The 54,580-nt window shown below is 41.4% G+C and overlaps 4 protein-coding genes across 6 annotated transcripts; 1 reads left to right on the top strand and 3 right to left on the bottom strand.

Annotated features, from left to right (window-relative positions):
- Positions 1-14,517: 14,517 nt before the first annotated feature.
- On the bottom strand, positions 14,518-29,066 carry LOC311261657 (TBC1 domain family member 10A-like). The gene is made up of 9 exons (XM_084360489.1): positions 28,330-29,066; positions 26,253-26,352; positions 23,854-23,961; positions 23,178-23,284; positions 22,959-23,073; positions 22,239-22,304; positions 21,605-21,794; positions 21,347-21,501; positions 14,518-18,209 (listed from the first exon to the last, which is right to left on the bottom strand). Exons 1-9 carry the CDS (start codon positions 28,509-28,511, stop codon positions 17,682-17,684), a joined length of 1,551 nt encoding a protein of 516 aa, XP_084216615.1. The 5' UTR covers positions 28,512-29,066; the 3' UTR covers positions 14,518-17,681.
- A 273-nt stretch (positions 29,067-29,339) lies between these two features.
- On the bottom strand, positions 29,340-34,888 carry sf3a1 (splicing factor 3a, subunit 1). 2 transcript variants are annotated; one of them, XM_084359653.1, is made up of 16 exons: positions 34,805-34,888; positions 34,601-34,680; positions 34,061-34,170; positions 33,763-33,967; positions 33,407-33,664; positions 33,237-33,311; positions 32,995-33,145; positions 32,716-32,912; positions 32,393-32,510; positions 32,001-32,308; positions 31,645-31,893; positions 31,344-31,551; positions 31,068-31,222; positions 30,165-30,266; positions 30,007-30,078; positions 29,340-29,909 (listed from the first exon to the last, which is right to left on the bottom strand). In XM_084359653.1, the coding sequence occupies exons 2-16, from the start codon at positions 34,646-34,648 to the stop codon at positions 29,808-29,810; spliced, it is 2,358 nt and encodes a 785-aa protein (XP_084215779.1). In that variant the 5' UTR covers positions 34,649-34,680; positions 34,805-34,888; the 3' UTR covers positions 29,340-29,807. The 2 variants fall into 2 exon arrangements, with proteins under 2 accessions (XP_084215779.1, XP_084215778.1); XM_084359652.1 differs by having other exon boundaries at positions 34,061-34,173.
- Positions 34,884-40,091, top strand: ccdc157 (coiled-coil domain containing 157). 2 transcript variants are annotated; one of them, XM_084359654.1, is made up of 10 exons: positions 34,900-35,232; positions 35,325-35,475; positions 35,579-36,275; positions 36,351-36,428; positions 37,274-37,443; positions 37,543-37,719; positions 37,806-37,974; positions 38,260-38,399; positions 38,511-38,605; positions 39,586-40,091. In XM_084359654.1, exons 1-10 carry the CDS (start codon positions 34,985-34,987, stop codon positions 39,833-39,835), a joined length of 2,175 nt encoding a protein of 724 aa, XP_084215780.1. In that variant the 5' UTR covers positions 34,900-34,984; the 3' UTR covers positions 39,836-40,091. The 2 variants fall into 2 exon arrangements, with proteins under 2 accessions (XP_084215781.1, XP_084215780.1); XM_084359655.1 differs by lacking the exons at positions 35,325-35,475; positions 36,351-36,428; positions 37,274-37,443; ... (3 more) ...; positions 38,511-38,605; positions 39,586-40,091 and having other exon boundaries at positions 34,884-35,232; positions 35,579-35,745.
- Positions 40,092-42,685: 2,594 nt separating this feature from the next.
- slc7a4 (solute carrier family 7 member 4) lies at positions 42,686-53,167 on the bottom strand. The gene is made up of 5 exons (XM_084360521.1): positions 53,053-53,167; positions 50,279-51,342; positions 48,180-48,886; positions 47,812-47,920; positions 42,686-45,345 (listed from the first exon to the last, which is right to left on the bottom strand). The coding sequence occupies exons 2-5, from the start codon at positions 51,258-51,260 to the stop codon at positions 45,125-45,127; spliced, it is 2,019 nt and encodes a 672-aa protein (XP_084216647.1). The 5' UTR covers positions 51,261-51,342; positions 53,053-53,167; the 3' UTR covers positions 42,686-45,124.
- Positions 53,168-54,580: the final 1,413 nt, after the last annotated feature.

Raw genomic sequence — 54,580 nt, forward strand, 5'->3', positions numbered from 1 at the left:
CCTCTCCGAGGCGAAGAGGCCCTCCTGGTCTGACCACCGCAGTCCCTCCCATGACATCGGAGTGATATCTGGTCCAGCTGGGGCTGCACCTCTCCTCCCCTGGTCTGCCACTGCAGCCCCAGCTGGACCACTTCCACCCGACCAGAGTACAAACACACATGTGCTGCAGCCGCCCCTCGACCCATCCAACCGACACTGGATTATTCATACTTGAATGAGCTACTGTATTTTACACATTTCTGCCCCGTGTATGACTGTGGAACAAGTGGTAACTCATGAGATTTTGCGAGGCAGGTCAGAGTTCATGTTGATGTAACTCTAAGTGGGATTCATAATAGTTAAAGGACACTTAACTGTGGCCAATTTAGTAAATCCCTTCAAGTATCGGATAACATACAGCTAAATGTTATTGCTTTTTTCTCCTTGCAGTTAATCTTTAGCAAGAAGGAACTTAAGTTATTACTAGTCACCGCAGCTTACACATCTCAGAAAATGGATCCGTCTATTCACTGAAAGCCATTTTCCATTTTCCAAATCATAGTGAAAGCTTGGGATTTGTCCACATGCAGAAGTGAAAGCAGGCTGGCTAGGAGCACAGCAAGAGGCAACACAAAATCCACAAAACCCACAAAACACAAATAAAAGAGGTGTCTACAGGTGTCTACCCGTGCAGCAGCTGAGTGGCTGCACACTTCACTTGTTGAAGGGGAGTTGACTCACAAGATGTTGGCAGAGGATTTGCTGTCAAGCTGAAAAAGTAAGAGCGCTTGTTTGGAATTATTTTAGATTTAAATCCGATGCTAACGGGGAACTGATAACGTTAATGAAAAGAAGCAGGTTACCTCACTGAGAAGTTGGAGGTGTGCCGCCTGCAGCTCTTTATGTAAGGGCGCCTCTTTGTTCGTTACTCCCACAGGCTGTATAAAACTACTTCATGATGTTAAGAGAAATGTGTCTAACATATTAATGCCTTTCCTACTGTATCGCGTATGTTAGCTAGGAAGTGGTTGAATGCTAATATTAGCTGTTGGCTCACAGAAGCTAACAGGTCATCAAATATGCTGTCTTACCTTGAGAAATGGCCCGACATCTCTCCAGATCTTCACTGTCCATTGTCTTTTCAGTTGCTGATCAGTCTTGAAGCAGTGAAATTATAACAATTGTCAGATTCTCTATGTTTATACAATCTAGAAACACAGAAGTATCACAGTTATGGTCAATTACTGCTGTTGTCACAAGATTATTAGTTGGTGGGGAAATTTCGGCACTGCAGCAACCCTATTGTCAACTATTAGGATTATAAAGGAGCCTGGTTCTGTCCACATCTGTCTGAAATCAAGGACCCAATATTCTTTCAAAAATGACTCTCTCTTTTAAGCTGTATTTGCCGCTGTTTAGCTGTAAATTTAGCGCTGTTCAAGCCTGGCAGCTGTAGCAATGAAGGAGGACGGGGCTCAATGGATCATCATTTCAGGGTAGGCCTATACTTTACAGTATAATTAGCTTAATTTTAGCATTGGCTCTCTACCATCAGTTCCATTATAACCAGAAAATAATAACAAGTTGTGCTTCATCTCAAAGGACCTTTGACCATCAGACTCCTGGGTGGCAAATTCTCTGTAAGATATAATTATTCACAGCAGGTCTCGGTGAGATCAGACCTGTAAGATGTCTGTCACCTGTTGTTCAAACAGCCAAACATCTATACCAGGCCTGTTGCTCCCCCTACTCTTCCTGTGCCGATGTCTTTGATCAATAATTCTGTGGCCACCATCACCATCAATATGTGAACCAGAGAGGGGCCCATTGTCATCTAATTACAGGCCTACTGCTCCCTGTGAACTGAGCCAGAGCCTGGGTGAGCGTGATCAAAAGTCAGCTGGGGCATGCTCCGTTTCGAGCGGCTCTTTCAACTGGAACCAACAGCTTGGAAACACGGCGCAACCAAACAAAGCTTTCTTCAGCACGCTCCGGTCGAGTCTGAAACTATCGGTGGTGACGTTTCTCTCTGATGGTGGTTCACAGAAGTTCGAAGCAACGTGATTGAGCATCTAATTTGTAATGAAATTGGGAGCACCTGTGGCATCTGGAGAGGCTGAAGCTGACTCACATGTGGGTTCATCTTCAGAGCGAGAGTAGGGGGACATCGGGACAATAGCTGATGGCATCACGGGAAGGACATTAACCATCTGAGTCAGTGAGGCCTTGTGTTACGAAGCCAAAACCATTGTTTGTCTTGACTGAGATGAAGCATAGCAAACACAATAGGATCTTGAGAGCTCTAGTGTGTATGAGTGTGTGTTTATGTGCTTGCATGTCCATCAGTATGTACAGTATGTACTTTATTTCCACCCCCTTCCTGTGATAGCAAGGATCAGTAAAGTTTTATTTGGTTTTCAAGCCTACAGCAAATCAGTTCAAGATGACGACCAAGCCAGCCTGCATCTAGCCCACATTAAACCTACAGTAGTGGATGGAGGAGGACCTTTCCTGAGGGAACCCTCACAGGAAACACCTTCTCCTTTATTATCTTTCCTGCTGTTATCGCTGGCAGCGCCTGCTTGCTCTCTCCTCGCCGTTCTAATCTCCATGGCCGGAGCAGATTGCACGCCATCCCGGCATAACTTCTCTTTCTCAGGGCCCGTCTTCTCCCTCATGCATCTTCCAAGGCCACTCTCCTCACATAACCTTGCAATTTATTCAAAGGCAAAGATCAGATAGCAGAAATGAAGGACTTGGTATGTTGACCCCGTTCAGCTGCTAGTTGATAAAATCAATGCACTGTATCTACTTGTTGCGGCTCCTTGGAAAAGGGCAAACTCAATAAAGCGTCTCTGACTCTCTCATGTGTTTCTCAATGATTAAGAATTAGTGCTCGCCTCTCATCTGCAGCAATCATGTTCTTACATCTATCACGATCTGAGGCCCGGAGCAGATGTAGGTCTGGGGGTTGAGTTTAGGTGACAACAGCACACATATGCAATCATGGCCGCAGCTAGATTTATGATACGGCATAATGACTTCATATTAATTCACAAGCAAAACCTTTGCAGAAGCTCAAACTCCAGATGTGCTCTAATGTGGCTTCATTGACTCCAGTTACATTCAAGAGGAGACTGTTTATTTTCATTACTTTAGAGGTCAAAGGTCACTAATGAAGTGCATTAAAATGAGTGCATCAAAGGGAATGATGGAATGTAACTAAGTACATTTACCCAAGTACTGTATTTGAGTACAATTTTGAGGTACTTGTACAGGAGTATTTCCATTTTCTGCTACTTTATACTTTCACTCCACTTCAATTTGGAGGGAAATATTCAAGTTTTTACTCCACTACATTTATAATAACTTAAATTTCGAGTTGCTTCCCAGATTACAGATTGCAACAGAGCCGAAGTAGTGCATTTTTACACTAGAGTGGCACCCACAAGAACAAAAAACCTCCAATGCAGATGGAATCTCTTTTATGTTGTGGAAGAATAATAGGTTGATAAAAAGAGAAGTTGAAACCGTTGGTACCTTTCTGAATCCCTGTTACCTCAGTTATCGGTGGTAGCTGTAGGTTTCTATCCCAATTTGTTATAGCAGTTGGAAGAAGACCACCCTCTATGAAAACATATTTAAATCTGCCAAATGCAGATTTTTATTCACTCATCAAGATCCATGCGTTATTCCCTGAAAATGTTAACAAAAACGTTGAGAAACACCCTCTCACAATGTTAGATATAGACAAAACATTCCTGGATCTGTCCCTTATCCAGATCCGAGCCAAAACTTAATGGGGTCTATTCTGGGCCGAGTCCCATCCTCCATCCAAGTTACATGAAAATCTGTGTTGTAGCTTTTGTTTAATCCTGCAAAAAACAAAGGGATCCAGGAATTTTCTCTCTGTCTTTAACGTTGTGAGACTGGGCATTTGTTAATTTCTCAGGGAACAATAAATGGATCTTGAAGAACAAAATCAGGCGTATTTGGGTGGCTGCTATCTACACACAAAAAGGGTCAGGCCTTAGCGTATGCGCTCTAGTGAGTGACATTCTTGCTACTTGAGAATTGAACGAAAATGTAAACAAATGGCCTATCTTGCGATATCAAAGAAAGCCCTAACGTTTTGTGTATACGTTCCTTTATTGAGATCCCCACATTAATGGGGTCTTTTCTAGGCTGAGACCCACCCTCCATCCAAGTTTTATGGAAATCTGTTCAGTAGTTTTTGTGTAATCGTGTTCACAAACCAAACAAAAAAATCAAACAAACAGACACAGGTGAAAACATAACCTCCTTGGCGGAGGTATTAAATTCATTTAATTGCCACTTAGAAAAAAAAAACTCTGATCCTGAAAAAAATGCTGACAATGGAATCCAATAATCTGCCAGGTTGAATCGACTGATTGTTTAACTGTTGAAATGTGTGTTATAACACATCTTAGCATAATGCAACCTATTTTAGTTTAATGTTCATGCTTAACAATATGTGCTATGGGTTTACAACGTACATAGCATAAGAGACAGAGCAGCTGCTTAGTCAATAAAAGTGAGGCTGGACTGAATATAGCTGCATTTATTCCCTCTAACTCCCTGTAATTATTGCTTTTCAGCCCTGTACCTGTCTGATCCAACACTGCAACTCACGCTTTTTTGTGCTACATAAAGAAACCTGTGTAGCATTTAGCGTGCATCTATAAGACTTGTGCATATATTTAGGATTAGGAGTTTAAAGAGATGGGAATTGTCCTGCAGCTGAACCCCACGCTAATGCCTTTATGCACATAAAGAACGAGCTGGCATAACAGAGTTAATCAACAATCAATCCTTGTGAGTCATAATCCAGTATAAACCATCAATATTTGGCAGCCAGATCCAGCCCGCGGGCTAAAACGGAAACCTGCAGCCAGCGGTCTATAACAGCAGTGTTAACAAGTCCCACTGCTGCACCCTGATCCTCCTCGATCAGACCCCGGCCTGGAGATGAAGGGGCTTTGTCCACGCAGCTCTGAAGACACAACACCCTCTGTGCTGATACATGAGCTGCTGTTTCATCCCCACAGCTCATTGTAAATAACAGAAAAGCCAAACTCAAGCTCTTTCCATGGGAAACAAACCTGCTTTGTGTTCCTCTGTGTGTATATCTGCCCTCGAGTACTGTACGCCTGTCTTCCTCACAGTACTGGACTCCGGGGCCCGTACAGAGGGGCCCCATCTACATAGCTGAACATCAAAATTACTGGTTAAGTTTATGGGTCCTGCTCTGTGACGCTCAGGTTTCTGCTCATCTGGTCTACATAACACACGAGCTGCGAGGCGGTATCACTTGGGAATCTGTACTGTCTGATTTACTCTTTACAAGAGCGGCTCCAAGACTCCATAAGTATTACAACACTGCTCTATATGTAGCACCCGTCCCTGCTGATGATGACTGATCCATGTCATAATTAGATCCACTAAAAGGAGTATTCAGACTGTGGGTATGTAGATTATTGTTCTGCAGAAGTAGTCAGTGAAATAAGACAATTAATGATTTACTTCAGGAAAAGAAGGTTGGTAATAATTAATAATGTTAAATAACACCGCCTTTAAAATCCAATTTAAGGAACATATTTGGAATAGTGGTTTCGATGGGCAGGGTACTTGAGCTCAGCTGTGTTGGTGCGTCATACAGTAAAGTTTGGGAACAACTGATACTTCTGCAAGGAGCTTTAATGACCACTACTACTACAGTAGGTTACGTACACACTTGTCAGCAGCACTGCAGTGTCCTGGCACAGTTAGATAGCTAATCTGGTTGACAGCATCACTGCATTTTTTAGCAGCCAGCCAAGAAAACCTTTCTGAGCTAGCAGCTTAATAAACCATGTGAATGGTGTGTCGAATGTCAGTTTTACAATTTGTTGCTTTGATTTGGATTTTAATTGGCTGTCTGTGGTGCTGTTGATGGGTATGCACAAATTAGATATGACCAGGTTTTGGGTAAAATAAAGGGCCTATGTATTAATGGTACAGTACGGTGCTTTGGGTGAGAGCATTTAAACCATCAAACAACAGTGTGTTTGAGTGAACCCTGAAGTGTTGAGAGAGACCCATCAGTCCAGCCGGGCGATGACAGTTGGAGTCATCAAAGACACTTTACTGCTACTGCATCTCACAAAAACCCCAAACAATGGCAGGAAGGGGCCGTGGGTCTTCAGGAGATGAGCCACACACAAACGTCTTCAAGCAGTATTCATTAGACTGGCGCTGAGGTTGGGGGGGTCCATCCATTTCCTGTTTTGACCTCCCAGCTAAGCGGTGACAAGGGCCTGCGTGTGCCAACACCCCTAATGACTCAAAACTTGCGAGGCGCTACTAATACAATCATTCAATACTCTATTATGCCCAGAATGGAAGTGGAGCAGACTGTGCATCCTCAGGTCCACACATGTGTATTGGCAACAACATCATCTCATCATTAATGTTGACCAGAAATGATGCCTGTGACTGTGTGTCTCCAGCTATGAACACAATGGTTTGTTAAGAGGCTCCTAACACAGAGGACATCCTCCCCATATGGCTGAGGGAGCCTGGCTCCAAAACTAATCTGCTCCCACTGTTTATAAAATAAACAGGCCCCGAACACTAACCTACGGGCTGCCCAGTTTCCCCCCTTCATCGCATCTGGCTGACCTTTGACCTGGAGTGTTTGAACTGTGCTTCCTGTCCAGTGCTACATGCATATGGCATCATGGCAAAATCTGCACTGTAGGCATTTTTCATGCAGCGGAAGAGGGGATTACCAACACGTCCCCGTGGAGGTGGCACATGTGGCAGCCACCATCCCACACATGAGCACAGACAGGGTTACAGCCAGTGATGGAAAGTAACTCAGTACATTAGTACTGTTCTCAAGTACGACTTGAGGTACTTGTACTTAACTTGAGTATTTCTATTTACCGCTACTTTATACTTTTTACTCCACTACATTTATTTGATAACTTAAGTTACTAATTACTTTGCAGATTTATGCTGCATTAGAACCAAAGTGGTACATTTTTTAATTCATTTATTAACATCCAAGGAGTTTATGTTTTCGCTGGCATCCATTTGTTTGTTTGTTGGTTGATTTGTCAACTACAGAATGGACCCGCAATTTTTTTCTCACTTTTATTAAAGCAGCATTATGCAGCAATTTGTTTTTTTGTGCGACCTGGCAACCCGCTATAGTGCAAACCGCTGTCATAAATACAAATACTAGGTTTCTGTTACAATATTATCAGATGTAATGTCAGATGAGCTAACTAGCTAATGGCAGCTACAATTAGCCACAGTAAAGCTATAGCCTATGTCCATCTTGAAATGTGTAAATCAGAGAGTTAAGGCAGAGCAGCCAGGGGTCATCAGGGGGAAAACCAACAGACATTTTCCATCAAAATTATTTATTTTGATGTAAAATAACTACATAATGTTACTTTGATATTGTTAAAGGGCATTTTCCCTCTTTTGTGATCATTTTCAGGGAGTATTGCATGAATCTTGCTGATTTAGGTGGCTGGTATCTATGAGTGAGCGCAATTCGATGATCCATGTAAAAATCTGGATCTAACAGATATTGATATTGGATTAGGCTTGATTGTATTAAAGGAGACTGGTGGGCATTGGCAGAGGTATGCGCTCTACTGAGTGCCATTCTAGTTTTATCTGCAATCAGATAAAAAAAAAAACCCCAGGGATTTCAATAATAAGATAAACTGAATATCAGATCTGGTAATGGGTCGACCCATAGTCTACAGTACATACATATAAAAAAATGTATAATTTTCTTTTACTAGTAGTTTTTGATACTTAAGTACATTTAATATCAAATACTTTAAGACTTTTTACTTTACTACTATTTATATGGGTGACAAAAGTAATATTTTATATCACAAAAGTAATATTTCAGAACAATATCTTTACTCAAGCATGAGTGTTGGGTACATTTTATAACACTGGTTCCAGACCTTTTCTTATGAATCATAAAAAGTCACACAGGTGTAGTAGATAATGAACAAAACAGTAGGTTCAGCCGACACCACGCTATAAAAGTGCAAATGAGCATGCATTTAGATAAGGCTCCAATTTAGTGGTGTTAAGTTACTTCTAATTACAAAATCTGTGCCAGTTAAAGCCAACAGCATTACCTTTTCAAAACAAGGCTGTTTTCACACAGACATCCCCACCAGACACCCCCGCCCCTTCTCTCTGGGAGCCCCGAGCCTGCTAGGCCCACTGATGGTGGAATGAGACGAGATAAGCCCATGGTCGGCCTCCGTCAACACATGAGGCTTGCCAAAGCGAGTAGAGTTACAGACAGGCCCTCCTCTGGGGCTCAGTGGGAGTGGGAGCGAGGCTGCTCAGACATGGGAGGCTGCTAATCTGCCCCCAGCCGGCCTGCTGATGCCCACCATCTGTGTCTGTAACTCATCACCCACCGGCCAGGAGCCTCCGCAGGCGCACACACAAGTAAACAAACACCCAGAGAGAGCCAGTTCACAGCTGATTCTCTACCTGGCTCTGTTAATTACTGATTATCAGTGCCACCCAAAAAGCAGAGGACAGGAGCCGGTGGAGAGAGGTGAGAGGGGATAATGAGGAGCCAGCTGTGAAGAGGGGCCCAGTAACTTCAGGTTGCTTCATTGTCCTCGTTACGGAGGGAATTAATGTCGAACAAAACAGAAAAATAGATCAGTCAGAGCATATTAAAAAAAGATTGTGACAGGTTTAATCACCACCAGCAGGGAATGACGGCTGAGTCAAGTCAACAGTCTCCAAGTGTGTCAGGAAAAATGGAGCTGCTGCTTCTGCTTCATTTACTTGACAAGACTTCACAGCCATAATTGCACATGCCTGTGGCACTACTGAGCCGGGGGATGTAGAGGGTTAAGAGGTCAGGAGGATGGGTGCAGGGAGGCAGGGGGGGACAACTGATGGAGATTAAATGAAACGCCTAAAACTCCTCAAGGAGTATGACGGCCACGCAGGTGTGCAGCACTTACCCCCCTGTAACCCCCACACGCCCATCGTTTGGAGCTGAAATATCCTGTAGGCGCAGCAGCAGGTGATTAGCAGACACAATTACTATGCCTCACTTACCTTTATACCACTCACCCGCATGTTTGGATCTCACTTGACAGGGAAAGCCTTGTTGCTCCATGTGATTTTAACCCCCTAAAACCACTAAATGGCTGTGGTTTCCAAGTTTGTTTTTTATTGACTCCTGCTAAGGGACTGTATGAAAATTATGTTCTTTCCTCATGAGATACACTGTAAAAAAAACAGTTAGTCGAAAAACATGCCCTCTGTGAGCACCATGATTTATAAAGGGGTGTTTTTCATTTGCAGAGAACAACAATAATGTCTCTGCAGTGTAGGGCCAGTAAGCTATGTCAGCTCTGACACAGTATACGTGAACCTTTATGGTCCTTACCTAAGAGTGTGCCATTTCTTTACTACCTAGCAGTCACCTTCACTTAAATGCACTGTATGCAATTTCATTTTTAGGGGTCTCACTGCTCATTACCACCTATCAAAACAGATAAAAGGACAAGCAGTGTGGGATCATGGGAGATGCTGTCTTCATTGTTAAACAACCACCATGAATATGTTTGGTCACGTTTGCTGACTTCTTTCCTCACTTTCTGACGTCTGACCAAATGATGCATGTTACCTGGATTAATTACAGATTTCAGAGTCATTTAGGTTAATGTAAGTACAAAGCTCAATAAAATACATAACAATGGCAATCCTTTTTAAAGCAGAAATGTTCAACTCATCCTCATACCTAAACGACTGCCAGTGACTGCCAAAACAACATGACTGCTGCAGCGTACCAGCAACAGGCATCCCGGCCCTTTGTCACACACTCGCAGTCTGTTTGGGTTAAGGTCAGAGAACTACCCGGTTAGGTTCAGGAAAACATTGTGGTTCGGGATGTATGGGATGTTTGCGACGTAAATTGAAATAACCTACCATTTCCTGGATTTGGATTTGCTTACCTTGGCTGTCCACCCCGACTTCCTCCCTGTGTAACCTTTTTTAGCTCTTTATATCACCTCACCTGACTTCTTTCTTTGCTGTCGCAATAATCACTCAGGCCACTAGAGGTCGCTGCATAACAAGAAGCATAAATGTTGGTTGTAAACGGCTGCCTCGGAGTCGACCTTTTTGAACTTTGTAAAGTAAACATATCATGTAGAGTTAATCTAGATTTTATTGCACATTCAGTGCAACCCAGCTGAGGTGAAAAGTGCTGAAGCCCTTCAGATGTGCCCTGATATTCATTAAGAGTTGTAGTAACTGTTCATTTGTGTGCTTCAAACAGCAGGAAACAGAATGTATTTGTTACTTTTACCATCATTTAGGCAATTGCTAATCCCACTCCCAGAAATTATCCTTCTATTAACATAATAAACTTAAAATCAGAGTTGACATGAGAAACTAGGATGTAGGGTGTTCAATTGTTGTTATTCAGCGGGAGTGTCCTAACCAAGCATCAGTAAGCCCTCAGGTTAGGACCTCCTCCCTACCCCAACAGTTTTCATACAGTCCCTAAAGTGGGGTGGTGTGTCCACTGGGAGTAGCTGGAATAAGACCTGTGATGACATTTAAAGCACTCTGCTAAATGCACCCATGAGAATTTTTGGTTGTTATTCTATGTCCAATTTACCAGCTAAATATTAACCGTTTATGTAGCCATCTGTAGACCGTAAATGGAAGCAAAGTCATACAGTGGAAACAGCATCAGGTGCCAAAGCTACATTTCCAAGATACACAGAGCCTTGTACATCATGATGGTACTGTCAGGCCTGCAGGCACTGCTCCAGACTTAAAACACCGGCACGTATTTATAACATTATTTAACAGTAGTCTTTGTTTAGGGTGGTCAGACGTATCTGACAGGAGCCAGAAGATGGAGAATATTTACAGAGCTGCAAGATGTCTGGAAGGAGAGCTGTCATGTTTCCATTCAAGAAGGAACCTGCATTGATACGACACACATACTACAATGTTGCAGAAGTAACAGGCAGTTGTAAATCATGTTAAAAGTGTTAAGTGGAAAAGAACAGAAAGAAAGGAAGTCAAATAAAAGTGAGGGTTTTTTCTTTGGCAGACAAACAGAAGAGGCCCAGGCTGAAAGAACAACACAGGGATGATTCAATTATCCACCCTCACCATCACACAGGGATCCCCCTCCCCTCCTAATGCCACAAAGACTAATGTTTTCCCTCGGTGCAATAAATAACTTTTTATTCCCACTGCCACGGAAAGTTCACCTGCGCAGACGATCACAATGTCTGCCCTCATATTTGTTACTGCGGCCTTTTAATTTGACCTGAGCCAACCTGTCATGCTCCATCAAACGTGGGAATCGGATACCTCAGGAACACAGGCGCCTTTGCTTTGCGTTATGCCATCCCCAACCCCCCACGCCCCTCCTGTGCCTTAACGCATTGAGCCTGGGAGCAGAGAGAAAGTCACCCGCATCACATGAATCAAGCACTGTGACAGGGGTCCGTTGGGTCTGGGATCACATGGAGGATCACAAGTCTCTCTTTTTACTGCTCCCTCACCCATCTCTACTCGCTGGGGATGAGAGAGGCGGGATGGCCCTCTAAAGGCATATATTTCCGTTGATGAAGAGATAAATCAGATCATTTCTGGAGTAAGGAAGGGAGCACAGAGAGAGCCTTCTTGGTCGTCCCCCTTTGAGATGTAAATGGAACGGTGGCACTGAAAGAGGGCCAGGTGTCCGATGCAAAGAGGGAAAGCGTGACGGTGCATGCATTCCTCAGGGACCAGGACCATTAACTGTTGCTGTGCCTCATGTGGGCAAACATCAACAGATCCCATAATGGTCCATAATGGCCTTGGTGGAATGACACTATGGTAAGTATGATTAATAGCTATTGACAGGTACTTTCTTTCAAGTAAGTCACATCCACAGACACCTAGCCTACCTACAGTTCTGATTATATTAAACATATCAAACAGTAAATACAATAACAATTCCCAAATCATGTGCAACTTGCTGCCTTATCTTTTAATCTCGGCTCTAAACCCCTCATGGCCAGAGGTCAACAGCTGCAGCTCACGCCTTGCCGGACGATTAGAAATGAGTTAGCAGGCTTTCTGGGGTCATCAAGGTAGCAATTTGCAATGAACTCTTTAACCCTAAGGCAAAAAACCTCCAATATCTCACACCTTAAGGTGGGGGAAAAGGCATTTGGCAGTTCAAACAGTGAATTAAGGAAAGAACAGCAACCTGTTATTAGTCTAAACGAGCAGAGGGACCACGATGACCTCTGTGGGGGGAAGTTGTTCAAGCTGAAACGAAAGACTTAGAGGAGAGAGGTCAAATATTTGTGTCATGAGTGGCCTCACAATCTGTTTTCATTTGCAGAATGCACAGACAGATACACCAAAACATGGACTCCCATTTGATAAGATTACGTTCTATGTAGTCCTGTCTGAGTGATAGATGTGGCAGCAGTGGAGGATAAGAAAATTGATAACTGTAGAGTTTACATTCCATCATCATACTGACAGTTATAGTGAAACTGAACTAATCATCACTGTAGTTAGGAAATCCAAGACCCCAACTTGGTAACCACTGCAGTGCATAATATTACACATTTCTGCATTATAATGTCTAAAAATGAGTGGACCTTTGTTGAAATGGCCCCTTACATTATCCCAAATATTCCAACAATGTTCAAACCCAGATATATCTGTAAAAATGTTCAAGGTAAAGGTATGTTTCAACGGTCGCCTGTCAATGTTGTCATATAATCTTTACCTCCTCTAGTTGCTGTAACTTCCATGGAAACACCAGATGATTGGTCAGAGTGGGGAAGGAAGTCGGTGACCTAGCTAGTGTTATGTTAGCCAATCCAAGTCTGTATTGCTCAGTCACTGTTTGCAGAGAGCAACTCCCATAGTCCTACACTTATTCACATCATCAAACTCCATCTTTTTTAATTGCTGCGACTGCGAGCGGCAGTAATTACATACTGCGCATTTAAATGAAAAGTTCCACATTTTTGGGAAATATTCTTATTTGCTTTTTTTTTCTTCTTCAGAGTTAGGCTTTAAGAGATGATTGACACCACTCCCATATCTGCACACCAAACATGTTCCTGCATGAAGACAGCAGCCAGTTAGCTCAGCTGAACATATTCCAAACTGAGAACCGGACTCAGTCCAAAGATAACAAAGCCTCCTACCAGCACCGATGAAGTCCACCTATTAAGAACAAGAAAAAGGGGCTAGCACAAAACCCACAGTTTTTGTATAGATTAAACAAATGAGGTATAACTTCTCAGTCTGTGCTCAGCTTAGCTGACTTGCTGCTGGCTGTATAGTGACAGACAAGAGTTCAATTTTCTCATTTAAGTCTCAGCAAGACAAGAAATAATCACTGCGGTTAAACTGTGGCCCTCCTTGATAATGACTTCTTGCTCCCATGCATGTGTTATGAAAAACAACAAACACGTATCATTTATTTCAACAAACACCATAGACAACACTGATGTCAAATTAGTGGCTTATAGTACAGTATGCTTTAGTGAGGCAGCTGTGGATCACCCACTGATTCTAAGGTTAGTTCCACATTTCTAAAACTTCCCTCCCACTAAAAGCTTTTGGTATCGAACCTGAGGACCCTTACCTCACCCATACGGTCTTGTTCCTAAATAGCTGTGTCCATGCTCCTGATGGTCAGACCAGCACCTTGGCATGGAGTAAGGCTAATTGCTGGAAAGCTCTATATACAGATCATACAGTCCCTTTACTTTATCTGAACTCATGTTAAGTTATTCTCAGAAATGACACAGGTCAGCAGTTGAATCTGAGACTGAAAACTTTTGAATATACTGAGCACAACTCATGAGATATATAAAGGTTTTCTGTTCTTTCATCTTGTTGTTCGTAACCATTTTCTGTTCTCATTTGTTATGTTGTGAAACATTATTAAAAACGTCCAGCATAAAATGGAAACAAACAGGGTGCCACATTATCATGCAGGGACCCACTTTGAAGCCACAGCTTCATTTCAATGTGATGACTCTGGAGCTCCATCTGATGGTGAAACCACGACATTACACACAACAAGGACAATACAGGTAAAAGGCTTAATGTGTTTAATTTTGAGCTGCAGCGATCTGTTGATTAATCAATGTTATTTTGTTGGCAAGTATTAACCATTTCAGTCATTTTTCAAGCAGAAATGTCAAAATATTTTTATATTCTTAACTGAGGATTTGCTGATTATTTTTGTCATGGTATGAAATGAAGTCTTTGAGTTTTTGATTATTGGTTTGACAAAATAAGCAATTTGAATGTCACTTGCGAGTTGCGATTGGCATTTTTCAGTTTTTTGACATTATATAAACTAATATAGAGATGATCAGCTGATTAATCAATGATAAAAAAAATGATTAATTGCAGCTGTAGCTCAAATACATTTACCTAAATGACGGTAATAAATAAAACATGAAAAGGTTTAAGTCAGCTTTAAACAAAGATTTATTTGTAAAAATTTTAACTCACAATAATGCATACTGCCCCATGGTTGTCAAACATCTCTTTTAGAACCCTAATGTGAAAGGTAAAATACCAATCCGTCTTTTCGTTTGCAAAGGTTACCCCTAAATTTCAGATGAACTTTCTTTTTCTAGAGTTACAAAACCTGATCTAAATATTCTGTCCTAGAAGTCAAATGATTTTAGAGACATCCCCTCAGCAGTTTCAAGTAACTGCTCAATAAAATATAGCCATATAGATTGAAAAATAGATTCCATTACAAAACAAATTGTTATTTTACATGTCATATCTACACAATGAGCATTAAATTAAAATATAACATCAGCGAAATGTGAGGTGTATAATATAAGCAACTAAAAACTATTGCATACAGGCAGGTGGCTGCTGGAAAATGTGTTATCCTTTTAAACCCCCATTGCTTTTTATAACCGATCAAACATGCATCTTTTAGTTGAAACTTGTTTATATTAATTATACACACAAACACATAATACACACGTGTGCTTATGCTCGTCAAATCTCCCTTTACCTTTTATCATTGCGTTGAAAGTTAGAAAACAGACTTGGAGCATCACAACAAAAGATTGTCCATTATGTTTTGAAAAAAACCTCCACGTCTCCATAATTCCCAGAGAAATGAGCCAGCTTTCCAAAAGAGAAATTCTATAAAATTCCCCAAAAAATCTTGAAATCACATGACCCCTGTTGACTGTTCAAACAGAATAAGCCTGGTCACAGGTAGCGGTCGTGGGTCATCTCAAAACAACACAGTCTTGATCTGCTTTGGAAATTCTAGCAAACATATTTAAAACAAAATTAGACCCAACACACTAACAAGATGTTCTTGGCTTCAACTGGATGGTTGAGCATCGCCAAGAGGAAGGTCAGCACCATGAGGTGATTGGCACTCACTCACTGTCAAAGGTGCCATAGGAAACGCATGCAAAATACATACATTATATAGATTTGCATTTGGCAAGAGGCAGCTTTGAGACTGATTAGCTTTTAAAAGGCAGGAATGTGTCATACAGTGAGGAATGTCCAGTGTTCTCCTCTCTGCTGCCAAACTAATATGAATTACTGCTGCCCTAAAGTGGCTGGAAGTGCCTGGCACAGTGAACATTGGAGTTAAACCACATCAATTCAACTGATGCTGGAAAGAATTTGACCATTTGTGCACTAGCAAGGCACGCACAAACAACAAGTGTCATGTTGTAGCTGTAAATAAATAGCGCTTTGTATAAAAGTCTTAATGTGATTTGACTCAGGAAGATGATTAAGAATATATAACATGAAATGCACAAGCTCCCTACTGGGAAAAACTAAACAAAATGGAAGCTCAGTGTGACAATAACAACACCTCCCAATGTTTGTGAATCCTTAAAGGAATCTCATCCCTGCTGTGATCAGCTTTACTGACAGGGAATGTAACAGGAATACAGCTGAAACCACTGCGAGGCCGCCCTCTAGTGAACAAAACCTCTCATAAAACATCATGGCTTGAGAAGCTGAAAAGCATATCAGGGGCCTCATTTATTAAACAAACAGATCCATTTTGATGTAGAAGTAATTATTTATAAAACATTACCTTGACGTGTAAGTGATCTTATTTCTAGCAAAGTCTAGAACTGACCTAAGTGATTTTCCTAGTGGTTAGGTAGGGGTATTGCAGTTTGGGACACATACTGGCTTGGATAGATATTATCTATCCAAGCCAGTGGTGAACTTTGCATGAGCTTTACGAACAATGTGCAGCTGACACACTCTTCAAAGCTCAGTGTTTAGCTTTTTTGTCAGCACACTTTAGTCCACCACATAATACTAATAATAATGTTGCCTGGCTTCAAGCTTCTCTACCGTCAGTGTGATCTCGTCTTAAAAAAGGTTGATTTTGTCTTTGATTATCTGGTCCATGGTTATTCCTGAATAGACCCTAATTCATGCTGGCATAAAGTAAGAGGAAATCACAAGACAGGTGCTCAGCATCTTTTATGAATCGAATCGAACTCCCCATAAGCCTCACTTTCACTATGTTATTCAGCCTGCCGTCAGGAACAAAGGACAAACTGCAGCACAAACGAAGCAAATCTACCATTGCGCAACTAACACAGGAAGAGGCATTGTTGTCCCCGGTCACTGTCCCCGGGTAATAGTGAAACAACTGTAATAACTGTGGAAACTCTACAGTGCAAAAGATAAGGAACCCCACTGATGGAGGAGGCAAAGAAGGCGAAGACAGAGTGATAGAAACCGAGGTGAAACAAGAGTGAAATGACTCAAAGGAGAGCGCTCTGGTGTCGTGTCAAAGTCCGTTTCCTCGCTGATGTTTCCCCTTACCACTGAACCAGCACTCTTTCTAATAAGTCAGTAAGTAACGACTTATCTGCCTTTTCCTCACGCTGAGATCAGGGTTTCTACGTGAAATTAAGATTCTTGCTGGGGTTTTTGGCCTTTAGACAGTAGCCTGGCTGCTAGCGGTAACCATGTTGCTAACGCTGTCTTTGGACTGCAGCGCCAACAGTAATACAACAGGGAAAGAGTGTGGAATTTGAAAAGTTGTCTATTTCAACTTTAAGCACAGTGTCTGAAATTTTCTTGAGACTAAGTTTGAGTATAAATCAGATCATTTTTTTAATAAATGAGTCCCCTGGAGTTTAAGTCCACTGCTTCACAGTACTGCTAATGCTCTCAATAGTGTTGAATTTAAGTGGACATATATAGAAAAGCTGCACACACTGCGGCACCTTATTGTTCCTAAAGTCACATCTAAACCGTGAAACAACTCAACGAAATGACTTTGCTCCCAATAACTCAGTAACGTGTCTCCCTGGAATACTAAGACTGACTGGTCTGAATAAACGCAACAAAAGGAGGTAACATCAGCTTCATGTGGAGAAATGGCAAAAGCATCGACATAGTTTTACACTTGCAGCAATGATTCTTTAGTGTATACCAATAATATTGTAGGCAAAATGGTGTCTTAAATGAATACAAAACACTCCAAAACTTGAATAATAGTGACGCTGGCCAATCAGAGGCCTTGGCAAGGCTGGCTGGTCATTGGCTGAAGGGTGCTGGTGCTTCATCCACACACACATGCATACATGCACACACTGACTGCTGTAGAGCTACAGGTATGTATCCTGGTCTGTGCTGCTAAGGCTTTGTGTGGAACGCTGAAGAGTAGATTCTTTGGCAGGGGGAAGGTCTGTAGGAGGTGCTTCCTGCTGGTCAGGTGAGTCTGTTTTAGTCTGTGGCACAATCTCAGGAGGGGTCTTGCCATCAGGAGGGGTCTCGCTGGTGACTGGAGGTGGAGCTGGTGGCTCTGAGGGTGGAGGTGGAAGGTCACTGGGAAGAGAGTAAGGATTAGGGATCTCATCAATGGGCTTGGATTTTTTCATGCTTTTCTTCTTCTGGCTCTTCTTCTCCTCCTTGCCCTTCTTCAGCTGTGGAGTCGGCTGAGGTGTCTCAAGTACGATGGTGGGGTTCTGCTGCAGGTCCTGGCGCCTCGGTGGCTCAGCAAGCATGATGAGCCGGGCACCGTGCATCCTTGGTGGCGATTTGAAATTCAGCTCACCACGGTTCTTCTTCCAGCGCTTCAGCTGGGTGTGGTTCTCCCTTTTCACTTCTCGTGCCGTCACTGGCACCTCCAGAATCTGCAGGACAGGAAGAGACACGTCACCAGGTCAAAGCTCATTAATATATAGATCAAGAAACTGTGTAGCGGACAGTATGTTCCTTCCATGTTTGGCAATTAGATTAAAACTCTGAACTTTGACTTCAGTAAATGTCAAAGAGCCTCAGGGCTGGTGTGGCTGTATGGTCACCCACAGTCAACACAACTCTTCATATAAGAGGCCGTATTGTTCGCCTGGACAGAGACTCACACAAAGCTTGGCACAGGAACCAGACAGTGAGCAGCCAGCAGTCTCTCAATCGGTCTCTGTATCACTTTAATTCTGAGAGTCTCTGCTGTTTCCTTGACTACACTTCTGAACACTCGCTGTTCATGAGTAACACAACACTCCACTACATCACTATCAGTATTATTCCACTGTTATCTGACTATGTCATTATCAAAGAATGACATGTCTTAACCAAACTTGAGTATATGCTTTGGACATCTCAGCCTGCCATATTTGATGCTATTTATTTTGAAAAAGCTGGGAAAAACACCTTTTGCTTTTTCTGAATTTTCAATTTCTAACCTCTAGATTCCATTCAAATACACCCACAGATTAGGGGCCGTGATTAACAGAAATCACTATTAAAAGTGGTTTTGAATGTCATGGTTTTGTAACCGTACAGGGTCGAATATACTACTCCTACTACGTAATACGTAATCCAACTCCGTAACCACGGAGACCCCTCAAGCCTTCGCAGTTCTCCGTTGTGGTGCCGGATACGCAATGCAATTTCCCGCCCGATACAAGCGTCCTTGTATGTCTTTAAGGAGGTTACATAAAGGTTCTCGTATTTTCTAATTTCTTCAGCTAGGCGTTCTTCAATCGGATTCATTCTCGTCTTGATTGCGAACCGGTCAAACTCTTTCGAAAACGGCGGTGGTGGTGTTTATGTTGTCGAGAAAGCAGTCAAACCGGAAAAGTAATTCCAGAAATTTTGTTTTTAGAGGACCAATCACAGCCCTTGCTGTCTCCGTTTCCCCTCAACGGAGTGACGGACATTTAAAAACTATTTAATGCGCCCAGAGAGTACGGAGAGGGTCTCCGACAGGCTCTCCGGCAACGGAGAGGGCTCTCCGTGTCCGTGGACAGCACTTTCCGCAGTAGTAAAAATTGGGCTGAAGGCTCAGCTGCAACAGAAACACACGTTTTCTGTTCCTTCTCTCAAAAAGGGACTTTATGATAAATGATTTCTAATTTTTATTATAGAGTTGGGCTTTCATTTCAGTGTAAACCACGGTGACAAAGCAGGAAAAGGAGCATTGCACCATTTACAAATTATTAGGCCCACCAAAACGGCATATACCTGCATGAGAGATGTTCTTAATTAATTTCTTTCATTTTTACTAAAACTGCACTGTGACCTGACTTTTTGTTTATTTGTGTTTCTTATTTTGGACTGCATTATTTGGTCAATGTATTATTTCTGTTTCAAAAGGCAGTAACTGTTTGAAAAATAGGGAGCCCGGGAGGTGACATGGACGTGTTTTTTTAAAACACGCATGCAAATTACTAAGACGCACGCACAAATTACTAAATCGTTTTGATAAAACACAGCATAAATACAGACTGCAGCTTGTTCTTCATGTGCAGGTGGCTGTTAAACAGGTAACAGAGAGAAAATCCCAGATGCAGTTTGAACTTTAAGGTTGTGGGTTCACAAAAAAAATCCAGCAGAAGCTTCATTTGTATGAAAATGAATAATCGGAATATCAGCAGGTGCATCAAACCCGACATGTCCAATGAGAGATAAAAATGTGAGAGTGAAATAGGAACTAAAATCGCACAAACCACAAACCCAGATGCAGATCCAGCTGTTAGAGTTTCTCAAGAGATCAGCCTTTAGAAAAATAAAGTGATCATCCAGCAAAACGGTTTGCCTTCTGCTTCAAAGATATTTAAACAGATAGCAGACAGACAGCAGCTGAAATAATGCAGAGTACTAACTGCAAAAGAAATCTGTCCTCAGTTTAACCCTCCCATGAATCAAGTTCATCACAGCCTAATTTCCAAACGTAGGTCTAAACCATATTCGCTTTACTTTAATCATGTCAATGTCTGAACTGATTACACTTTAAACTGCAGACAGCATGTTTGCTTTTAACAGTTAAGTGATGCTTAGATCACAGGTTTATTCATGGACACCACGGAAAATCTGTGGATTGGGCGGTCCAGGTCATAAAAATAAACATTGAGATTAATATCAGATAGGCTGCTGGTGGGTGAAGTAATACATGTCATGAATGAGGAAAACATCACATTACCTGCACCATAAGAAACGATATAAGTGTGTCTCTCCCTTAAAAGAGCTGTTCGCAATTACGCACACGGCACATCAGTTTAACTTAACTTAACTAAGATTTGGCATAAATTCATCTGACGTCTCTACAGCTGTTAAACCGACTGACAGCTGATCCGAAATTACTAAAACTTATTATTTATCCGCATTTCACGCACGCTGTACAAAGTAGCAGTAATACGCACATAAGATTTGGTAATTTGCCCACGCGTAAAAAAAAATAAATTAAAAAACAGCCATGTCGACACTGGGGCTCTGTAGAAGAAAAAAAATATTTTGAGGGTACAAAATAAAATAAAAACCTCAGAATAAAAATGCTCATGTGATATTTTTACATCCGTAGTGTTGTGAAAGAAATTAAAGCATTAAATCATGAAAACACAAAAGAGGTATTTAAAATATCAAAACCACCGATTACCAGCAAGATGTACACAAAGATCGGCATATGAAAAGCAAAATACTCACACAAACTGTATGACCTCTATTGCCTCCTTAGGGTAGATTTAGGTTGATTTTGCAAGTGAACGGACAAAGAACAACTGAAAAAACATACTAAATCTACAGTATAACAAATGTATTTTAAAACGGCAACTGAGAATGTAATGTGGGTTTTGATTTACTGGAATTCCAGCTGTAGGACAGGAAACATATCATGTTGACGACACAGGAAAAATATTGTAAGAATTTTGCATGGCCCAGCCCTTGTGGGACATAAACCTTTCAGCTTTTGGATTAATTTAGCTTCTCCTGTATCTTGCTGAAGCTAAGCTTGCCAACAAGTGACTCAGAACACATTCTCCTCTGCTGTTACCTCTCTGACGAGGAAGCCCTCCTGCATGTATCGAGGCTCGATGGCCCTGAGAAGCTCCATGGTTTCATACTGGCCCTGGCAGGCCTTCAGCTTCTCCCGGGTCCCCAGCATGCTCTTCAGCAGCACCAAACCCACACGGAAGATTATCTTCACTCCTGGAGAAGAGCCAGGTGATTGAGTATTACTGAGTATGTACAGTAACTGCTTGTCTACAACATCTGGCACCACTGCACCAAAAGAGCTCTAAGTGATTGTTACCGTCACAGAGGAACATGTCCCAAACACGCAGCACAGAGGCCCAAGGCAGCGTCCTGGAGAAGGCACACATAAACCATTCAGTCATGTAGAGGATGGGGTCGATCTTGTGTTTCTCCAGATGGCGGAAGGCTAGCGGGGAGACACGTCGCAGCAGAGCGAATAGGATCTCTCCATCTAACTGTATGGCTTCCTGAAAGAGACACAGGTAGGAAAGCATTAACAGAGAAAACAAAAGCCATTGTCCTCTGTACTGTCAGGGGTGAAACCTGAAACACGTGTGGAGGTTCATCCAATAAAAACAAACCAGTCCCAATCATGTTTTCATTTGAAACGTTTCAAGTCTTGTTTCCAATTAAAATTAAATACTTCATACAAAAACAATCACACTGAATGTTGCAAAATGAATTAGTCATGTTGCAAGTAAGTACTCCAATGTTAAATTATGGTCTGACAAGACGGACAACACCCCACTGGTTTCATCAGCAAGTATCTATCACACTGTTTGTTCTCAAGCAACAACAATGCATTCCAGTGATCATAGTGTTAATCTGGATTAAAGTTCTGGTAAAGACAAAGTCAGATTTCCAACGCCTGGCGATGTCATCACGCATGCTTGCACTTGTGTCAGTCTTACCAGGCCAGGACTGTAGTAGCCAGGAAGATACTTCTCACAGATTTGGACCAGCCCCCAGAAGGCATCCTGTGGAAACACAAACAGCTGATGTCAGGAAACTCAGTGGAGCCGTTTCTTTTTTTTACAGGACAATTAACTGTTCACATTTAAAGCAGGTTAATACCAGTAATTACTGGTAATTACTGGAAATTACTCGAACCTGTTTGTTTGCTTGATTAACTAACAGAACTTTCTTTCCCCCATGACATTTTCCATAATATAGCATTTTGTTGGAGAAATGATGTGCGTTTTATTGGAGTTGAGGGCTTTTGTCTACATCTACACCACCCAAACACGTCACCATGGCTGTTGTCATACTGCTCTAAAAGCTGATTTATTATTCAGTCTCTGGAGCAGCTCCAGGTTTTATCTCCAGATGACATCATTGTGCAGTCTGTGTTGTTCAGATTAAAAATAGCTGTCCAAGGTCACCAATTGAAAGAGAGCTGTAAAATGTGATAGGAAAAGCATTTTAGATGTCTATTTTAGGGGTCGATTTCACTTTTAAAGAGCAAAATAATAGCAAACTGTGAGGAGTTTGTGTTTTAGCACTGGCATATTCAGCCAATTTCTCTGCAGCCAACACAATATTACAAAGCCTACCAACATATGGTGTGGTGACAGTACACTTTCACCGAACAAAGGCGTTTACACGGTGTTTACATTAGGGGGAAGGCGTACCTCAGCAGGCATGTGCATAAGCAACACAGCAGCGATGGGAGCCTGGGCCTGGCAGTATCCCTCCTCTGGTCTGTACAGAGTGTAGGCCTTCAGAACACGGAACAGGTCCTGCTGCCTGTGAAGGGTCAAAACACCAATACACAAAACAGTTACACATTCAGATTGATGTCTTTGTCATCAATTCCAATGTGTCATGTCACATCATTTCAGACCGCCTACCCGTGTCCTCCCCTCGACACAAACATCTCGTGGAAAGGAAACTGTCGATGGAGGTCCTTCTCAATGACATCAACCCATTTGGGGTCACCAGGCTGGCTATCCAGCTCCTGACAAAACACATGAACGAGACTGTGAGAAAGACGTGCGACTCAAGTCATTTGGTCAAAGTCTCAAGCAAGTCCCAAATAAATAATTCTTAGACAAATCTTATGAAGCATTTACATGGTGATTAAGCACTAATATTTTCCAACTGAACAGACAAACGGGGTTAACAACAGCCATCTCAATCTGAAAATTAATCAAGATCAGGCCGAAAATGATTGGAATAATAGGGTCCACGTAGATGCAGCTACTGACATTATATGATTTCAAATTGAAACAATTCAGGAGGTGGATACTCTCTAAACTGTATTCAACAGGGAAAATATTTGTATTCCACTACCTTGATTAATGATGCAAGATGAATAATGGCTCCTAAACTTAATCTTACATTTTGAACTTACTGAACATCAACTGGCTCTAGCCCTGTGTAGAAAACATCAGGGTTGCAAACAAAGTAATAACAATGGTGGTACAGTTTCAGTAACAACTTCCATTGAAATTTAAAAATGAAATGAGCTGAAAATACAACATAACAGAAGCAGCAAGGAGGAAGTGAAAGAGACACTGCTCAGACCTGAAACTTTCCTTGGTTCTGCTCTCTCTTCACCTTCCCCCCTGACAGATAGAGCCATGCACGACCTCGGAGGGCAGGAGGGATTCCTTTCTGGCACCGCAGCCTCACCTGAGACACAGAGGAGCAAGGTTTCACCAAATAAGCAGGACGAAATGAGAATAAGAGTGAAAATGGCCTCCCACAAGCTAAGAAAGGCTTTATGCGAGCTGCTACCGTGTGTACAGTCAGTGGTAAAATCACCGGGACCTGTCACTTGGTATTGGTTCCTTTTCTTGAGTATGTGCATAAAGCAGTTATCTGTTAAAACCCCACAGCTCACTGTCATCTACAGGCCTTTTTTTACAGAGGACATTTTGTCATGTCACAGCAGGTAACATTTAGCACAAAGTTTTTTCAAAATGTCTCGCAATGTGTGTCAGATAACAAACTCAAAAAGGAACCAAAAAAACATCCACTAGCACTTACATTATTAAAATAAAGTGAGTACAGTTGATCAAATTAGTTGAATGTTGATTCAATTCCTGCTATGAAAAACGCCTACCAGAAATAACAACTTTTATTTGTATAGCACTTTTCAGCTAGGAACACAAAGTGCTTTTCATAGACAGCATGAAATATTTATACATATAAAAAAGGTAACTACTAAAATAGAAGTAAGATCAGGTGGTTTCAGAACAGAGCTGAATTAAGCTAACAAATAAGACAAGAAGACGAAAAGGCAAGTCTATTAAAGTGGGTCTTAAGATGGGATTTAAAAGCATAAACAGTGTCAGCAGATTGGACACTGTTCCAAAGCTGAGGTGCCAGTACAGCAAATTCTCTACCATTTTTAGACATCAACCTGGACAGCTAGCAGGCCTAACCCAGCAGATCTAACAGGCCTTTTTGGACAGCAAAGAGTTAAGAGTTCACTGATGGCGCCTCGCCATATAAAGCTTTATTAGTCACGAGTAAGATTTCAAAATGGATTCTGAAAGAAACTTGTTATCAGCCGAATTCTGCACAGTCTGAAACTGAGTTATATTTTGGGCACAGAGGAGGATAAAGCACAAAAGTGTGAGGAAATAAAAGCATGGACAATTTTCTACAATTTCTAAAAGATTACATTACATTAGATTACAAAACATTACTCTGATCTTCCCGTGTTCCTGATTTGCTAGAAACATGATATTACTATTTTTTTCAATGTTTTAATTACCAAAGTAAACTTGAAACATATTTTACATACACTACAGTATGTGGCCATCAGAGCATGGATGAAAATATAGTGGAAAAATAAATCTAGTGTCACAGTCATCTACACTGTACATACTTCAGCTTGCACCAACTATGGCGAGTACTGGCTTAAAGACCTGTTACATTTGTGACAAATCAAGATTCTTATGAACATTACGTAAAACAACAACAGTTTGAACATATATATATATATATATATCTATACACACACACACACACACATCAATTGTGCATATCACTACAAATTATTCATGTGATGTATACTTTACAGCTGTACTTTGTTTGAGTCTCATTTCACTACAATGCATTGGCAAGAAACTAGGATCCCGTCCGCAGCACCTCAACTACATATCATCTTAGAATACCCTAAACATAACTTGCGCCGGATGTCGGAGTGAAGGTGCAGCTATAATTTTTCATACAGAATAATAAGCCACTCTTGACACAACAGATTGACTTAAGTATTAATATTATCCTGGTATTCCACTATGCCATTGACACTGGCGTGGGTTTGATTTGCATTATCATTTCTGGATTATTTTGTTTGTTTGTTTTCTGATAGAAAGCTGCCACACTTCCCCAAGGAGAGTAAGAAACAGAGGAACACAATAAAGGATCAGAAACTCTGACCTTCACCACCAAACCTTTAAGCTTACGCACATAACAGGTGACTGAAAACTGCTTGCAGCTAAAACACATAGTTTTTTTAATCTCTGAGGAACTGTCTTGCACAGCAATTTTTTTTACACCCATAGCACCTTTCTTACTAGGTTGTCTCAGAGGAAGTCACTACAGCCCCACCCTGAATCTGAGACTGTCAATTTGTCACATGGTGCATGGGGCGATGAAGGGACGGGTCGTGTCCTGCCCTGCTGCTGACTCATGGAAATGAGGTAAAGTTGCGGCTCTGTGCTGAATTGCTGAGAGCGTTTCATACAGAACCAGCCTGACAAGTGAAGCTGCAAACAATGTGTCCACGGAAGTCCTGTCCTTGTGCAATCAAATACTTGAGCAATGCCATTTGCCTTGTCTGATCATGTGTACAAAACTACTCAGGAGTGAAAAGCTGCAGCCCGGAGACAACGGTGCTACAGCTGAGATGCTTATGAAAATAGAAGATATAGAGAACATTTTGTGTTACTTAATTAAAACGTGGTGCTGACCTTGTTGAATCTCTTGATCATCCACTTGTCCCAGTGGCTGAGCATGTCCAGCCACTTCACCTCCCTTTGTCTGAGCACCTGTGGAGGCACGTCCTGAGCGCTGGAGACACACCAAAGAAAATATAGGAAAAATCATTTCAATTATTTTGCACATTAAATCAATATTAAACCAAATGAGACTGAATAGAATCTACATCTACTCTTATATTTGGAAAGGGAGATTGGTCCGGGTGAAAAAAGCTTGAATATTTTCCATGAAGTCGGTCTGAAATAAAACTCTTAATTGGATAAAAAAGGCTCTTGTGTGTTGAGTGGGTGTGGCAATAACAAGAAAACCTCCTAAGAGGGGCTGTCAATCTTCCCGCATGTGCCATCAGATCTGCCTGTGTGGCCATCGTTCACATGCAGTCAGTAAACTGTGCAGTGAGTCAAAAATGACAACTACTACCTTGTTTCGAGGAGACTATAAAAAGACACTGACTCCGATTGAGCCCATTTAATAGCACAGCCTGTTTAACCTCAAACATCTGCAGTGGGGATTCGACTGTCCTGTGATGTAATTTAACTTCAAAACATTTACATGCTAGAAAAATTAGGGACTGCACATAATATTCTCCAGCAGAAACAGAAAACGTAGGCAAGTCTAACCTACGTTACGAATGAGGTCTGATGCTTTACTGAGCTATGTTATTATCTCATCAGCACAAGTCTGTAATTGTAGGGCTGCATCGTCTTCAAAGAGCTTTTTCTAAACTTGGGACAGCCCTGTTACAGCTAAAAAAGAAGTTGTAGGTCACATGTTGGGGATCACTACAATATGTTATACTCCAGCTTCTACAGCCCTTAAAGCAGTGATAATTTTCTTTCCATCACTGCCAACAAGTGTAAGTTAGACCCTGCGTTTGTGACCACCTATAAACCAGTGAGCCAAAAGAGGCCCTCTGGTAACAGGGCACCAGAGCTGTGGCTCCAAGTCTGCCAAATCCTCCAGAAAACAGGAAGCTGCCAGCCAGCCAGTGCTTGGCACAACTTTCACTCACTCCTTCCACTATTTCAGTGCTGTAATGTTGGCTTTAGACCTCCAGTAAAAAGGGGAAGAAAGAAAGGCCTTCTCAGAAAAAACACTGAAAATTGCCTCAAAGGCTATGAATAACTTAATTCAAATGACAACCTAACAAACAAGACAGTGTGAACTGTTTTTTTCAGCCTTTCCCACAAAGATCTGGGTAATAAGAAACATTGACAATAGCGCTGCACAGTTTGTCGATGAATTGATTGGTCAAATAGACAGAAGTTATTCATTTAAAACTATTTTTCAACAATCAATTCATAGTTTTAAGTCATTTTATCAGGCTAAAATGTCAAACAATTGCTATATAAATGTAAATATTTGATGCTTTTCTTTGTTAGATATAATAATAAATACAGAGATTCTGGGCTTTGGACTGTTAATCAGGACAAAAGAAGCAATGTGAAAGTGATACTTTGGGATCTGGGAGATTGTGATGAGCATCCTTCACATTTAATTATTCATTTTTTCATTTTCTAGACAAAAGAATGAATCTATTACTGTTGGAAATAATTGCCAGTTGCAGCCTTATTATCACATTTCTCTCTCATATATGGTTTATTTTGCTCATTTCAGTGTATGATAATACACTTTCAGTGGACCAACAGTCATCTTCACATAAATATTATACAATACATAATACATTCATAATGTCCCATACTTTCTTCTATGTACTCTTATGGTTTACAGGGTTGAATTAACTACTATTTTGCTGCATATTATCTGAACCTACTTGTTTTAATATTTGCCATACAGTGTGAGGCAAACATTGGGCATAAATAGGACATTGTGCCACGCAGCTGGTTGGGAGCTCTGTTGTGCAGAGACACCGAGACAACAACACTAACACAAGTTGTGATATGTCATCACAACTTGGATTAACTCAAACCCTGCTATCAACTTTGGCTTTACTGGATTATAAATGTACTGCCCATACTTTATGCACTGGGGGAAAGACACAGATGAAGTCGATGGCAATGAATCACTGTAGAGTTGAAACAAACTTACGACTGCTCCGTGTACTGCTGTGCCCCTCCAATAAATCCATATTTATCGGTTTGTCTGTCGCTGGTGAAGCCGTTGATCTCAGAGTCCGATCCCAAAGAGCTTTCATCGTCAATGTGACTGCTGCTAATAGTCCGGATACTCCTTGTATCCACTGATTGACAGCCGTTCTCTATTTTGGCCATGATAGCAAGGAGGCTAACGCGGCTGGCTAGCCAGGATAGCTAACGTCAGCGAGCTTGTTGACAGCCGAAAGTCAAAACTGCTCCTCTGCATATGTTGTCGAGTCAAACAGCATCGACGCCATGATTTCTCGACTCGAGCTAAACTTTCCAACTACTGCTACCTCTGTAAATGTTATCTAATGTTACGCGACGACTGTCTGACCACATCAAATAGGTTGTGCGTTAGCTAGCTAGGTTAACTTGAATGCTTATTCAGATTTAACATTAGCTAGCTAGGACTGGGTTGCTAGCGTAAAGTTAGCCTTGACTGCTCGTGCCAACACAACTATTTCTACAGTGACCCTACCGTCAACAAACTAACGCTGTTTTATCCGCTTGCTTTTCATAGTAAACCATTAACTATGTTAGCTGGTTAACAGGCTAGTTTGTCATGTCTTCAGCTAACGCCGCCTTGGTACGCTGCCCTGACATCCCGAGTGCGCTGGACAGATTTTGCCTCGACCAGAGACCCAGTCAGCCGTCCTGGGTTGGTTTCACGCCTTGATGTTACGGTTACCCCTAGTGGCTGCCTTGGAAAGTAAATCTCACGTCTGGAAAAAATGCACCACTTGCACTTTGGCTCCCCTGCACTGCAATTCATCTTTCATCATCATATACATCAGAGCATATCTCTAAGTAAACCACCAATTTAGTCTAGACTAACTAGTCACTGTTGCATTTAGTCAGCATCAATACCCCTGATGTGATGTAGTCTCTACATCACAACCTGCTTTAATAAACATTAACAAGTTTCTAACCTTGCAAACCATCATGAAGCAACACATGGAATAATGTGGATTTTTAATTCCTTTATTTTAAATGAATGAACATTATGGGACTTTGCATTTTTTTTTACATGTTACCAATTATTTGTATCATTATAAACGCATCACAAGCTGAAACAATAGTGTGACGCCTGCCTGCCAGACTGTGTACAGTACAGTTCATTTACTCACATTTAAAGATGTATTTGTAAGGAAAATGTATTAGTGACTCTCAATCCCAACTCCTCAAAAACTGATGCTTTGGGATGGCAGTGGACCGTCCTAACCCTGAGCGTCATTATATGACGAGTTGGGAATGAGACTCAAAAATTCACTTTTCTTAAGAATAGCACCTTTAATAAAATCATGCTCTTCACACAAAACTCTCAGAAAAGCACAATATAATTATGAAAAATCGTCATTAAACTAAAACAACATGACAGGAGGGATTGACAAAACATCCGCGAGTAAAATCTTTTCCTTGCTGCATGGCTCACTTCTTCCTTCCACCTCTCTCCTTCAGTGCCAAGTGAATGACAGATCCGTTGCTCATGTTGTAATAAGCCAGGGAGTTGGAATCCTTAATGAAAATGCCCTGAAAGAAACAAAAATATGTTGTATTATGCAATTAGTCAAGATAAAAGGTTAAAGAAAAGTAAAAAGGTTAAAAGCGGATTAAAAGAAAAGTTTACCTCATACTGTAGCTTCTGTTTGCCTGCTGCCATGCCTGTAGCTTCATGGATCTTGACTTTAATGACAGACACCTATGGAGACATAGCATTTGCACATTGGTGAGTATGTGATAGGTGCCACTATAAAATATGGAAACAATAAGGAAACATTTGCATACCTGATCTGTGAGTGGGACAGTGAAATTCAGCACTTGGCCATTCAGCTTCCATTCAGTCTTGTCCTGCATGTTGGGGACCTGCACTTTAACTGCCACAGGACCCTGGAGAGGGAAAAAGAGGTTGGCTTATCAATGGAAAATAGGAACATGGTGCTGTGTTTTGTAAACCTTTCCAAAAAGATTCTGCTGTACTACAAAGTTTGAATCCTGTATTTTGAATTTCGACCACATGCAGATGATAGTAGGGCTTGGTGATATGACCTTAAATTAATACTGACACATTTTTAGGCTATAGTCACGATACACAACATATCTTGATATTTTTAAATCTTCTCAAAAGTGTTTTATAAAATGCTAGGACTGGGTGACAAAATCAAATATCACAATATTTATGACCTAATACTTTAGTACAAATATTGTGAAAATATTGTAGGAACGACTGTTGGTAGCTTCACAAAATATTAAATTGCCTTTAAACCCTTTTACGTCACGTCCATGTTCACACTGTCCACCAATATTGTGCTTTTGTATCAAAATCCAGTCATGATTTCTACGTTACGTGTGCTTATGTAAGCTTACACCGACCACTTTCAACCAATAATATCATGCCATCCATCCATCAATTAATCATCAATTTTAATTGGTGAGTGAGTGGCATGATTACATGTCAGAAGGACCCTGCTGGGTGTTTCCAGGGGTCAGCTTTGCAGATTACTGTACAAAAGCACAAATTATAATGTTTTAATGGATAAAAGGTTTTCTGATTTTCCCTTAAATGTCACCAGGCTGCCCTGATTGAACCCTCTGTGATTTAAGTAGCTTCCTGAGCAGATGGCTTTACTTGTTGCCAACTGCACAGGGCTACTGGAAATAAACCAATGACATGGCACTGCCCTAACATACCTTATTTCTACGAAGGAACTCGTCCTCTGGAATAAGGTTGTCCTCTGTCTTCATCTTCTTGTTGACTGGCTCATCCTCATGAGGTGGCGGTGGGTGGACTGGTGGTGCAGGAGCAGAGCTTGGGGGTTGTGGCACTGGAGGAGCAGGTACAAATGCTGGAAGAAGAAGCAGTAATGAAGGTTCAGTTACCAAATTAGCACATTTTTCAAATTCTGAGTTCCTTTATAATGCATCTTTATTTTGAATGTCAGTGATAGGCATTTGGAAACATCTTACCAGTTGGAACGACCATTGGAGGTGGTCTGGGGGCCATAATGTGAGGCGCAGATGGTGGCATGGGGACCACATTGATGCGGGGAGCAGAAATCATGGGAGGCATTGATGTTAGAACTTGTCCTGGTGCAAGGCGCACCACAGAAGCCACAGGCGGTCTTGGAAGCACAGGTACAGCAGACAGCAGAGTGGTGCGCACTGGAGGTGCCAACTGCGTATAAAAACGACATTCATGACTTATTAGTAAAAAAAAAATCATTAATCAATTTAATTAACAATTATCTGTTATTTTTAAGTAACTCACAGAGGTTGGTGGGCGAGGCACTGCTGTGACTGGAGGACTGGGTTTGGGCAAAATGGAGGCAGATGAGGGCATGGGAGGCTGGTGATGAATTTCACTTGGCTTGCTTGGGCCAATTTTCTCCTTAGTGTCATCCTCTCCCACCAGTCCTTTGGCCTTGTGAATAGCTTCGATCTGCTCTTGCAGGGTGATGTTGGCCTGTGCTGCCTGCTGGGTACGAGCCATGCTTCCAGAGTGGCCATCCCAAGTAACCTGGTAACATAAAACTTTCAAAGATCAACACAGTGCCGACTTTTTTATTCAGTTTGGGATTTCTTTTAACCCCAGTTTGTGTATAATAACCTCAAAACAGTACTCACCTTCTCTTCTGGCTTCTGAATTTCTTCTTCACCAATCTTTTTACCGATGGCCGTCTCTTCCACACCGAAGATATCGGTACGCCTCTCAGCCAGTTGTTTCAAGCTGCTCTCAATATCCAAACCAGGGGCATAGACTTCATCTTCGGTCTGCCTCTCTCTTATGCTGCGGTCTCTTTGCTCCAGCCAGCGTGGATCCAGCAGACCAATACGCATGTGCTCTTGCATCTTACTGGCTGGGATCTTCTCACCAGTAATAGGTGAGATGAGGTACTCGTCTGGAACTGAAATTGAGGGCTGAGGCTTGGAAGCTGTAATGAAAAGATAGCATGAGATTAACACATTGTACATAGTGATGGCTTGCTATGTCACTCATCTAAGGAAGCATGTGTTACCTTTGGGGTCGTAGTCTTTGCGAATAATAACCTGGTCTGGAGTTGGGGGCAGTGGAGGTGGCATAGGGTTGTCTGGAGGCAGAGGAGCCTTCATGCCATCATCGTCATCGTCAGATCCCTGAGGAAAGCAAGAGAATGATATGTGGTTCCCAGCACTCATTGTTATTTTATTTCTTTTCAAGCAGTGTTGCGAAACATAAGGTGTAACAATAATGTTGGATGGAAAAAGAAAATACAACATCAAAAGGAGGGCAATAATATCCATCTGAATCAAAGTATACAGTATACAAGGCGCAGTAATGAACTACTTCATCGGTTCTTACCTCATCCATGTCCTGCAACTGTGTATCTTGATCAGGCTGTGAGGGATGGCCTTCACCACGATCCTCCCGCTCATCATCATCATCCTCACTCTCTACTTCCATCTCCACCTCCTCACTCTCTCCATATTTCTCGTAGCGCTCTTGGATCAGGATGCGAGCGCCAAGCTCCTCCGGTGTGGTAGGTGGTGGGAAGTGGCCTGAGAAAAGAGATGCAGATAAATTATTGTAAGCTACATTTAGATAACAGATTTAAAGATGATATAAATGTGATCGTATTACCTTGTTCGTTGGGCTGGAAATCCACCGTCTCTACCACTACAAAGTCATGCCAGTCGATTTGAGCATATGCAACCCGCTCTTTCTCTCTTTCCTCCTCCTCCTTCTTCCTCTCACGCTCCTGGAACTTTGCCCACTCCACACGGTACCTCACCTGATGGTTGTGTAGTATAACAGCTGATTATCACGGGCAACACATTATTAAAAGCTTACTCATAGGAACAGTCACAAGTTAAGGGGATTACCTGGTCCAAAACCTCTCTTGGATTCTCAGCCTCTCTCTTCAGCTTGGTCAGTAGGCCTTTAGGAGGGATCAGAATCTACAAGTGGAGAGACAAGATCAAGATTCTGTTTAGCATCACAACCTAAACAAAGAGCTATATTAATATCAGAGAGGCGCCATTTGCCAGGTCACCTTAGTGTACTGCTCGACCAGTTTGGTGAAGTAGTTGAAAAGGCTGTGCTGTGGCCGCAGGAAGTCAAACTGGTAGTTCCTCTGTTCTTTCTGCATGAGCTGGGTGAGAAACTGGCGGCCATTGCGAGCAACAAATTGGGCAGTGAGTTTGACGACATCAAGATCAAACGCCGAAATTGATGGAGGATCTGCAATGAACTCAAACTCAGGAGGAGGTTCTTTGGGGACTACTGTCTCTTGAATCACCTGCGACTGCACCTATTGACAAACACAAAATATGAGTTAGTATGAACAAATACTACCAATTATATGCAATGGGAAAAAATGCAAGAGCAGAATGAAATGATAAGTCTTACTTTTTGAGGAAGCTGTTGGGACTGCTGCATCGCCTGCTGCATAACCTTAGGTATTGCTGCAGACGGTTCCTGTGCTTTGCCCTCCTTGAATTCATTGACCTTGTGGCGGTAGTAGGCATGGTAGGGATCATTAGGGTTGAGGAAATTAAACTTTGGATTGTTGATCTCATTCTGACGGATTCTGGCTTCAAACTCAGGACCATTCCTGTGAAATGACCAGAAATGAGTTAAATCACAGACATAAATAAAATCCAGTTAAGATTGCAGCTGTACAATTGACACATGTGGAGTGACCAACCTGGCAACAAAGCTGGCTGTCTTGTCGACTATGTTTCGGACCTCAGGAGGTGGATATATGATACCAACGATGGGTTTAGTGGCGGGGGTCTCCTCTACTGGTGCATCATTCTGCTGAAAAAATGTACATTTGTTAGGCTGTAACAGTTTAAATGCTAGAATTGGGTGACATATAATATATCCCAATATTTCTCACCACATACCACCATTTTGATAATGTAGCAATATTGTATATATAATATTGTTTTCCATACTTTTAGCAAACTACTACTACTACCTACTATGTATTGGAGCGAGCTAGCTAAGTTAACGTTGTCTCAAAACATCAAATGAATTGAATGAACTCTTACTAGCTTGTTGCTAACATTGAGAGTTAGCAACAAGATAATATGACTTGTGCGGTTATCCAACATAGACAACAGCTACTGTAAAATTCACATTCATAGGAGAGACACTTCACAATAACATAAAGTGTGAGTAAGTTGTTCTTTAGTTTTATCACGGAAGCGGTACTTTAGCTACAATGCTAACATTAGCTAACCTTGTTGTTGGACTCCGGCTGGACAATTTGAACAGGCCCCGGCGGCATGGCTGTATCTTCTCTGGATAACGGGCAACTACCTGCAAACACCCAACCAAAAGGAACAGTGTAAGTATTTCAAATACACTTAAAATGCCACATATTATGTTTAGAACACAATCTATAACAGCCAGAAGCCCACATTTGCTGTAGTTGAACACTTACTGCGTCGCGCTTTCGTTGACCCTAATGGAGGACAATTACTTCCGGAAACAAGCCGCAAAGAATTATGGGACTTGGAGTACTTATCTCGGGGTTGCCAAGGAGACGCTTCGCCAACAAGCTCGAGCTACTCGCTGTCATTGTTGTGCCCGACCAAAAACACTATAAAGTAGCTTGTCAGACATGAGTCAGTTCCTGGGCCGACAGGACTGTATCGAAAGCCTCCGGAAAGACCTCGTCGACCTTCAAGGCGCGACTCTGGACGTCTTCTCTAGAACCGGACCGGTCCGCTTCTCCTCCTGGAAGTTCCCCGATAAACTGTCCTGTCATCTGGACATGGTAGCTCTGCTGGAGCAGTATGACTTTGTGGACGGGCAGGATGAGTTCAACCAGCACTCCCATATTGTGTTACTGGAGCTGGTGATTGACAGGTAACACACAGCCTGACATGACATCACATCCACAAATACAGGCAGTGTTAAAGACTCAAACTGGTTCTCCCTCTGTCCTCTCTCTGAACAAGACTACTGCTTCTTCTACAAAGCTTCAATGCTTATATCGAGCAAATAAGGTGCAGCCACAGGAGGGAACAAACCCAGCAGAGAGGATGCCAGTCAGTTGGTCTTGTAGTCAGAAACTATTGGAGCAATTTAGTTCAATTTGCCAACTTTAAGGTAGGCAAACCGGTTGGTTTAATTGAAGATAACAAAATTAAAAAGAATGCCGAAATATAATCAGAGAACTTTTTCATCTTATCACTTGTGTTTCTTCTTGCAGGGGGCCCACAAAGACATCAAGAAACAGACAAAAGCAAAGACGTGTGACTGTGATGAGACAGAATCGGTGTCTGTCTCACAAATGAGCTCAAGGAGTGACTTCTGCAGGAAATGCTTGTCTGCTCGTTCATCTTCGAGCTCTTTTAAGTTTTTGCCACAGAATCATGTACCCTCCAGTCCTTCTCACAACACCCCATGCCATCCTAAAGTTAAGAGCCACAATGTAGGCTGCCAGACATTTGAATCATCCCTTGTTCCCTGCGATGCATGCCATCAAACACAATCTATTTTGAGAAAAACGGGAGATGCTTTGGTGGAGCTGTTTCAAAGCGAGGGCCTGCCTTCATCTCTGCAGCCACTCTTAGTAGCTGTGGAGGACACTCTTGAGCTGGGACACATGACAGCAGGTGACGTCGCCCAGTGGGGCAATGAGCAGCTCAGAGACATGCGCCGGCTGGCCAAACATCTTCAAGATGTGCGGGGTACGGTGCAGCCTCTTAAAGATAGATTACAGGCAGCAGAAAGAGACCGGGACAGATTCAGGTCTCAGTTGGAGAGAGCACAGAAAGAGTTCAAGCAAGAGGTGGAAAAACACCAAGCAACTGTAGTCCAGCTGGAGTTTTCACTGCGGAAAGCACAGAGATCCATGAAAGAAACAGAGCAGAGGCTACAAGAGGAGCAACAGCAACTCAGGAGAGGTGTGGAAAACTCACCAATAAATACAATAAAAACTCTTTGAAATGACACTGACTAATACATGTTTAATATAACAGAAACTCTGAGCTTGGAGGAGAGTAATTCCAGACTGGAAGAGAGAGTAGCAGCACAGCAAGATACAGTACAAACACTTGGTAAGGACAGATTTAGTTTACATTCTCGCCATCCTTCTTGTAATATATTTATATTTTGCAGAATTGTGTGAAATATCCCTGTCGTTTGTTTCTAGAATAACTGCTAAATCCTTTTATTCGCAGAAAACCAGACAGGTAAAAACAATATTTTTCAATTAAAAAAAGAGATATTAGAAATGCTTTTAACAATACTTTGCACAGCTTTTTCCTGTGACTGTAAATACATCTTTCCACTCCAGTGGATGTTCTACACCAAAGGGTATATTCTGCCTATTGGTCCTAGATTTACATAAAATGGACTTACATTTAAACAGATAAAACCCCAAGACCATTTAATATTTCTGTTTAATTAATCTATTCAAGTTTAAATTAAATCACAATTATAAATAAACACACGAAAAAAGGCAGAATGTAAAAAAGCAGAATATAACCTTTGGTGCATATTATTCACTGCAGTGGACATGTGTATTTATAGTCACAGAAAGAAATGTTGATAAATCTTGATAAAAGTATTTCTAATATCTTATTCTCATTTAATTTTTGTTTGTTTGTTTTGAACTTTTTCTAAGAATAAGAGGATTTATCAGTTATTCTGGATGTACTTGGTACTTTTCTTGGCTCTACCATTTTGAATTTATGTGGTCATATCTAAGAACAAAGAGATACGAAGATGATATTTAAATAGAATTGTGGACAAGGCTTTGGTGGTGGGGGAAAGGTTCTCAAACTTAAATGGTTAAAAAAAATGGCTTCTCAGATATGCATGAAAAGGATGTATTTGTTATAACTAAACACATAAACTAACCTGATGTCCCCTGTGATGTATCATTTTATTTCTGGGGTAGAATGTGAAAAGAATGTACTGCAGGAGAAAGTAAGGACCTTAAACATGGAGGAAGAGGCCTGTCGTAAGCTACAGCAAAAGATCCAGCAGTTAGAGAGTCAAATCTCTGAAACTCAACTCCGTCTTGACAAAGAGAGCTCCAAGTACCACAGCGCCTGTCGCCAGCAAGAGGTCAGTGTCACGACAAACACCGAATTATTGTTGTTTTCAGCTTGAGGACATCACTGTCTCACCCCTGTCGGCTTCTTGTTTTTGTTGTCGTGCGTCCAGTCAATGCAGGCGAAGCAGAAATCTTTGTTACAGAGAGTTGATGCTCTCGACGAGGAGTGTGAAGAGCTGCAGAGACAGTTGGGAGAGAGGGAGGAGAGACAGAGCGACCTGCACAATCAGCTGAAACAGATGTCAGAAGAGAAGGAACAGGTGCAGGCTCAGCTTGATCAACAGCAGGTATATTTGATTTTCTTCAGTTACACAGCATTTTTCATAATAAAGAAACGTATAGTAGCTGATGCTTTGATGCTTCTTTCCCACAGGACCTGTGTTTGCAGTTCCAAAAGGAGAAGCAGCCTCTAGAAGCACACGTGGGCGAGCTAAAGAACAGTGTGTCTGAGCTGAAGGAATACGTGCAAGCCTTAAGGGAGCGGGAGAGACTGTTGGTGGCTTTCCCAGAGCTCAGCCCTCTGGCTCAGGCCCAACCACAGAGTAGGCAGTTATTAAGTATTTGTCCTCTGGTTATTGTCATGTATAGGTAATCAACTGACTAACAATACCTAAACAGGCGTACATAAAACTCCCTCAGTGCTGTTGACACTCCCTTAGAGCAGCTGCTACCTACTTTTTCTTTGTAACAACACATTCACCACATGTATTACTTGGAAAAATAAAGAATTGATCATGTATCCAGTGACTTATTTCCCAACTTCTTCTTTCTTGAGGGCTGTAGTCATGTTGTAAGTACTTACATGTTGTCCATTCCACATTTTCAAGGTACAGGAAACGTGCTTCTGGATATGGAGCAACAACTGCAGGCGAACTGCATTCGTATCCAAGTCCTGGAGCAGGAAAACACCACCCTGCACAGCAGCCTTGTGAAGCTGAGGGAAAGAGTGCAAAATAATGCAAGCAGGGTAGGACGGATTTGTAATTTTGTAAAATATGTGAATTGATGTGTGATGTTGTTTTTGTGGATGTTATCGGGATTATTTTATTAACTGTTAACTATGCATTTTTATCAATAGGAGGCCTCACCTCAGCAGACATGGGACCTCTCTCTGTGCAGCACACCAGCAGATACACAACAGAATCACCTGACACAAATGCAAGAAACCGCATTGTAAGTTAGATTTGTTTAAAAAGTAACCTTTGAACATAGGTACACTCTATGTAAAATTGTTAACGAGAGCCATATAAGATTAGCCTGTCCCCCTAGGAGAACCCCTTTTTGGTTCCTGGTAGAACCTTTCATAAAGGTTTCACCTGAAACTTGTTTAGAGTCTTCTACATAGAAGCCAACATAAAGTGTTACTGTATAAATAGAACCATCTGTGAAGAGAGGAACAAGAGGTTCTACAGAAAACCTTTCTATGGTGTAATTGTTCCACCCAAAGCTCTCTCTGGGGGTTCTATCCAGAACCTTTCCACCTTCTTAAGATTTTGAGGGGAACCCTTTTGTATTCCAAGGGTTTCATTTAGATCCCATCAGGGGTTTCTACCGAGAACCCTTTTAAATTCAAAGGGATCATCTAGAACCTATCTAGGGGGTTCTACCGAGAATGGTTTTATAATTCAGGGGTTTATCTAGAACCCATCCAAAAGGGTTCTACTGAGAGTTTTTTAATATTTAAAGGGGTTCATTTAGAACCCAATGTTTGAACAGTGAAAGCATTCACATAACTTTAAATAAGTAAAACATTTATTTAAACATCTTGGACCAGTGCTGGATAAGGAGGGGAGACTCTTTGAGAACAGGCCTACAGAACAGGAGAGGCTGTGTAGGTTCAGGGGGAACACGTTAAAAGTGACTGTAACACCAGTGGAATCAGCAACATGACAGAGAGGACACAAGCCAGGCACACTGCGCTGTCCTCAGCAGGCGTATTCATGTGATCTCCAATAATGGTGACATAGCAGAACCTTTTTTTCAGGGTTCTTTAGATGCATATGGTTCTGGTAGAACCTCAGACCTTCAGGAAGAACCCTTTTGGAACCCTTATTTCTAAGAGCATGATAGCATGAAGCACACAGTTTTATAAATGATTAATCATCTTACACTGCTGTGTTTGCGTATTGCTTTTTCTCTCCTTTGTACCACAGGCAGAGCAGCAGTGCAGTGCGACTGGGATACAGTAACAGATGGCGGGAAGCAAGACAAGGGGAAAGTGTTTTGGAGTCAGCTGGGTCAGAGGATCGTGTGTCCAGCGCTGCTGCCTCCCCCTCTTCCCTCCGACTTCACCTTCAAACCCTCCACCTGGACTCTGGCTCTTCTGCTGCTAAAAGCCACACAAGAACACACAGTGTTTCTCTCCTCTCACACTCCAGGAGCTCGAATCAGAGAAAAAAATGAAAGCCTAATTACGTAAAGAGAAGACAGTCTTGTGGTGCAGAGAAGAAGAAGAACATAGCTGTGTATGGGGAATCTTTTGCAACAGCTATGTGGCTTATTACAGGCACATTTCCTACATTAATAAGTCATGAGGTGTCATTGTACTGCTGTTTTTGTAATTGTATGTCATTATGCACACTTAATAGTGGTTTGCCATTTTTGCCACATCTATCATTATGCTAACTTGAATATAAAATAAAATAAACTTATTGTTATACATTGAAGAAATACTTTTATCTTGCTGCTATTAAAATAGGGCACTGACTGCTGTTGCATATTAGGTTTCTGGATATATGATACACTTCTCAAACAAACGTGAATAGGTAACCTTCAGAGCAGATGAGTCACATGGTTCTGAATAAATAGGCGGTTCGTACAGCCTTGAATATTGCACAAACAAAGAGACAGATGTGTTGATAGCTTTAAAGTGCCTTCTGACAAGCTATCTGTGCTGATAGCTTTAAAGTGCTGACAAGGGTGGGGAGTTGGAGTTTCCAAGGAAACGCAACTGCTTGGAGGATTCATGCTCTGCTGAATCCCCACAGACTTTTATTTCAGTCCCTCCAAGATAATCTGTCAGTAAATCCTCAATCGTGCACCAAGATCACACATACTGCAGATCATTGTGAGCTGAAGCCTCGTTTTCGTATTTAACTACACAGAATGAAGTTTTACAGTGGTAATCTGAGATGTCATGAGTTGTGTAATCTGAGTCTAATAAGGAGCCTGATCTTGTGTCAGAGCTGTTACAGAACACATCGTTATTTGTTTTATCTGTGTTTTTATAGTCCTGACAGTTAATGAGGACATGTAAGTGTAAACTGCAAACACACGATTAACGTCACTAATCATCCTCACTCCGATCTCACACCAATACGACCTGAATGAACACCTGATCTATTATTCAATTCACTTTGATGACAGCTCATGACCTGAGGGTTAATCCCTAAATTGGGTTAACTATACACAGTTGTGTCATCAAGCATGTAATCGAAGTTAGTGTTAAGATCTTTCACTTGGTGGCACGGATGCCAGATAACATTATATCAGCACTACACTTCACTATGGCATTTAAGTGGTGGTAGTCATGAGCAGCAAATATAGGCTACACTTTTGAAAACACTTATAAGCCCAGTTGTTCAGTAAATGCTTCGTATGTTCACAATCCAATAAAGACAGTTATTTAAAAAATGAACTTTTTATTATGTAATAGATGGCTGAGTAAAAGATGAGTCATGTCTATTCTAAAATTAAAATTGTGTTGAAGAGAGAATTATTGTCCTGGGTGAGACAAATCTAAACTGTAGGAACTGGTTTAAAAAAAATTTATTGAAGAAAATGTTTTAGAAAAATAGAAATGTCATGACTTGTATGAAATTTCTATCAAAAATTTCTATAGCAGCAAAAGGCTACAATCTGAGGCAGATTCCATAAAATAAGATCATGTGCTACATTTATAGAACAAGTATATAACATTTTAAATCATTAAAATGATTAATCATTGCTAATATGGGTTCAGTATTTAGCAACAAGTCACTAGAGACCAGCATAGGTATAATACCAGAAAATTCAGTCATGATTCCTGGATATTAAACGTGTGGGAGTCAAAAAACTAGAGCAGCTAAACAGATGATATAAGATGATAGAAAGAGGAGAGATATGCCACTTAAAAAATTCTTTAAACGTATCTATAGTGAGTAATAAATAATTTTGCATGTCATGTTTAAAGAAACTTGTTGAAATAAGATCTGCATGTTACAACTCTTGCGTTAGTCTGTAATATACCAGGGCAACGAGCAACCTGTTGTTGACCCAGCCATTATGAAAGTATCTCCATCAATTCACTTTTAGTGTTTTTATCCTCTGTCATTTTTAAAAATGTATACATAATACACACTTCATTTTGTGAACTCCACCAAGGAACTGTGAACATTTGTTTGTTGGTTAGTTTGTCAACTGGATTAAACTAACTTTAATCACCACTAACTTTTGATGTGGATCTGGATAAAGGGACGGATCGAGGATTTTTTTCCCACTGTCTTTAATATTTTTAGATTTCTTAAGGAATCATGCGTGGATTTTGATGAAAAAAAAAATCAAGCATATATAGGTGGTGTCTATGAGTAAAATATGGCGGGGATCCTTGATCTGGTAAGCTTATGTTATGGTTGGTTTGAAATTTAGAGTGAGACAGGGATATCGAGTTCGATATTGGATTAGGCCTGATTGAATTAAAGGGGACTGCTGGGCTTTGGTGGAGGTATGCCCTCTACTGAGTGCCATTCTAGTATGTATTTTTATTTCATTATATGTACAGTATGTCCAGGTTCAGTCTAAAGAATAATTGCGAAAGTGATTATTTTAACCCAAACCATGACCATTCCCTGACCCTAAACAAGTGATTTGTGCCTAAACCTAACCAGATCATACCAAAGTGTTTGTTTGTTTGTTTGTTTGCTTTGTACAAAGTGCACAATGAAGAAACAACACGTCACAAGTCTTGTGAAAGTTTTGCAATCTACAGTTAGTATCAAGCATCAGCCCTTCGGCTTCTTCTTCTTCTTCTTCCTGTTTTTGTGAATTTACTGTAGATACGTAAGTGTGTCACATGTTGGTTGTTTAAGACTGAACAGAACCAAGCCAATACTGGCTGTATTCTAGTCCATATTCAACCATCTGGACTGGACAGAGACTAACACCCTGTAAACAGTCCAATTTAAAGCTAGTGTGAGGATGAGGATTTTCCTGACTACTGTGATTCCCTGAGGTGACACTGCAGTCAGACTAGTCCACAATTTAGATTTTTGTAAATGCTGCTTCAAAACATTTATTTTGTCATTTATAACACAGTCTTTTGCATTGTATACAGACATACACGATAACAGAAGGAGAAACTTGATGTGCAAGTACAATACTATTCAGAAGTAAGAAAAGAAGTGGATCATGTATAACTGTGCTTCCTGGCATGAAAAAGACAGAGAAAGAGGTGAGAGAAATTCAGCTCTCCAAAAAAGAAAAAAAGCACCTCAGGATCAATATCTGCACTGGCCCCGACATCAAAAGCAGAACTGTGACACAAAATTACCAGATAATAGTTTTCAGTGTGCAAAGTTGTACAAAATTCTCCTGAACCTGACTCCTTTTTGATATTATGCCAAAAATGCCTCCAACTGTACATTCTCTTCCATGTTTGTGTTTTGGTTTAATCATCAGAAAGTTATTAAGTCCTGTGTAGGAGTTTTAATCTAACAGACAAATAAATGAAACAATTCAATCATAAAGACTGATTATTTTAAAGGGTTACTCCACCAATTTTATACAGGTCTTAAAGTGTCTTTATAGGACTTGTGGAGTACTACCGCATATGTGAAAAAAGTAGTATGATGCCTTTTGTGGCTTTAGAGATAGCTGCATGTAAGCAGAGACATTTACTCCAGTGATGTCATTCAGTAGATAAGTTGCATTGTGGGTAAAATAGGTGCCAGGTTTTGAAAAGGAAGAAGACATTATCGCTGTTTCTACTGTTTGCTGTGCGTTTAAACTGTCCATAACGAGTCGAACAGTCCAGACCAGCGGACTATAGCCCACATTACCCACAATGCAACTCACCCACTGAGTGACATCACCGGAGGCAATTTATCCAATTAGATGCAGCATCCCCTGGAGCCCCAACTGGTTTTACACAACTTTTTTCACGTATGCAGTAGTACTCCCCAAGACCTGTTTACACATTTGAATGCGTAAAATTGGTGGAGTTACCCTTTAACTTTGGAACTCAGTCTGCATTGACTACAACATGTTTAAGGCCATTGGTTTCTTTTGTAACACATGCAAACACAAACTGAAATGAATAAAAAAAACACATCTTTTTAAATATGTTAACCTATGTTATAAAATCTAAAGCCTCATGTTCACTTAGAGACATTTTTGTCTGTTTGTGTTGACTTTGGGAATGTTATCTGTATAATGTGAGTGTTCTCACATATGTGCCTTTCTCTAATCTAGGTCAGGCTGCAGACTGGCGACAGGGACTGCTGCAAATCTGCCGGGATTAGAGGCCTCAGAGAGATGAAGCACATCCCAGGTTTAACATAACAACCAATGTCTCCCTGCCTGACAGCAATCTACCCTGTGTGAAAATTCCCATCGATCTGTGCTTTCCTTATTTGTCCAATTATCTAATCATCTCTCAGTCATATGACTATGAAGCTCAATAATCTGTGTGCTTTCATTGCTAATCTCATGACGACAGGGAAAAGGGGGGTGAGGGCTGCTGTCTAAATGTGTGTGAGAAAAGACTGCACAGGAACGAGATCGGTGACACAAAAAAGAACAGGGTCATGGGACGGGCTTTAGGAGATTAAGTGAAGCACAGAATTGTTGTTGAGCCACTTAAAAAGGTGAACACAAATGCTTGATGAAGACTAATAGAGGTACATGCGAAACATATAACAGATAGTTGACACAGAAAAATGACAGTGGCAGAAAAAGGAACCTCAGAAAGCGAATTAGATCTGTATAAAAGCAGAATAGTAATAGTGCTAATAGAAAAATAAATACATATGTTAGAATATGGGGTTAAATAAACCACTACACTTAGAGCAGAAGGAGAAGATGGACTAAACAGATCCTAATGATTAGAGTCTGTTGTTCTCTTGAGAGAAGAATTTGAGGAAAAGGCAAAAATGTAAACTCACAAAAGTCTGTGCATTCCTCTATTAACTTAAAAAACATGCAACAAACAAATCTTATTTGCTCAAAATGATATATTCCAAAAAAAAAAGAACAAAAAAATGTTCAAATGTTGGTTTTCCAGCTCAGGAACTGTGCTGACATTTAAAAAAAATCATCCAATGAGTAAACTAGAAGTGCAGTTTGTCACAAAGAAAGCACCAGATATATAACCTATAACCATGTGGAATCTGACAAACTGGCAAGGTCACAAGAAAAGAGCTGGTCTTAAAGGATATAACACAACTTTGATGCGAGGAGTTTACAGGACAGTAATAAAGCTTTCTACTGTACATTCGAGTATTACAAGATATACAAATATGCTTCACATTGAGACAGAGAGCGTGCATCCCACTCTGTGGTGTGCTTACATTTGCAGAGCAACGAGTACAGACTGTGGCAGGCCGGTCACACGCTAAAGGGAGTGAGCTACAAAGAGTACACAAGTAATAGTACAGCGTATGAGTGGCAGACAACAGATAATACCAGGCAGTAGTACTGACTATGTTTGGTCACACATCATCTCTTTCCTGTGTACTCCTCAGCTGTGAGCTCTGAGTCAGAGGAGGGGTTGATGTGGTGCGCCGAATCTATCTGTCCTTCGGGCTGGACAGACTGCACTGTCTCTACCAGGCTGCCGCTAGGTAGAACCACGTACCGGGCGGCCATGTCTTTGGGCTGCAGCTCCCGCATGCCCTCCTTACTGTGCCAGATCCCGTAGCCAAAATACACAAAGAGACCTGGGAAAGAGACAGCACCAAACATTTGTAACTGCAATGACACAACATTAAAGTTAGGGCATGCTTTACTGAGGTGAGTAGTGAGTGCCATCGCGTGGGTTTACAAAGGTTTGGTTATAGTGAACTGTTGATCCATCAATCTATGTGTTTGTGTTATAAAAACAGACTCTTGTAATAGCTTAGATGTTACAATTTTTAAACATACTTTTTTCATATACACCAGGGTCAATATGCTCTAAATGCTAAATTCAGCAAGCTAACATGCGCACAAAGACAATGCTGACATGCTTATATTAAAGACATGTAACATTTCTGCGTTCAAATGTCTAAAAATGCCTAGACCTTAAGTATATGTTGTTCAGCTGTGTACTTATATCATCCCAAATGTTTCCTACAATGTTCAAACCCAGAGAAATTCCTTATTTTACTCATACTAACAATGCGTTTCATTTGGTCACCTGCAGCCATAATTTACGGGAAAATACATCAGATGATACGTCAGAGCATGAGAAAGGAAGTCGTGATTGGACAAATAGCCTATGGGATTTTTCCATTAGATTTTGGACTATAGAGTGGTGCAATGATGACACATTTTTGTAGGCTAACCCTGAAGTTTACGTCGCCCTGGTCCCCTGTCAAAAAGCGTATCCGATTTTTCCATTGGATTTTGGAATATCACCTGAAATAAACTCTGTGTCAAACACAAGTTTATGACACCTTTTGTTCAGCAAGATAATCTTCACAGATGAACACCACTTTTGTGATCTCAAAAGCATGAATTAAGTCACGAGAAGTAAAAAGCTAATGTTAGGCTGTAGACTACATTGCGGCCGTGTCTCACTACACTATTACTAAACACGTTTCTATAAATCGATCAAACTACAAGTTGTAAAGTTAAAATTTGAGTAGTTTTGCAACTGAAGTCCACCAAAATGTGCAAAAATGCTAACTGATTTCCAGGTTTTAGGACTACCAACTACACCACTATATTGCAGAAAATTAGCTCTGTGACAAATAGTTTACGATACTTTATGATACACACGTTTTGTTATGAAGACCACTTTTATGATTTGTGAAGCGTAAATGAAACCAAAAATAAAAATAAAGAGGCTAACATTAGCTAAGAAAGTACTACGTCACAGTCACATTACTTCAAAGTCATCACCAATAAGCATTACCACTTTATTCTCTACACACTAAATTGGTTGTAGAATGGTTTTGCAACTAATGTGAACCCTCTACAGATGGAGTCGCCCTGTCCAGCGTGATGACATTTAATGTTCCCGACAACTTCTGTAGTCTCATTTAGCCACTTGTTAGCAACTGCCATTTTTTCAGACCCGTAAACTCTTTCAATTCAAATGCGAGGTATTAACTGACATATTTTATGTTGTAATTAAAACATTAGTTAAAACATAGTTAAAAGCCTGTGTTAACCACATAACATTTTTCTGCCATATAACTGAAAACCTTTTCGAAAAACCCATTGAATTCAAGATGAGGGAACTGAAAGTACAAAAATGCTAACTCATTTCTGGGTTATAAAAACTACAAACAATGAAGACAACAACAATGTACGCAAGTCACAATCGTGCCAGCATGCCACCATGAGCTAATTAGCAGTGAACACACATTACAGTGGAGGCTGATGGTAGTGTCATAAGTTTTGCGGACCTTTCATTTTGGACAATCATCTGTTAATGCAGTTTATCCTGAAGGGGGGCATTAATGTGTGTGCCAAAGTTCATAGTAATCCATCAAATTGTTGTAAAGTAGTTGTTGAGTAGGCTTCTACATTCTGCACCAAAATGGAGCAACAACAGACCGTCAGGCCATCGACTGACAGACCAACAAAAGAAAGAAGCCCTCTATATATCTAAAGCTTTATATTAAGTCAATAAAATCGAGTACTTTTTGTCAATTTGGATTAACTCTCTGGTGCAATATTGATTACTTGGCTTTAACTCCACCCAAACTCTAATTTGAATGAACAAATCTCCTGTTTTTTCCTCTGGTGGCCATTATGGAAAATAAGTGGCCATTTCGTCTCTTCGTCTTCTCTAGGGAAAGGAAAAGAGCCCAGCCTGGAGCCCTGTCAAGTGTAATACTCCGTGCTGGTGCATCTTGTTAACTTACTGCAGTCTGACAGCAGTGTTTAAATGGCTTACTGGTTCCAGAGAAGCCTTAAGCTAATGCAGCTAATCATGTTTCCCCAGTGATCCCCCCCTGACTGACAGGGCAATAACGCTGTCTGACCACCATCCTCAGAGGGTTGCTGACTAAAAGGGAAAACTTTCTCTATTCCCTCAGAGTACAGAAAATGTTTCTCTTTAAGCAACATTACCTTAACCACATGCTTATTTTAGAGAGGAAGTTGTTTACCCAGTGAATACAATAAAACCATTTATTCCATACAAGTTTTTCTTCAGCCACTTGTTTGCTGCCTCAGCTCTGGTGCTTTCTTACCTACAGCGATCCACACAGTGAATCGAATCCAGGTTAGAGGGCTGAGCTTCATCATGAGGAATACGTTAATTAAGATGCTGGCACCTGGAGTCAATGGAACCAAGGGTACCTATACAACAAAAGAGCATCGGTCATACTTCAGTCATAGTTAATGTAGTTTTCATGACATTTGGTTTTAACAAATGTTTCCTTTTAATTGAGGTTAATGGTTTAGCTGAGCAAATTGTAACTGTGTGTTGCTGCCATGACAGTGAATTACAAGGAGCAAGTTAATCCGCGGACCAAACTATAAGTAAAAGGTGGCAGCATTCATTCACCATATTACACACAGAGCTGGTTAATCGTTGTAATATCATTAAGGAGCTCACCTGGAATGTTTTTCTGTTGGTTTGTGGCTCATGAATCCATATGAGCGTCAGGCTGCCAACAAAAGCTAAGCTAAAAATCACCAGCAGCATTGTGAAGCTCCAGAGCGGGAGCTGCAGCTGTTTCTGTCCGAATTCTAGCACAGCACAGAGGGAGACTGAGCTCACGATCAGAGTCAGCACGCAGAAGGCCACGACCTCGCCCGGCTCACAGTCCCCCAGCAGCCTGCCCAGGTACGGTTCCCAGAAGGCCTTCAGCTGGCCAACCCCGCGCCGTTCTGCCGTCTTCTGCCTCTCCACCAACTGGAGTTTGTCAGAGAAGGACTCGTACTGCTTCAGCTCCCCGCTGTCCTCTGTTATGGTCTGGGACTCAGAGGGGGCAGGGGAAGGCTCAGCATTCAGGTTAGGAGATGTGGAAGCGGTTCCCTTGTCGCTGATTTTGTCGGGCTGGAAGCGCAGCACGATAATACTCGCTGCCACAAAGGTGTACGCTAGTAGGGTGCCGATGGACAGAAACTGAACCAAGGCCTCCAGGTCAAAGATGAGAGACATGGTGGCCATGAGGATCCCAAACACCAATATAGCATTGACAGGGACTTTGGTGACGGGGTTGACCCGGGAGAAAAAGGAGAAGAACAACCCGTCCTCCGCCATGGCGTAGACAATCCGAGGCAGGGAGAAGAGATTACAGAGCAGCACAGTGTTCATGGCTAGAAATGGGAAGAGACATCATCATCACAACACAAGTCAAAATATATGCACTGATCAAACATAATGCACAACCATACAAAAGTCATTTAAAGGGACAGTTCAGCCCAAAATTAAAAACACGTTTTCCCTTTTACTTGAAGGGTTATTCATCCATCTAGATTGTTTTGATGTGAGTTGTCGAGTTTTGGAGATATGAGGGATGGAGATGTCTGCTGTCTCTTGAATATAATGGAACTAGATGGCACTAGTAATTTGCGTCTCTGGGTGAGAGGCTTGCTAACTAAACAAGCTAACGTTAAAGATCACCAAAGGTAGGAAGTAAGAAGTACAAATACTTTGTTTCTGTACTTTACTTGAGTATATATTTTTCTGACAACTTTTGACCTTTACTCCCTACATTTGAACACAAATATCTTTCTACTCCTTACATTTTCAAAACAGGCTTGTTACTTTGGTTTTAATGCTTTTGAGGGGAAGTTTTGCTTATTTTTATTTTGCCTTCCCAACATCACAAGACTGATTTCAACGCATCAGTGCATATCACAAAGTAATGCAAAAGACATAACAAGAGAGGGAGACTGGAATGGGGAGAAAAGGCGTGTTAGTGTTTGGTACCTGCAAAGACCCTGCAGCTCTCTGCCTGGATTGTCTTATTTTCTCAGTTTGTTGATGCTCGAGGCGCTTTACAAACCAAAGCTGTCAGTGTTTGAAGTCCTGGGAATGAGACTCAACCATCAGCTATCTTTCTGGTGCGTTTACAGCTCAGACAAATCCTACTGATTCTACCTTTAAGTTTAATAGTCTTTGAATTATAGCAATATGATGTGAGGTTCAGTTAGCAGAAATGGCCTTCAGAGGGATACGGTTTACTTTTACACTTTAAGTACATTTTAGAGCCTGTACTTTAATACGTTTTCTGAGTGAAGAAATTGAATCAGTACTTCTACTTTTACCAGAGTCTTTTACACCAGTATCTGTACTTCTACTTGAGTAAAGAATGTTTGTACTTTTGCCAACTCTGCAGATCAACTGAGTAGAATACCACTAATGTTCACATCCCTCGTCCATGAGTAGATGCATGCTATCTTCTGCGTGGTGATACGGTGAAGTTCGGCAGAAAGAAAATAGCTCCTATTGCTCCTGCACAGCAAGGTCTGCAGGTTGGTCTCAGATGTATTAATTGGTGCTTTGAGCTCTACAAGCCGAGTCCCATCTACTCCAATTACATTTTAGCGAATGCAGACATCTCTACAGTCGATATCTCCAAAACTCTGCATCTCACACCAAAACAATCCAGATGGATAAATAGGACTGCAGGTAATATGTATTTTGGATTATGGGTTGAAACGTCCCCTTAAAATCGTACTTCTCAATGTAAGTTGGTAGCTCACCACAGATGGAGCCGACTGCCACAATAACTCCAGCCCAGCTGTAACCACGGCGGAAGAAAGCATCTGCCAGAGCTGAGTTGGGGTCCAGTGTATGCCAGGGTACCATGAGTGTGAGCACTGTGGAGACCAGGACGTAAGCTGTTGCTGCCAGTGCAAGAGAGATGGCCGTGGCAATGGGAACAGCTTTCTGTGGATTCTTTGCCTCCTCACTTGAGGATGCAATTACATCAAAGCCCACAAATGCGTAGAAGCACGTGGCTGAGCCCGCCAGTATTCCAGAGAGTCCGAACGGTGCAAAACCTCCTTCTTTCTGGCTCCAATTGGCTGGTTCAGCCAGCATAAAGCCAAAGACCAGGATGAAAACGATGACGCCCATACTTATAACGGAGAAGATATGGTTGAGGTAAGAGGACACTTGAACTCCGAAGGAAATGAAGAACGAGGCAACGACTAGAATCCCTGCTGCAAGGATATCTGGGTAATGGGCGAGGAAGGGCACGTTCCACTGCATAATGTGCGTCTCTGTGAAGTTCTGGATGGCGTGGTTAAAAATGGAGTCCAGATAGCCACTCCAGGCACGTGCCACAGCAGCGCCGCCAATCATGTTCTCCAGAATCACATTCCAACCGATGAGAAAGGCCCAGATCTCTCCCACAGAGACGTAGGTAAACATGTAGGCAGATCCCGTTTTGGGGATGCGTGCTCCAAACTCTGCGTAACAAAAGGCGGCCAGGAGTGAAGCGATACCCGCAAAAAGGAAGGATATGATGACAGCAGGCCCCACCATGTCTTTAGCCACTGTTCCTGTCAGGACATAAAGCCCGGAGCCCACCATGCCACCAACTCCCATCAGAGTCAGGTCCAGGGTGGAGAGGCAGCGCTTCAGCGACGTGGCCATCATGTCATCATCTAGTGTCTTGAGTCGGTTCAGTCTCTGACAAAGGCGCACCGCTGGGGTGCAGCCTCTCGGACAAGCTGCCATAGCTACGGAGTAAGACAGGCCAGCTGGGCAGGAAGTTGTTAAAACCGTCACACTGGATCCATTACCTGTCTATGAAGCTGACCTGCAAGACAAAGGTGTACATCAGAACAGGAACAGCTGCTGCTGGTTCATGTGGCCAGACTTATTAAACCTGCTCCACATCCAGGAAGCACAGAATGATGGTGGGACTTTAAACATTTTACACAAAGGTCTTCTTGAGGATCCGATCTATACTAAGCCAATTTGAACACAGAACAGCTTGGCCTCTATATTTAAGGACAATTTTGCTTCATCCTTGCAGTCCATGAAGCAATGAAGACTAGTAGGGCTATATTTCTCAATTAAAGGTGCACTGTGTAGTTTTGGGGAGGAAATTTTAATCAGAAGAGAAAGATCTTCATTTATTGATTTTTTTTCTGCCTAAACTAAATAAACAAACTCTTTGTTTTCATGACTGAAAAAATGAATAAACAAGCTGACCTTAAAGGACAACACAATTTCATGTTGTTTTACTTTGTTTGTGTGTGGCAGACCCTGCCACCTTTCTAGATTCAGACATTGTCCTGGGGACCATATTTTCCTCTGATGGCAGCTTGTTTATATAGTTATGGAAATTATAAATATTTCTGATATCGTATTATCACCTCATTAATATTGTGAATATTAAAATTCTGAGTTTGAATTTCTTCTCCAAAACTGGTGCCCCTTTAATCAAAGCTGTTTGAGCTACAAAATGTCAGAAAATGGTGAAGAAAGCCCAAGATGACCCACAACCCATAGATATTCAGTTTACAGTCACAGAGGAGTAAAGAAACCAGAACATATTCACACTTAAGAAGCTTGAATCAGATCATTTTCTTTCAATTAAAAAATGACTCAAAGTGATTAAACTGGTGAATGTTCAGTACTTACATTTAAATCTATTCACATAACATGAAGACATGAATATACCTGTTATAAAGCTTTGGTGATTTTAACGTTAAGGTGGTTAAACATGATGTAATGATGTTATTATACAGCACAGATGTTACATCAGCACTGTAGTAACATTTTGCTTTTTAATGAACAGCAAAAACAGAATATTTAATTGCACTAAGTCTTGTGAAAGAAATAAAAACAGTCACATTCATCACAGGAGCCAATAACCCTTTTAAAACATGTCTGTTAACACTATCTGTCTTATGTAGATTTTGCATTGGGGCCTTGATGTGTTGCACAGGGCCGGTCCACGTCATCTTAAAGGTATCCGGTGCGCTGATGTATAAAATAAAAGCCTTCAATAAAGTCACGATGGGAGATGTTTATGATTTGCTTGACTGCCGACAAATATTCGATCCGTTCATCAGTGAGAAGCAGAAATCATCCTCCCGGTCCGACCGGCGCAGCATCCGACTCCTGCGCTCGCCAGGCATATGGCGACAACAGGATGCCTCCGTTACAATTACGTAACGCTTTATTCCCCTCTAGAGATAAACCCACTGCCGTCAACTACACCACACGTCCACACTATGTTCATTCCAGTGTGCATCGAAGACCACACAGCCTTCACAGCCGTGCAATAGGCGACCAGTAGGATTAGCGTCGTTTTAACGCCTGATCAATAATAGATAACAAAATGGAAACGGACGCAAAAGAGGCTCGTTAGTGCGTTACACTTCCTCTCCTGGACGAGCTGGGAACGCAGAGAGACATCGCACTTTTAAATCGTGAGGCAGGTGCGATTATTTCACGGGATTCCCTTAAAAGAGAAATATCGTGTGTTGTAGCGTAAGAGATATAATGGTCGCTTTACCGTTGTTGTTCAGCGCCTCTCATGTGTGCTGCAGGTCCGCTGCTGTTAGAAGTTGCCGGGATGCATCACCGTCTGGTGATGGAGCAGAAGGTGCGCCGAGGAACACCAACATGCACCGCCTGGGCTGCTTCTTAAAGGCGCAGGCACCTTTATACGCCTGTCCAGAGGGCTTCCCCGCTGCGCCCCACCCCATAATACAGCAGATTATCTGGAGCCGGCGGTCCCGCAGGGGGTCCCTAGATCCGGACTATATACTGGCTGAATACAAATGTTTGAGAATCATGCTATTGTGTCAGATACGTTCAGTAAGCAGCTTAAGTAAGTGAAAACAGTCAGCGTGGAGGAAGTTCTCTGAAGTAAAAGTACTTTAAAGGGGCAAGAAATTCAAACTCAGAATTTTAATATTTACAATATCAATGAGGCAAATAATGCAAGCTGGGTAATATTTAGCTTTTCCTTAATTGAATCAATAAACCGTTCTCAGAGGGATATCATTTCCACAGAACAATGTTTGAAGCTAGATAGGTGGCAGGGTCCGCCAAATATAAACAAAGCAAAACAGTACGAAGTTGTGTTGACCTTTAAGGTCAGTTTGTTGATTCAGTTTATTCAGTCATGAAAACAAAGAGAGTTTGTTTATTTAGTTTGTTTAGGAAGAAGAAAAAAATCAATAAATGAAGATCTTTCTCTTCTGATTAAAATTTCCTCCCCAAAACTACACAGTGCACCTTTAATTGAGAAATATAGCCCTACTAGTCTTCATTGCTGTCATTGCATGGACTGCAAGGATGAAGCAAAATTGTCCTTAAATATAGAGGCCAAGCTGTTCTGTGTCCAAATTGGCTTAGTATAGATCGGATCCTCAAGAAGACCTTTGTGTAAAATGTTTTAAGGCAAACACCAGACCTCACCCATCGCCAAGTCCCACCATCATTCTGTGTTTCCTGGATGTGGAGCAGGTTTAATAAGTCTGGCCACATGGACCTGCAGCAGCTGTTCCTGAGTGCACCTTTAATAGCACACTAAAACTCTATTATAAGATAGTCATGCATTTTAAATTCTACTTGATTAAAAAGTAGCCTATTACCTCCAAATTATAGTGTCAAAGGTAACTCACTATGCAAAAGGGCCTCTTTTAGAGCATTAAATTATGGAGCTTTGAAGCTCCCTGAAGAAAATATACAGTATATAGGCTATTTTGTCTTAATGACACAAGAGAGTAATTAGTTTTCGGGATGCACAATGTTTTTTTTTTTTAGCCAATTCCGATAATACCCTGCTTCTCATGACTGATACTGATAACACAACTGATAATTTCACATTTTTGATGACTCAGTATCCACAGTTCTACTAAGGTTTGTTGTCTTAAAACTCACAGCACGTGTTGCAAATTACAGTCGAGTTGCCTTCCACTACAACTGAAAACTGTCCACACTGGGGACGTGTCAGGCTTATAGTGGACACTGTGTTGCTCAGGTGCAACAGTTTGGCTTCATATTATTGGCTCCATTTATCAGTTATAATTTCA

This window comes from Pagrus pagrus (assembly GCF_965226575.1).
Source record: "Pagrus pagrus genome assembly, chromosome: 8".
NCBI classification, from domain to species: Eukaryota; Metazoa; Chordata; class Actinopteri; order Spariformes; family Sparidae; genus Pagrus; species Pagrus pagrus.

Coding starts and splice junctions, on each gene's coding strand:
- LOC311261657 (XM_084360489.1), bottom strand. CDS start 28,511: ATGGCCAAAATAGAGAACGGCTGTCAATCAGTGGATACAAGGAGTATC. Junction 23,074..23,177: donor GTGTCGAGGGGAGGACACGG/GTAGGCGGTCTG, acceptor GACCCTTCACAG/GCAGCAGGACCTGTTCCGTG. Junction 21,795..22,238: donor GCTACTACAGTCCTGGCCTG/GTAAGACTGACA, acceptor TGTCTCTTTCAG/GAAGCCATACAGTTAGATGG.
- sf3a1 (XM_084359652.1), bottom strand. CDS start 34,648: ATGCCGCCGGGGCCTGTTCAAATTGTCCAGCCGGAGTCCAACAACAAG. Junction 33,968..34,060: donor ACAGCCAGCTTTGTTGCCAG/GTTGGTCACTCC, acceptor GTCATTTCACAG/GAATGGTCCTGAGTTTGAAG. Junction 29,910..30,006: donor AACAGAAGCTACAGTATGAG/GTAAACTTTTCT, acceptor TGTTTCTTTCAG/GGCATTTTCATTAAGGATTC.
- ccdc157 (XM_084359654.1), top strand. CDS start 34,985: ATGAGTCAGTTCCTGGGCCGACAGGACTGTATCGAAAGCCTCCGGAAA. Junction 37,444..37,542: donor GCGCCTGTCGCCAGCAAGAG/GTCAGTGTCACG, acceptor TCGTGCGTCCAG/TCAATGCAGGCGAAGCAGAA. Junction 38,400..38,510: donor TGCAAAATAATGCAAGCAGG/GTAGGACGGATT, acceptor TTTTATCAATAG/GAGGCCTCACCTCAGCAGAC.
- slc7a4 (XM_084360521.1), bottom strand. CDS start 51,260: ATGGCAGCTTGTCCGAGAGGCTGCACCCCAGCGGTGCGCCTTTGTCAG. Junction 48,887..50,278: donor GGCAGTCGGCTCCATCTGTG/GTGAGCTACCAA, acceptor TCCCATTTCTAG/CCATGAACACTGTGCTGCTC. Junction 47,921..48,179: donor CCAACAGAAAAACATTCCAG/GTGAGCTCCTTA, acceptor TTTGTTGTATAG/GTACCCTTGGTTCCATTGAC.